We start from the raw sequence: 72,089 nt of genomic DNA on the forward strand, positions 1-72,089 counted from the left end.
TTGGATTCAGGGCAGGGAAAAATGGACACAAGAAGTCTGGCCTTATGGATAACTTAACATGGAAGAGGTCTGACATTGAGATCACAATGCTATCCTTTCATACATGTTACCCAACAGTGATCTGGAACACATTCAATGCAAGTTTGCTCCACCTCCTGTACCTCAGCCAAGATACTTGTGTATCAAAATGTATTTGTAACCAAGTCTACAAAAGGATCTGGAACTGCATTTTTTTTTTTTTTACAAAAATACAAGAGAATCTTCTTTAACAGTGCCTAAATCTTTATTTTTTTTCAATAAGCTACATTTTTATTTTCATATTAGACAGTTTACATCATGACACAAAAAGAAACTTAAATTACCAATAGTTTACATGTAAGCTTGATTCCAGTCTTAATGGAAGACGACAGACAACAAAAACATAAGCCCTCAAAATGAACCCTCCGATAACAACTGTTACTGCTGTTAGCTCTTTCTCTTTAAAGAATCCCCGATTGTCCACTGCTGTTAGTGTAATGTGTCATGATACATAGGAAAACAACACTCCAACCACAGCTAGCTGATAGATAACGGTATGCATCATTAGTCAGCTGCTGCCTTTTTACACGGCATTACAATCACAAGCATGGTCAACGTGTACAACTAACTGCAACCTTCACAATACGTATTACAGTGTATCAGTGGACTACTGATGCCAAGATATTTAAAAAGCAAATGTGGGACTTGATATGAAATTCTAGATTACACAAGCCTAATAGTCCAAACATATAAAGAATTGTAGTGCTGGGGGGAAAAAAACGAAACAAAAAAAAAACCACAAACCACACACACACTGCAGAACATTAGCATAACTTTCTTTCATAAGCACTGCCCCTTAACTTTTTATTTATTTATTTATTTATTTTAAATGGTAACCGATAAAACATTGCCTTTGCAAGGCAAAAAACATTTCTTTCCAATAAAATCTTATGAAGCAGTCTATAGGCAGTCTATAGCCCCACCATATTGTCTAGAGAGCTATATATATATATATATAATATATATATTATATAAATATATATACTTATATATATATATATATATATATATATATATCCATTTTCATTCTGGTATTCTTTGCAGACAGAAAGCAAATAGTAACACACATACCAGGAGCCAAGCTTGATTCAAACTGCATACTCAATGGACTATAACAGCACAAACAACTTATACTTTTTACTCAACTGGCCCAGGCATACAATAGCTTAGTGTAACAATACAGAAATGTTGGCCATGGTATACAAACTAAAATGTGCCAGTTGGCTTTAATAATGATGGACTGCGTGTTGCTGGTGTGGAGACCTTTTTCGTTTTCTTTTTTTTTCTGGTTGCAGCTGTTGATCGCTAACCTTTCCAGCAGCCAAAATACAACTAAAATCACCACAGCTGGCTTAAATCTGTCAAATGAGATGGCACAAACAGCTGGGATATTTTGCCACACTGACTGCAGTCCAGGCATTTATAAATCTAACAATACTAGACAATGTATGGATTTATTGTGGCATATGAGCCCTTTCCCCCCAAAAAAATTATAAATGTACATTTCCTAAATATGTATCCAAAAAACTAAAACAAACAGCATACATCTGAATTCATGTTAAGTACCAGTAAATGCTAAGGACTGCTGTTAAGCATATTTCACTTTTATGAGTGGAAGTAAATTGACAGTGTGTTAATAGACACAAAATAAAAACGCCTTTATATTCACTGTTTTAAGTTGAAAGGTCTTTGCCCTGTAAATTCTGTGTTAAGACTGAAACTGATAATGATTTTGGTTATAATTTGTTAAGTTTTTAAATTTGATGGTATATGTGCTTTTCTGATTTATCAGGCATTGTGCACCACATGCCACTTTGATGTCAGTTGAGCACTGCACATATATAGTCCTAAATATCCAAAATAATTTACACAGTAAAGGGCTTACCTTGCTACTTTGACACTTAGTCAACCATTATCATAAACTAGACTGCTTACTCACAAGGGAAATGGAATGAGACTGTGCATTTAAGTATTACAATCAGCGTTCTTTGTCTCCCCAAGAAGACAGATTCAATCCAGCACACCAGGGGGAAAAAAAACAAAACAAAATAAAAACAAAACAAAAAAAAACACAACATTTAGTTTCATCTACATCCAGCTCAGCAGTAACATTAATATTTCAAGGAGATCAATATTTTTTTGTATTTTTTTTTTTGTATTTTTTTTTTTTTTTTTTTTTTTTTAAAGGTACCTCTTTATATGTTCTGATTATTTACAACTGTACAAATCAAAGCACATACTTCCAAGTGCACAAAATTAATACAGTATCGACTACTTGCATTTACAGGATTTTTTTTAACAAACTGAAAAAAAGATCAAACTCATAAGATCTCTAATATAATATATTACAAAATGTGATCGGATGCTAGTTTGTGATTTTGTGTTTGTTTTACCAAGTAAGATCAGTGACAGTAGATATTACTTGGTAATGTCGTGCCACTCTTGGTAACCCTTTGGGGGTTGAAAAGCAATAAACTCTAAGCTGTCTTATATAAAAGTTAAGGCAAAGTCATTTTCAAGTTTAAATAATATTCAAGTTTTCAAACACTGGATGGAATTTAAAGAAAGAAAATGCTCAGTTGTTTAAATACCTTTGTATGGAATAAACTGCAGTGGTGTGTAAATAAGCATACATGTACTTGTTTACACCGACTAACCAAATGGAAAAAAAAAAAACAACAACATTGTTTTAAGCGTTAAATAAAATTAAAATCTGGATTTAAATCACACACTGGCAAACAGTGCATTCCAGTCTTTCAGAATTCTAAATTACTTTAATTATACTAATATTTTAAACAAAGGAAATCTCATCAAAAGTGTAAAAAAACAAAATAAAAACAAAAAAACCCACAAGTAAAACAGAGCCCTAGTGCCGTCACAGCTCACTAAACTGGGTCCTGTTTTGCAGGGTTTTAAAAGTAATCCTCGTTCACACACACAAGTACTCCAAGATGCTCCTTGTTGCAGGAAGGAAGACATCAACAACAATAACAAGTTGAACCAAGAGGAGCAGAGCTCTGTAGAAAAGAGCACTTGGCACAAGGTCCAGAGAGCAAGGTTTTGTTTTAGTCACACAATTTAGAGCACAGAGGGTAACTGGTTACACTGTTATGACGAGTCAGTAGAAATCTACGGGGGGGGGGGGGGGGGGGGGGGGGGGGGGGGATCCAAGTTATTAAAATACTGTTACCTGGTTAAGAGAAAAGAAAATCCTGTTTTCAAAGCAAACATATAGGTAATATACCCAAATATATATTTCTACACGTTGCAGGGTAAAACTAATATTTAAAAAAACAATGCTTGCAATAAAGCGTTAGGCTCTGAACCAGATAACAGAATTCAACTTGGCTTAAAGAAAAAAAAAAATCCCTCTTTACTGTTTTATAGGACACAGGACAGAACAGTACATGCTAACTTCATACAGTACGTATTGCTGCCTACAGAATCTATGCCTGCCAAAGATGCCAATGTGTTAAGACTATTACAACCAGCAAGCGATGTATACAGGCACAGCAGGCAAATAAAAAAAGTCACATTATTTTTATTATAAATCCACAGGCACATCTGAATCTATTTGATACGTCTTCTCTGTGTGCCGTCTGTGGATTTCTACTGCCAAGTTATAACCTTTCCGTGTGGCAGTACTGCCATTGTGTGCTTTGTATTAGTTATAACTAGTTACCTTGGCACTACACAGACAGGTATTTGCTTGCATTCTTCAGCACAAACTAAACCAAAAAGGAATCTACCAAGTAAAGTGCTCAACAACCATGCACAGAGGCAAAAAGAACCAAAGGGACAGCGTTTATTCCAGCTATAACACCACAATGCTTGTAATTTATTATATATATATATATATATATAAAGCTGGTGTTAAAACAGAAAAACTTATTTGCAACTTTACTTGTGCTGCTCAACAATCTCTAAAATCACTTGGTGAAAAACTCAATCTTTCAGGTTACTCAATACTTCAATCTCATTAGCCAAAATGGCTCTAACATTCCACCTTGCAAATTAGCCATTTAAAAACAGATAACCTGACCAGTATGACAATTCTTTACCCCCTAGTTGCTTACACAAATTACATTAGAAGACTAAATATAGCAATACAAAGAAAACAAAAATCACGCAAGTCGAGCACGCATCAACCAACATTGGATCCAATCTATTTTTAGTTCACTTTCATATGACGACATCCGGATATAATAAAATTATTAAACTGTTTCTAAAAGTCATTATTCCTCCGGCTAAAAACTGTCCTTTTGCCAGCATTCAAGTGCTTCTTTGACGGATTAGTCATTTCCAATGCCATCTACAAAACAAGCTAGATCTGGTTGACACAAAAGAAAACAGGAAAAAATTAAAAAAAGTGCTCCACATTCAAAAACTGCTTTTGTCTGCAAGCCCTGTACCAGCAAATCATCCTCTACGCTGTGACTGGTGACTCTGGGATAAACATCTGAAAAGCCCAGACTAATTTAAGCCTCATAAACCTCAGTGTTTACTGGGGGGATTTGGGGGGCGTGCTGAGATCTTTGTTGGGGTGTTTTCCAGCCCCCTGGATCAGTGGTGGTGGTGGCGATGGCCGACACCCCGACTGTTTCCTTGCCTCTCTTGGTCGACCGGGGACTGCCTTAGCTGGGAGAGTGTCTCTGAGTTTAGACTCCATTTTCTCTCCTGTGGTTTCGGGTGCTTTTTTGTCTTCATTGGCAATAATGGAATTGTTTGGCTTCACTTCTTTAGGAGGCTGTAGTGTTGGAGTGTCTTTCGCTGTCCTCTGGCAAATTTCTGCATAACTAGGCTTTCGAAGCTCCTGTGCAACAGCGATGGGAAAAAAACAAATACACACATCAATTCATACATTCTGGGCACATGACATCATGAACACACTATAGATTACAGGTTTCCATTTCTTCAATGGCTTAGGACTAATGACAACAGTATGTGTCAACTGTGTGATCTATAAAAACAGACATATAAAACTTAAATACAAACTTTGCTGTGCCAATAAAATCTGTCTAACTTAAACTTCTGTTACAGACTAGTATTTTAATTTGTTTGTTTTTTTCTGTTCCACCTTGTAATTAAAGGGGGACTTTCTACAAGCATTGTAACTCAACCCTGCTGACCTGTATGCAGGTCTAGGAAAGAGAGCTCACCTCACAATACACTTTAACCGTATAGACAAGGTAACTCCACTCAAAACAGCAGACTAGTAAACTAAATCGGATATACATAAAAAGCGTCCTGAAACAGTTTTTCACTGGCAGGTTATTCTGCTGAAGTGTGCAATTTCATCATTACTGTTTGTATTTGTTTTCCATTTTTAGATAGAAAGATACACGATTTGAAAATAATGGCACCAGCTTTACACTGACAAGCTGCCACATTAATCCTGTGCAGTCAAGCGAGTCATGAATGTTTCCAAAGTATGGCTGTATTACAGGGTTTTCTGAAATTAAACAGCAACTATGGAGGGAAACAGGGAAGCAGAACTGAGAACAGATATTGCTTTTATTCCAAGAGCAACAGTAGCATATTTAATCTCTTCATGAAATCTTCCAGAAATTATAAAACATAATAAGTGAAATAAAAACATATCTTATTTAGGAAAAAAAAAACAAAAAACAAAAAAAAAAAAACTGTAGACTAATCTTAAAATAAAAAATGCTAACAGTTGCAAGAGGGGTCAGGTCTGTGATTCTTCAGGAGATGTACTTAGATCGTGGATCTGAATGCAAAGCAATCTGAATTGAAATCTGACTTGTGGCAGCTTGAACATTTTTGTCTGCTTTACTAAAACAACACTAAACAATTCAAAAACAGAGTGCCATTTTAGTTTCAGGTAGCTTGATTTCAAGTGTTCTCTCTTTCAACACAGCAGACCAGTTACCTGGTCCATTTACAACACAACACTAACTATTTAAACTAGTTATAATTAGGGCTGCATTGTTTTCAGTGTCTAAAAATAGGTATTTCAAGCTATTTCACAAGTAAACATTTATTAAAAGCAGAGAAAAAGCTTTGTAACATTCAAAATTAATAATTCTCTAGTTATAATACAACAAATGTTCCTACATATTTAAAGGTTAAATTGTAGACTTTTGTTTATGCCCATCTTTTCCATTCAGTGAATTTTCAAAACAAAACAGAAAATAAACTAAAGACTTCTGGACAGATTTTTAGAAGAAATGTTTACAATCTTTGATGCAGCTGGGGTTTTTCTCGTTGAAGACTTTTTAAAAAAATCATGCAGTTCTATGCAGCGTGTTTAATTTACCAGAAGCAAACTATACTAGCCACCAAATAAGCCAAACATTTGCTGTATTTATTTTTAAGCAGGCCAACAAAAAATATGTATATTTACACTATTTTCACAGGAAACTACATAATACATGGCAATGGGTAAATCTGTGAAAGAAATACAGCCTTAGTTATAATAGGATTCTCTTTTTCAAAAGAATCATGCAACACCACAGATACAGGGAATTACAACAGGATGTATTTTTCTGGGGGTGTAATGAGTCAAAAGACAAAATATCTAGTAATTCCCACTGTGTGAGGAATTATTGTGGTTATAGGGTCAGGAAAATATGGAATGCAAATGGAACCTAGTGCACAGGTATATTACTTCCAGCTAATGGTGATGCCAATAGCAACATAAGATGCATTTTTTTTAAATATCAGATTTTCAGCCATTGGCATTGGAAAACAGACACTGATCAACTTCACATACTGCATAAACAAAATTAAAAAAAAAAACAGGGCTTGAACTTCACCTGAAGACATTTTTGTTTAACTTATTCATTACTGAGCTCACTGCACACAAGTGCTCATATAAAATATTGAATCTAGACTATTAACTAGACTTACTGTAGCAGCACCATTCACCTGAACCGATTTACTTGCAGTGCTAAGAGCTGCAGTTAGCCGTTCAAGGGGAGTGTGTGTCTCTCTCGGGTTTGCATCTTGGACCTTCACCTCGCTGTAAAAGCAATGGATGAAAGATGAAGTCAAACACACTATCCTGATGGTAGAAAACAAGTGGAGCATTCCAATTCCCTGCCACGTAGCCCAGAAGAACACTAAAACATGGTCTATCAATTGTCTCAAATCTGCAAGAAGCAGAATGACTTGCTATTTGATATTTAAAAGAATGCTTTTTAGTTTCCAAGTGGGCTGAGAGGGTACTTATCAGGCTTGTTTGATTAGAGCAGGGGTTTTCAAACTGTGTCATAGTGAGTCCTCCTGAACTATGAAAAAAAAATGAATGTGCCTCCCCATAGTTTACTAAAACTATGTAACAAACTGAAAATCCAAAAAAATGAATAAAAAAGTAAAAGGGATTTGATCAATATAGATCAGTATGAGTTTCAGAAGTAGTAATTTTAATTTAAAAAAAACGTACAAAGGGAAGCAGCTCAAATAATTTTGTCCTGTTAACTTCTAGAGGGTTTTAATGTAACTTTAAAATTTCTGCTTTTGTATTAAGTGTATACTGTTTAACTCTTATTTAAATGGTCTAATTGTGGCAGTGTGCAACATACTATACACATGTACTGTGGTTTGTTCTTTTTTTCTGCTATGTGCTGTACAGTGCTTTGCCATCTTTTTATATAAAAAGCGCAATACACAGTGCTTATAGAAGTATTCACGCCCCTTGGACATTTCAGTTTGTTGTGCTACAACCTGAAATCTTGATGCACATAAATGGGATTTTTTTCCTTTGATTTACAGAACCTACATCACTCTGAAAAGGCAAAATAATTTGTATTGTAAAACAGTTAATGAAAAAACAAAAAAACTAAACTGAAATGTCTTGGTTAGATAAGTATTTACCCCCGAGTCAATACTTGGTAGAACCACCTCTGGCAGCAATTACAGCTGTCAGTGTTTTGGGGTAAGTCTGTGTACCAGGTTTGCACATCTGGATCGCGGAATATTCGCCCATTCTTCCTGACAAAATGTTTCAAGCTCTGTCAAGTTGGATTGGGATCGTTGGTGGACAGCAATCCAAGTCTTGCCACAGATTCTCAAATCGGATTCAAGTGCGGGCTTTGACTTGGCCACTCTAGGACATTCACTTTCTTGTTTTTAAGCCACTCCAGTGTGGCTTTGGCTGTGTGCTTGGGGTCATTGTTCTACTGAAAGGTGAATCTCCGTCCCAGTCTTAGCCCTCTATCCTGACAAGTTTCCCAGTCCCTGCCGATGAAAACCATCCCCATAGCATGATGCTGCCACCACCATGCTTCACAGTAGGAATGGTGTTACCTGGGTGATGTGCCGTGTTGGGTTTGTGCCAGACATAACGCTTTGCATTTAGGCAAAATAGTTCCATTTTTGTTTCATTGGACCAGAAGTTTTTGCTACATCTTTTCAGAGTCTCCCACATGCATTTTTGCAAATTCCAAGCAGGATTTTACATGGGCTTTTTTCAGAAATGGCTTCCTTCTTGCCATGCTTCCACACAGGCCAGATTTGTGAAGTACCTCAGCTATTGTTGACACATGGACAGGTTTTTCCCATCTCAGCCATGGAATGTTGTAGGTCTTTCACAGTTGTCACTGGCCTCTTGGTGGCTTCTCTGACCAATGCCCTTATCCGGCTGCTCAGTTTGGGAGGACCGCCTGCTCCAAGCAGATTATGGGTGGTTCCGTATGCCTTCCACTTCTTAATGATCGACTTGACTGTGGTCCAAGGGATATTCAATGCCTTTGAAATCTTTTTATACCCCTCCCCTGATCTGTGCCTTTCCACAACTTTATCCCGGAGTTGTTTTGAAAGCTCCTTGGTAATTATCTTTGCTTTGAATGCACTACCCAACTGTGGGACCTTACAGAGACAGGTGTATTTAATCTGAAATCATGTAAACCACTTACTGCACACAGGTGGACTCCATTTAACTTATTGTGTGAATTCTGAAGGCAACTGGTTGCACCTGAGCTTATTTAGGAGCGTCATAGCAAAGTGGGTGAATACTTATCTAACGAAGACTTTTCAGGTTTTGAGATGCTAGTGTAGCTTGCAGGGCTGCATACTGTGGTTTGCCAGTATTTCGCCAAATAAAGTTTTATTGTTGTATTTTATCTGTATTACTTACTACGGAAATTGTACACATCTTTCCAGTGTTTTTGTTATTATATACAGATCTACCACATGCATTTAATTTAGTCAGATTTGGGCTGTTAACAGATTCTCAACTGAAAGTATAATGTATATACTTTTCCTTGAACCATCAGAAAAATAAGTGAACCTTCCACCTCAAAACTACTCTGAAAGTAGGTCTGAGTGCAGTTAGGATGCAGATTCTCATGTATGCAAATTGGGGGGGGGGGGGGGGGGGAATTAAAATCACTACAACACATCCCCACCATCACTATCAAAAACCAAGGAAACATATTCCATTTCTTCAGTAGACTTCTTAAACAGAGAAACCGCAGACAGAACATGTCTTAAGAGATTTACATTTTCTTTTGAAGAAACGACAGAAAAAACATGGCTTCAGAATCGCACTTTCTGACAACTGAAACCGAGGGATGGGTGTTCAGCTGTGTGCATTTTAGAATAAACATGGTACTTTAAGAGTTAAAGAAGAGGACAACAGCTTACTCTGGAGCTTGGGGTGGTGAAGGAGGGCCTGCAAAGCTCACTGGCAGTGCAGAAATAATAGGCCGTGGCAGATCTTGAGGGATTCCTGAAGGGATAGTGTTGGGACTGGCATCTGCATTTACATTCTGAAATTACATTTAAAAAGATCATTTCACAAGCTTCTCTATTACAGGATTCAAATCAAAACAATAATAAGTCTGACAGTGAAAATCTATTCAGCATTTCAAACTTAACATGTGCTGTACCCCCCCTCCCCCTTTCTTTTATAAGAGTATCTGTGGTATAATGCACCACTATACCTTACAGCTTTCATTGCAGATTATCATCTACGAACATCATTTTGTCAAGTTTGTGCACCAGACCACCAGTAAAACGACATTACAATCATGGGTAACACCATCATTACAAAGCCAAATCCAGTTCACTCCAACATCCCCCACCCCCTCTCCCACCCCAGACAGACCCTAGTTGGCACAGGATTCAGTTCTCCTTGCAAAATGACACCATTAGCCGATGCAAGTATCTGGCACAGGCTTCACCTAGGTCTATCCAAGCAACTGGTGGCATAGTGCAAAACCCATCAATCCATCTCTAACTTGATGTCTTGAGTGTATTTAAGAGTAACAAATCGTAAATAAAGCCACAGCAAGCTACAAACTATTTCAATTTGGCTATGGAGAAATGGCAGCCTACGGTATGTACATTGTGAGGCTAATACAACATTGTCCAATACCTTGTCTTTAGAAGATCCTATTACAATACTGGACAGTCTGCTCTCAAACACCTCCTCAGTCTTCAGATGACCTGCAGCTCCAGGCAAAGGAGGGAAACTGGACAGCCCCAGCTCGAAGCTAGGGGAAGGGGGTTTTGGAGGTGGAGGCGACTGTGTTGGTGCCCTCTACACAAATAAGAAGTGAGAGACACAGTTAGGATAGTATGTGCTGCAAAAGTGTACAGTTATGCAGTCCAAGCCAAACAAAGGGCTTCAGACAAACTGTTTTGAACTGTTCTTCAGATGGTCAGTTTAAGAAATAAACTGGTTTCCCTGCTACAGCTGACCCTGCTTTACTACAAAACCCACACTGGATTTACTGGTTCTTCATTACTGTAACATCTTAAACAGCTGTGCCTGTTTTTTGGTTGAAGAGATACCAGCTCATTATCCAACTAGAGAAGCTGCTGAGCAATGAATTCATTTTCAAACCCCTGATTGTCAACAATAACCAAATTGATTACATCTGGGATAGATGGGGCTGCTAAAGACGACGCAATAGATTAAAAAAATAAATAAAAAAAATAAAATCCCTGTTTGCACTGACTTAAGAATATTTAGACACCCTGCAATTTGACTGGTGAAAGACCACATTGGTTTATTGGAGATCACAAACAAAAAACTCAGTTTGATAAAGTACCCTTTTTACATTCATAAATATCAACACATTTTTTAAAGGGAGGTGCAGCAGTTTTGTGTAACAGGCACCAAGGCCCCCCAAAAAAGAGTTGCATGTGCAACCACTTGATTCAGTCTGTAGCTCTGAAGGGGCCTATGTCTAGCACTGAAAGCAATGGGAACTCCAATAAGGGCATGCAAGCATTTAAGGTTAGGACTAACCTATACAGTGTTGTATCTTTGGGGCTTTTGAAAATGAAGAAAATGAAATGAAGTCTTACCGTAAACTTGTCTTCCCTTTTCTTCCTATATCCATATACATTTTTCCTTAAATGAATTAAACAAAATCGTATACAGTTAGTAACACACATCCCACAGCACTGCTATAGATCTAAAATGAGAGCCTTCAGAAAGTCAGTTTCAGAACTATTGCACTAACCAACTGTGGGACCTCCCAGAGACAGGTGTATTTAACCTGAAATCATGTGAAATATCTTAATTGCACACAGGTGGACTCCATTCAACTAATTAAGTGACTTCTAAAGACAATTGGTTGCACCAGAGCTTATTTAGGTGTGTCACAGCAAATAGGGTGAACACTTATGCAATCAATTATTTTCTGTTTTACATTTGTAATTTAGAACAATTTGTAGATTTGATTTTTCACTTTAACATTATGGACTATGTGTTGATCAGTGGCAAAAACTCCTAATTAAATCTATTTTGATTCCATGTTGTAACACAATAAAACGTGGAAAAGTCCAAGGGGTGTGAATACTTTTGAGAGCCACTGTATATTGTTGCTTAAGTGATTACCACAAATGCTGAGAATGTACAATATTTCCTTAGGTTTATTTACTTCATTTTAAACTACAGACATACTACAAGACATGAGGTGCAAAAACAGAGAATCCAGATAACACAGCTTTGGACAGACCTCAGCCTCAAACAACTTTAGTGAAACGGTTAACTACACTCTTTGAAAGTTCCCATATTCAATAGCTAAACTTAAATTCAAGGAGCAGATTATCATGAAGGCAGTGGTTACCTTCCCCTTCCCATACTAGATGAACAGTCTGCACTGCTTGGCTCCACTCTCCCAGTCCCTATGTCTCTCTTGTAGCCCATGCTGCTCTGTAACCGTGATCTGCTTTGTCCAACTGGCCGCATCGGAGGGCTGCGAACACCATTCAGCAGCCGATCAGTGGGAAAGTGAAATATAGTCGGGCTGTCAAGAAGTCCTGGTCCATGGTCTACATTAGGTAATGTAGGTCGCAAGTGAGGTTTACTGTGATTCCTACAAAACATATGAAGCTTTTAATCCTGCAAAAGTTCACAACAATATTAACACATGAGAAATAATAACTTTTTTTTCGGTTGCTGCTTATTTAGTTAGAACTTAAATGTAAAATGTAAAAGTAATTTGTTCATTTAAAAACAAAACAAAGAGAACCTGGTTCATAGAGGTTATTAAATATATCTTTAATGTGTTAAATATTCAGTTACATGTGGCTACTCAAGACTTTTGTCTAACAAAATAAATATCTGCAAAATGCCACACCTATTTCTGGGGGAGTACGGTCTGACTGTTAGTGGAGATGAAGCAGGTTTAAAGCCGGGAGATGTAGTAAACCCATTTATAAATCCAGTATTGGAAAACGGCGATACCTGTTGAGGAAGAACAATTTCTGCAAGTTAACATAGACCGAGGACATTTATACCTGGTGGTTTGCGTTACTTGAAAGAGTTCACATATGTACTATCTTTCCGGTAGCAAACCAATTAAAGGAAAGGCGAATGCATACTGAACCACAGTGTTCCCTTGTGAACATGCTTATTTTAGTAGAAAAGTAATCCTTTTTTGTGGCAATTACGACATGATTAGGGATGTAACATAAGAACCCAAGAAAGGTTACAAAACGAGGGGAGGCCAGTCAGACCACCCTGCTCGTTTGGTTGTTAGTAGCTTATTGATCTCAGAATCTCATCAAGCAGCTTCTTGAAGGATCCCAGAGTGTCTGCTTCAACAATATTATTGGGGAGGTGGTTCCAGACTCCAACAATTCTGTGTAAAAAAGTGCCTCCTATTATTTTCTGTTCTGAATGCCCCTTTATCCAATCTCCATTTGTGACCCCTGGTCCTTGTTTGTTTCTTCAGGTCGAAAAAGTCCCCTGGATCGACATTGATACCTTTCAGAATTTTGAATGCTTGAAACAGGTCGCCGCGTAGTCTTCTTTGTTCAAGACTGAATTGATTAAATTCTTTTCGCCTGTCTGCATATGACATGCTTTTTAAACTGTCACTCTTCTTTGCACTCTTTCTAGAGCAGCAACATCCTTTTTGTAGGGAGATGACCAGAACTGAACACAGTATTCTAGATGAGGTCTTACTAATGCATTGTAAAGTTTTAAAATTACTTCCCTTGATTTAAATTCAACACTTTTCACTATATATCCAAGCATTTTGTTGGCCTTTTTTATTGCTTCCCCACATTGTCTAGATGAAGACATTTGAGTCAAAGCCTAGATCTTTTTCATAGATTCCTTCTTTAATTTCAGTATCTCCCATACTGTATTTATAATGGATATTTTATTGCCTGCGTGCAGTACCTTACATTTTTCTATATAAATGACATGTGCCATGTGTCTGCCCTGTTCTGAATGCTGTCTAGATTATTTTGAATGACCTTTGCTGCTGCAAAGGTGTTTGCCGCCACTCCTATTTTTATGTCGCCTGCAAATTTAACAAGTTTGTTTACTATACCAGAATCCAAGTCATTAATGTAGATTAGGAAAAGCAGAGGACCCAATACCAATCTATATGGTACTCCACTGGTTACCTCGCTCCATTCTGAGGTTTCTCCTCTAATCAGTACTTTGTTTTCTACATGTTAACCACTCCCTAATTCTTGTGCATGCATTTCCTTGAATCCTTACTGTGTTCAATTTGAGAATCAATATTATGCAGGACTTTGTCAAAAGCTTTCTGGAAATTTTCTGGAAATTTAAATAAACCATGTCAAATGCTTCGCAATTATCCATTGTCGATGTTGCATCCTCAATTAAATTAAATGAACAATTCATTTAAATTGATAGATCTTCTCATAATAGCAGGTATGTATCATTTGTATTATACAATACCAAAAGCACAACATAAATCATCATAGTACACCAAACGGTTCTTGAATAAAGAATGTGTAATTTAGATGGTATACTATAAAGACAGTATGCTCTTCCATCTCATTTATTTTCTGTCTTAACAAAACAGTCCATCCTGAAAGACTGGTTGACCTTATTATACATCATACAAGTAGCCCATCAGGATACAGATGCCTTATTATTATTTAAAATTATACTCCTATCTACTGCAATAACAATAGGAGAAACGCCTAGCCAACGTTGCTCCTATACAACTGTTGATAAATCTTACCAAGGAGGTGCAACATCAATTCAGGTTGGACAGCTCATTAAAAACTTAAGTGTTGTAACTGGCATCACTATATTAGCTACTGTAGTCAGTCTAATGCCAAGAAGGGTAGCTGGAAGGAATCCAGGTATTGACCTCTATTAAATGTGATGTCTTGATGCATTAGGCCATGAATGCAAACTGCAAAATCCTAGAAAAGGGCAACATTAAGTAAAAATAGTCTTTGGTCAGAGACCCCTGCAATGGTATAAATAATTCCTCAGGCTCACTCATGGAGTTTCCATGCAAGTTTTTTTTTTTTTAACGAGACATTTGAGAAAAATGTTGTGTAAAATGCTTTTTTGGGTTTCCAATCGCTCAATTTATTTTACTCGAGCAAACCAGACTTTTCACCAGATCATGCAAATGAATGGGAAAGGTGGGGGTTGATATGTAAATTAGCTATGCGTAAAGTACTCGTACTGTTTTTGAAGATTACTAGTGAACTTTTGTGAAAATGTGGTTTCCATGCGCATAGAACTGGTACACGAGTGTATCTAAGCTGCTGTAATAAAGCAAAAATACCTCGTGCCTGTTTGGTTAATCATGTGTTTTACTGCTCTTGCCCAAATTGTTTTTCAAATGTCATTAGTAGTGAACACTTTTTCAACTAACGTATCTTACGACTCATTCATTAAAAATAAACCCTGATGTATAAAATTAAATTGACCAGCACATACTGCAGATCACCATGGCTGAAAACCGGTGGAGACATTATATATATTTAGATATTATATTAATATAAATTTATATATATATATATATATATATATATATATATATAATTTATATATATATATATATATATATATATATATATATATATACACACACACACACACACACACACACACACACACACCTATCTATATGGACAGTCAGTCATGCTGTCAGAGATTCTCTCCTTTCTTTTAAGCTGTGTTGGATTTACTGTTGTGTCAAATATTAATGATGCAAATATAAAAACAGTCAATATGTTTATTTGCAAGTTTATTTGGTCAGTTATAAGTGGGCATCAACAACTTGTTGGATGTTGTTGTGCTGTTTTGGGCGATCGAGCCGGCTCATGACATCCAGTTCCCTAATCCTCCTTGGTTATTTTTTCCGGCAACAAACCTGATTTACCCAAGCAATTCTCCCAAACGTGCATGCACATCACAATTTCACGTATAAATTGACCTGCATGGAAACCCCATGACTGATTACAGACTGGTCTGGGTAGCCTTCAAATCCCTGAACATCGTTAGTGCTCTTGATTAACCGTTTCAGCACTTCAAGGATATGCCATTACATGTCAGCCAATCCTTTTACAATGTACACTTTTAATCTTACTACAATTCATTACGATTAAATAAAAACAAACAAACAAACAAACAGTGAGTGATTGAGTTCAGTTTTAAGATATGAGTTAATGGTAACAAGTTAGCACAAGAGAGTAATGCTTAAACATGGGACAAATGACAAACAAAATAGACCAGAATAGCAAGCATGTACCCAATATACAGCATCGCTGTGATTAAAGAGAAACAATTAAGGGTAAGAGAAGACCGAGTTACGTCCTGGTGCTGTGAAATGATCAGGCCAAAAGACAAGTCATTTTTATAGCTGTTCTTCGGAGTGTTTTTTTTTTTTTTTTTTTTTTTTTTTTAAATAATTACTGGCATGCACATTTTATTTGTTGTTGAAATAAAACAAATAGTCTCTCATGTATTTATTTTCATTCAGATGTCATGCCACGTTTTGAATTCAAGTGAAGCTTAAAAGGTAAACCCCTGACTAATCCAAACAAGGCAGTGGCTTCAGTCCTACTATTTTATCCTTGCAGTATAGGACACTGTTTTACTATGGGATCCATTTCACAAAGATATAACTTGTATTCAAAGTTTGATTCAAGGAGCAGCCTGTTGAGAACAGTTTCAGGAATATTAAAACTACAGCCCAGTATCCAGATTTCCCATTTCCCACTAACTATATCAGCAGTTTAAGCCAAAACATACAATAAACAACTTTTGCATATGGTTTAAAAAAAGAAAAGAAAAACAGCAACCAAAAAGGAACCCTAAAATTGTTCAACGTTTGCTAAATATTCGCTACATGCAAAAGAAAATGCTTCCTGCTTACCAATGCTGGATCAAGGAAACTGTGTGACGTTGACCAGGTCTGTGGAGTAATTAAGCTATATAGTGGAAATTGTTGCTGTGGGCTGTACACTGGAGGTATGTAAAATGATGTTGTGTAGCGCTGTTGAGCATAGAGGTTCACATCCACTGGTCTGTAGCCATTCTTTGGCAAAAACGTGTTGATGGCTATTGCCTTTGCTTTAATTCTTGCCTGATTGACAAAAAAAAAAAAAAAAAAAAAAAAAAACAATAAACAAACACTTAATTATACATAGTTTTAAAAATAGAAGAAAAAATAAGCATAACACTTTACCTTGATGGGTTTTCCTTGAAAAGTTTTCACCTCTTCTCGAAGGTACCTATAGGCCTATATATTAGAGAAGCATAACTTTAGTGTTTTATTTAAATCAAATAGGATATAAAACACAACTTAAAGGAATAAAAGCAACTAGTTGTGTCAAAGTCCATGCTACTAAACCACACAAGAAAACAAGCTATTCAATAACAGCAAACTGATGCTCAGTGGAACTATTTTGAATTGTTAAAACCATTCATGAAGAATGGTCAGACAGTGCTGGGCTTGCTTTAAGGGGTTTGTTTTTTATTTTTAGAACCAACAAAACAACTTTTCATGCAGCTTATTCTGTCGAGTCATTTTCAAGCAATTTTCTCCATGTAAAGAGATAAAGCAACAGCAAGTTAATCTGATCAACTTGTGAATGTGAAAATGTCAAATACAAAAATTAACCAGTTGCTTCAGCAATTGCAAATTGTTTCATGAGCTTAAGACGTGGTACAAAAATGACCAGGGGGCAGCAAAATACTGGTTGGAGAACTCCTGTAACTTTAGTAACACACATTTCACAACATGGATGAAAATCTAAATAGATTATGTAAAACTGTAAATGTATTCATCTTTAAAAAAAAAATTATTCACATACCTGTTGTGCATCAGCTTCAGATTCAAAGGTGATAAACCAGTTATCATTGTAAGCAAACTCGCAATTGATGAATTTGGGTAGGTTTTCTCCTTTAAATAGAGCTTCCACCTCCTGAAAGAAAACAATACCCGAGTTAAGTGTGTAATTACACAATATCAAATTCAAGATTAGATTTAGTGCACAGACAGAAAACAAAAGCTATGCAAAGGTTGTTACTGTGCAATGACAGATAAGATCACCTTTCATAAAAAAATAAATAACACAGGTCTTGATTTCTACATAAACTGTAAGATGTATGCATGTACAGTATTAAGTCAATTCTAAAAACCAAACAAATCAATTACCACCAAAACTTTCTTCCTAGTGGAAAACATTTGATTTGACAAGCGTCTCTGCAGAGCTCTAAGGCTTTGTATGAAGTCAAAATGGGGTGTCATTAGATTTTTCCAGTCAGTTTCCACAAAACTGAAAACAAAAAGTTGTCAGTTTAACTTCTTGCACTGGCATAAAATTCCCTTATGATGAGATTTTTTTAAATTTATTTCCATAAAATGAATGTCCATATATTTTTTTATTTAAAGTATATTAACCAGCCCATGCTGCAGTGTGCTTTGTTTGATGGCTTGTGACCATCCATCTTCCTCTTGATCATATTCCAGAGGTTTTCAATGGGGTTCAGATTTGGAGATTGGGCTGGCCATGACAGGGTCTTGATCTGGTGGTCCTCCATCCACACCTCAATTGACCTGGCTGTGTGGCATGGAGCATTGTCCTGTTGAAAAAACCAATCCTCAGAGTTGGGGAACATTGTCAGAGCAGAAGGAAGCAAGTTTTCTTCCAGGACAACCTTGTACTTGGCTTGATTCATGCGTCCTTCACAAAGACAAATCTGCCCGATTCCAGCCTTGCTGAAGCACCCCCAGATCATCACCGATCCTCCACCACATTTCAGTGGGTGCGAGACACTGTGGCTTGTAGGCCTTTCAAGGTCTCCGTCTAACCATCAGACGACCAGGTGTTGGGCAAAGCTGAAAATTGGACGAGAAGATGACCTTACTCCAGTCCTCTACAGTCCAATCCTTATGGTCTTTTGCAAACCTCAGCCTGGCTCTTCTTTGCTTCTCATTGATGAAGGGCTTCTTTCTAGCTTTGCACGACTTCAGCCCTGCCCCTAGGAGCCTGTTTCGAACCGTCCTCGCCGTGCACTTCACCCCGGCTGCCGTTTGCCATTCATTTTGTAGGTCACTTGATGTCATCCTACGGTTGCTGATTGACATTCGAATGAGTTGGCGGTCATCCCGGTCAGTGGAGAGTCGTTTTTGCCCTCTGCCGGTCTGTAGCTTTGTTGTCCCCAATGTGTGCTGCTTGACCTTGTTCTTATGAACCGCCGTCTTTGAAATTTTAAGGATGGAAGCAACCCGACGCTCACTGTATCCCTCTGCCAGTAAAGCCAGAATTGAACCCTTCTTTTCCTCACTCAAAACTTTCCTTTTCAACTCTTTGGGCATGGTCAATAGTTATTTTTTGATTCCAATTACTTTTGAGGTACTACTGGTACTGTTTTGCCATCCAGCTGGTCCTACTGCAAGAGGATAGTGATGACCACAGGAGTGGTTTTTATACTTTTGCTCGTTAAATAAGATTTGGTTCAGATGATCCCCTAATCAGTACCTCATTCAGTAGAATGAGGTGTGCCTGTGTTGGAATTCAACAGACACTAGAATGGAATGGCTGCCATACATGTAGAGATGCCGATTTAAGAATTTTCAGTGGTCTCAATTTTTTTCCAGAGCTCTGTGCGTGTGTGTGTGTGTGTTTATGTATGTATGTATGTATACACACACAATTAGTTTTATACTTATTTTTGAGAAATACATATCCTTGTGTACTAAAATGATAAATGCAATAGGTCAAGACAGACAATGGCTTGTATTGTAAAGGAGACAATACAACTTACTTCAATTGGGGTTGACTCTGGAACTTCTCGCAAAATGACAATGCAGCGATTCTGGTTTGGTCTGACTTTCTCCCCCTTTTCATCCACTTGAACTAAAGGCAAAGCTAAAATAGAGAGATACAAAAATGGTCAGATTTAGACATCACATCTTGCATAGTTTAGTGCTTACCACTTGTGGAAGTTTTTTGCTCCAAATGCAGTCTTAACAGAAAAAAAATCCCAATAGGTGAAAACACACACCTATCATAACCTACTTGATAAACTGAATGGATAAAATATTCTAAAATGGTCAAACCACACACTTTCAATGCTATAAGCAGCAAGTAATAAAACAAACCCCAAACCAGCCACGGAAACCTGCTCCAGTTTGTTTCACTGAGGAAAAAATAAATACAAACTGAACACAAGGCATCATTTAGATTGACTCCAGAACTGTCATACTTACTCCTTAAGATGTCGACAATCAAATCCATATCAGTGCTCAGTTTCTTTATATGATCGAGGTTCGCTACTGTCATTATTGGCACATATTGGTCACTGTCCATCTGAGATATTAGGTACATGTCGCTGGCAAGGTTTTCACTGAATAAGAAAGCAGCAAATGCAAACATGTCACTCTTAGTTGGCCTTGACTTAACCATACACAGACCAAATTCGTTGTTGTTAAGAGAAAGCTTGCATTTAGAGAACACCTCCCACAAAACCAGAGAAAGGACTAATAAGAATTAGAATGTAAAACTGCACTTCTTAGGAACCAATCCCCCAAGGATACTAGGAAACAAATTATTATGGCCACATGTAAATCAAATCAAGTCAAATTTTATCCTACTGAAGTATTATTTTTACCCTTTCCATATCACAGAAAAAGGATATTCTTATAACTTTGGAAAACCTTATGACTCAGAGGACTAAGAATCAATATTAGGTTGACTGTTGCCATGTAATTTTACCTGTATGTTCCCTCCCTTACCTTATACACTGCTGCATAAATACACCACACTATTTCAACTAAGTAACAGTTTCAAAACTAAATATAGACAGAAGACAGAAAAGCTGGGAGAAAAAACAAGTTTAAAATCTCTGGGAAATCAAGACAAGCCCATTTTCTATCTTAAGTGAAGTTCTACAAACACTGATAAGGGGCAAAGTGAAATTGGTACTTTGGATGCTTTATTATTATTACTTTAACAGCAGCCGCTGTCAGTTTATGGCTGCTGAAGTGAACTCTGTACATGCCAGCATACTGTCAAATACAACTGAATAAAAGCAATACACCATAATGTTGCATCACAGTGTCTATAAACATTTATGTAATTCCTTTGCACTGCAGTGTGAACTACAAAATTTCAAGATATTTATTTTTTTTCTCTCAAGGAGGTCAGCTACAGGACTCAAGCTTTCACATGGAAACATTATTTTACCCATAAAAATAACGTGCGTTTTAACAAACCTTTTGGCTATAATGCATTCTACAACCGCCCTAAATTCAAGACGGGGCTAACACTAAAGTGTTCCAATAGTGTGCCAACCTTGCAAATCGAGCTGCAGAAACATGTTATTTTTTTAAATGTGTTTTTAAAGAATACACTTGCCGAGATAAGCAGAACTCAAGAGTCTTTTTGAGATGTTCCCGAAGGTCCTCCTGACTCGGAGACCGAGGTGGATCATTTCCTCCTAAAAGACACAAAATGAAAAGATGTTAAAGTGCAGGAATGCAATTTACATAAATCACTCAGGTTTTTAAAGATTGCCGTTTATTGTAACCAACAAACCTTTGTCGAGTTACAACTAGGTATAGTATTTTCTATTAATTTGTATTTCTCTGCAGCATAGTGTTTGTGTAGCAGCTCAATTACTTGTCCATTAAAAACAAACATGAGTGGTACTGTAATTTAAGCAACTGTATGTACAAAGTATATTTTATTTATTCAATTTATTTATTATAGCTACACCAGGCTGGTGTCTGAAATAGTGGTCTCCCAAATACCACATGAAACGTTGCCTTACATTTTTATTCCAAAAAGAATACACATATAAATGAATAGATATAGACAGCAAACCAATTCATGTGTTCATTTGTAACTAGGAACACTTCAGTCAGCCTGCTGTTACTGTAAGCAGCTATGAACTTGAACTAATTTCCATAATTCCAAATAGTTTGAACAGTGACGACTGCATACTACTATGGGGGATGGGGTATTATACTGGTTATACAGAAGGTATGGCAGAATGGTAGGGCCATAGGGAGACTTCACTCCTTTACCAAAAAGTTGGTACATGACTAATAAAAAAATAATTTGAAAACCCATTGAAGAGGAGCAACCTGCTAGAACGCAAATACTGAAATATAAAAAAATCTTGCGTCAATGTGTTTAGTTATAAGGATCAAATGTTAAGACACAGGCATAAAAATAATTATGCAGGTAATTAAAAGAAACGAATTTCAGTCCAACCTATATTAAAAATACCACATGTACGGAGATAGGCTTATAGGGACTAACGAATCCTCATTTGTAATCATGTCAGTTAGACAACTGTTAAGAGCAGGTTTGACTGCAGCTCTTCTGTTAGTGCAACAGATCAGAAATAATCTTTAAATGCATCAATTCATTCAGATACAGTAGCTCTGCAGTTGTGATTTTCTGAGTCCAATAAGGCAGAAAAAGCAACCGGAGAAACTAAAGATGGGAGTTTATGAGCAAAACAAAAGCATCCCCAGTAGCACAATCCAAGGGGCAAGTCAAGTCAAATTGAATGGTTTGTAAACAAAACATTTTATGCAAATGTTAGAGATCTACATCAATCATATGTTCAGAGGTTAAAAACAATGAGTTTTGTTTTTTAAATAAATGGACACTGTCTGTAATGGAACTTTATTGAAATAATCCTATAATGCAGCTTGTAAAAGGCTCTGTATGAAAGTGGTATGTATTAATAATATGGTCCAAAAAATGTGCCACTGACATATACCAGTAGAATATACCAACTATAAAAGATACTATGTCAAAACTGCAGCAGTGAAAATGTTCATGTTTAAGGGGACAACACTAATAATCAAAACACAGTTGTGTACCAAACATTAAGAGTGTATCTCCAAGTGTACTGTGTCTGTGTAACTAAAGCCCTGTTCACACTTGTATCGGTATGATACCAGTACAGTTTGTTTTGGTACAGAACATACCGGTACAAAACCACTTCCTGTCCTAACTCGCTTTTCAATACCGGTACAGTACCGATACAGTTGCGATATATCTGTCCACATTCATGTATGTTTAAATTGACAGTGTTTGGGTTCTGAACTCGTTTCCATGACGACCACCATTACATCCATTAGAAATGGATCCATTATTATGTAATACGGTTTTGTCGTCCTGTCCATGTACACTATTTTGTTTTGGTGTTCAACTATTATTAAGAGATGAGCAGAACGCGAAAACAATTGGCTGTCTTTAAAAGCATGAGGTTGCGAAGACAACAGGCTTGCATCATGGCTTTGGGAATGCATGTTTTTTTTTTTTTTTTTTTGCTTTTTGATATTCCCTCAAGGGATTTTATGTTAGAGCGACACTGCTCTGCAGTACGCTTTATCTCATAGTCATCATCACCAATTGTGGAGATTAATTTGTCACTTATTTTGGCATTTTTTAGTGCAGCTATTATAAACCTGCTCACCATGAAATGTAAAGCGGTTTAAAGTATTTAAACTGTGAAGCAAGACGGGCGCATGCTTCAGAATATTGACTTCACTGTATAAACAACATGGCGGTTTACCCGTCCACACTTAAGCTGTTACATATCATGAGGATGGACGTTGAGGAAGTAACAGAGGGTAATGGAATTTGAGGTGGAAGGTAACAGGGGAAGAGATGGATAGATTGTGTGAGAAAAGAAATGGAGGTATGTAAAGTGAGTGAGGAAGATGTGCGACAGAGACAAGTGGAGAAGAGCAACCAAAGCAGCTGACCCCAGGACAGTCTGGGACTAAGGCTGTGAAAAAGAAGACGAAGAAGACTTAAGCTGTTGCGTGTATTGAAACAGTACCGGTGGCACAGTTAATAAGTTAGCGTTTGCCTTTTTGTGCCTTTTTACACATGTGCGAATCATAGACCTTAGGGCAAGTTTCTCTGTGAAGATTCACCCAAAGTGACAGGATGCCATTTGTATTTTTTTGAGAAACTAAAACAGGTATTGCATTGCAGACTGCCAATTTTGTTTAAATATGTTGTCATCTTGTTTGTCAAAATGTACGGCAGGCAGCATTTTTTGTTTAAAAAGGTGACATCGTAATTTATGTTTCCGTTTAATTTGTTATCTTCAGGAAATTGCTCACTGTATTTTAGTTTAGTTTTTTTAAAGCGATTATTTTGTAGGTATAAATTTATGTCTATGTAGTTAAAATCACTACTTGCTAAATGTGTATTTCCTTTAAAAAAATGTTGTTTGTGGACGTGTCATATACTGTCCAGCAAATTAGGATTTATGTAGGCTCGCTTTGCCAAAGCTATATATTTATTTCCATGGTAAATTGCTCGGTGACTTTGAATCTTTTCAATAAATTGAGTGGGAAAGTGGGTACAAACACTTTTCTTCATGTACAGAATAATGTTTGACGTTGTAATCAAGTCTACGTGGGGTACTGTATATAGACACACACTGATACATACGTGTTTTTGGTCATATACATTTTAAAAGTAAGCAGCAAAAATGTCGGTTCTCAATAATTTAAAACATGGAATCATCCTTTGACTGTGTTACAATAAGCTATTAGAGAGATTTCTTTCATATTTATTACATTTTTCATTCTTTGTGAAAATGCATTTCACCGCTCGTTTTATTCCAGTGCAGTTCTAAATCTCGGAGTGCAGAATTTCACCGATTGAAACAGGGAAACTATCTATACAACTACACATCCAAATACATAATGGTTTCTGTCACATACATACTCACTATTATTTATATGAAGAAAACCTAACAAATATCTGCAGAGATTAAAAATGTAAAAATGACAACTGGTGAGAGTTTGCTCCATCTTTGTAAACTGGGAATTAAACTTAACACCTATTATTAAATAGGTAATATGTAGTATTAGAAATTTATTACATTTTAAACAAACAGTTGCACACAAAAATAAATCGCATGACAAAAATTATTTCTGCTTATGTCATAATCCATATACAAACTAATGCATGTACTGTATTTCTCTTTTACTAATACTTGCAAGTACATGTATGAACAAAACCTATAAAGTAGCCAGCGATTAAATGTAATCTTCGCAAACTATGTAGCTTAGAGTTAACCTATTATTAAAATATGAACAACATGTTATTACAACGTTTTCGATTTTTACCACATATAATGTAGCTTTTAATAAAGATCCTGACAACATTTCTAACAGTAAAACAGTTAACTAGACACATTGGAAAGATCGCAATAAGTCTTCTTAAAGTTCAGACAGAAAAACTCGATGGCTTACCCTTGCCTTTTTAAAAGGCTCTAAAAGGCAAACTAACTTATTTCCTGTGACAATACGAAACCTGCTCTTTTTTGAGTTTCGTATCAATACAGTTATATCGGTACGACACCGATAAGAACTCCAGTCAGGCTGTTTCGGTACGGTTCTGCAAAAATGTTAGTATGAACAGGGCAGTGGACTGTCTGTGTAACTCGGTGGACTCTCTCCATGCAGCTGTAGCTTCAAACGTCACATGACAGATATGACAGGTCAATGTAATGGTTGCAACACATGAAGCATGCAGTGTTTATATAACCCTGATAATAAGAAGTCTCTAAACTCAAATGGTTTCCAAGACATGAGGCATTGAAACTGGCAGGGGCAGCTTTGCAAAAACAGAGAGTCACATAAGGGTTACTTTTTCTTATATAACATCCACGGGCCAAGGGGCAATATGCATGTGCACAGAGTATGAAGACAATAACTTGCACTGTTAGGTCTTTCATTCAGAAACAGTCACACGACCCCAAAACAGCAGCCAGCAACACAAGTCATAGGTGAGTAAGAGCACCGATTTTGCCAGATAAGTTTTCTTAACACTAAAAAATTTGAAGTTGACAGATTACGGTTTATGAGAGACTAGCAACAGTAGGGGTGATGATGGCAGCGAGTTTGCAAATGCACATAAGCTCTTACGGGGATGCTTAGATTAATGGTGTAGTTCTGACATGTATTCTAAAGACAGTAAAAGGCAGCAACACAAGCTCCACTGTGTATCATAGTTGGACAAAAATGAAAATAAATTTTGCTGGTTTCTAAGCTACATTCATCCCAGTTATTCCCAATTGTTTACCTGTTTGACTGGATTCCTGAACAGAATCAAACTCAGTGTAAACAGAGTCTGGGCACTCCAGAGTGACAGCAGCGTTCATGTCTGCTTGCTCTGTTAATGCTGTTGGAGGCTCCTGGGGTTCAGACAACAAAGCCTCCCGACACAGCTCATCTTTATCACTGTGGGCATCATAACCTAGTTTTAAAAAAAATAAAAATAATGAATGTATTTAAAAAATACTGGAAAATAGAAGAAACAAAAAATGTAAAAAGTACCTATATAACCTTTCACAAGAGGACTTTCATACAATTATGCACAGTAGGTTAATATAAAAATGGCTGCACCTCATACTACAAGAAACCTGATCCATCTTACAGAAGTGTATGTGGAATATTAACTTTAGTAATGAACTCTTTCAATTATTCAAAAACATTTTTACAAAATATGAGCTTACCTTCTGTACAAGTTTCAGCTGATTTATCTGAAGTCTGTTTCCAGGTTTTGTGAACTCTGCTATCGGTGGCCCCAGTGGATTCCAAGTTTAGCATGGGATTTGCCCATACTTTTGCATTTGGGTTAAGGTCAGAAACCTTGGCAGATTCCTGCAAAATAACAAAAAAATTGTTTACCAATTGTATTACACATGAAGTCATAATTTCCACAAAGCAGAATAAAAATGATAATTCACATGCTCAAGGCTATCTGTACTCTGCAAAAGGTAAACATTTTATTAGAGTATTAATTAATTATATTACTGTTAACCTAAAGCAAGATGCGATTTATTAAAATGTCAATCCACAGCATTCGGCACTACACTCTTTCAGAACCCCTTTACAATTTAAAATCTCTATGTTGCCTTAAGCTATAAAATAAATTATACTTTATTAATTAGTTTAATACATTTAAATATTCAACAATCAAGTGAAAACAATTTGCAATCTAAGCTCAGAAGCTACAATAAAAGATTATCATCATGTGGGGCAAGTCCATTATGGAACAGTCCAAACTAAAGCAGCTGTTTGGTGGGATAAATATTAATTCTGTTTTACAAAGTAGTATCTGCAAATATCAGTATACATTTTTAATAGGCAATACTGTTAATATATATATTGTTGCATACAGGGGTGTGAAATTCATACCGCCCGATGCCTAGGACAACATTTGTGCGAGAGACAACCAGTTTTACCATTATACTGAGCCCATCAGACAAGTAGTTTTTTTTTTGGGGAGGGTTGTCACAACGTTCTGTTTCTAGGGAGTCGCACAAAGTCCACATACAAATGAAAATAAAAAGTAATAAATAAATATTTTATATATATGCGCTGTCCTCCGAAACGTATGCCGTTAACCGTCCGCTTTTTAGACACTGCAGACTCACCATGCAGCCACCCAGAGCTACAGCGTCGGAGGAAAACGCAGCCCTGGGCAGCTTACAGGCAAGCCTGCAGGCACCCGACAAGACCACAGGGGTCGCTGGTGCGTGGCTAGATGAGGACACCCTGGACGACCTAACCCTCCCTCCCCCCGGGTGGCGCTCGGCCAATTGTGCGCTGCCCCCTGGGAGCTCCCGTACTCAGTCGGCAAAGGAATAGCCGGGACTTGAACCACCAATGTCCAGACTATAGGGCGCATCCTGCACTCTACACAAGTGCTTTTACTGGATGCACCACTCAGGAGACATATTTTAATTTACAAACCCTCACAGTCACACACAGTAACAGAAGTATTGAAAATTAATGCAACAATACTATTACATTGCCTTTTCTGCAGTAGGAGCCCAGTAAAGTTTGACCGCCAGCTCTAGGAAGAATATTTAACAAAATTACAAAAACTTTTAAAACTATTTTACACGTAATGGTTTAGCCATTTATTTTTTAAAAGCCACTTAATCTTGGCTGGTTGGCAGTAGGTTTGTAAAGCTATAGATTGACTTGATTATTTTTTAAAACAACTGCGCTGTGAGACCAACAGCCCAACGCCCAATGAAATACCCAAAAAACAAAATGATTTCTGTTTATCCAATAGCCATATAGGAAATCAACACCTATTAAACAAGCACCATCGCCATTCTTCTGGGTAATGTAGTTTAGAAACCAATCCTTTAACCTTCTGCTCCAGTGAACACATCCTACCTGTCTGAGCTCTACCTGAGATAACAGGGCTTTTGGCTTTTGTTTCAGGACAATTATCCACCAAAAGTGTATTGTATTATACCTTTCTAAATAGCTGAGAATTTGAAGAGTATTAAGAGAGTAATGTTTTCACTTTATGAAAAAATATATCCTACGATTACCTAGTTTGAATGTAAAAAAATAAGTTTTAAAATGTACTCAAATTAATTTCTTTAGAAATGTCTCCGTAAGTATAATTTAGTGTTCACTGTTTAATAAAAGCAAAAATCATAAGTTATATTCTATTTGTGTGTTTACTTTGTGGGACAATGAGGGGGCAAGTAGATTTTTAGCATTTTATCCCTTGGACAAGAAGTTTATTTAAAAAAATTGCTCAACAGTACAATAGTCGACCACACTGAGCTGTAACATTATATACAGTTTCATCATTGAGAATTGTGCACAGGACGGCAATGTTCCCACCCAGTTCAGTAGTGCACTTCATCCATCCAGCAACACTAGACGCCAGATTATTTTAGTCATTAAATGGTTTAAAAGGAGGTTCCAATGTAAGTGGACATCTGAGCGTTTATTGCTCAGCGGTACACAACCTTGAGATTGTTTGACTCAAACACTGTGACACACCAACTTATCAATGCTTACAATGAGCCATGGTACACGTTAACAGTGCCCCACTTTGACGAGCAGAAGGCTTACTGACACAGACAATATACTGGCAGACATTTATTGGTAAAGATCGGCAGCTGGTACGTTCAATTCAAAAACTTAAAGGAATTACAGAGGTGTTAAAGAAAAAAATATATAAAAAACAGTAAAACAAAAGAAAGCTTATATATGATACTTACAGTTTCATTATTTTTGTTCTGCCAACCCCATAATCCAGATTTGTCTGAAACCATAAGATTGTAAGGACAAGCCGACATAAAAGCCACAGCTACCTGCAAGTCTTGCGGTGCAACAAACGGTTTAGTCATCTGTTGCATGTTGTCTTGTGTCGGTATTTCAGAGTAACTAGAATCCCATATGCAGTCCAACGGACATTCTGGGGACTGTTTTCCACAAAACTGCCTAAGCAGCTCTTCACAGTGCAGTTGGTCCTGGGCCCATAGTGACAGGCAAAATTCCTTTGAAAAACCCTGACTATCATTTTGTAAGGGGTTCTCCAAAATGTCTGCCACGAAATCTACTATGCTATCATTTTTATGAAGACCTTCATCATTTAAATTAGTACTCTCACAATGTTCCGTTTCCTTGTGTTCAGCCTTTAGTGTGATCAGATGCATTTCGTAAGAAGGCATAGAAGCATACATGTCAAGCTGATCAGGATCCACCATTGAGGTATTTGGGATATCAACTCCACTGCACACATCTTCCTCAGAATTACAGCCTCCATCGCCATTAGCAGTGCCCTTTGAATTATCTGCGTTTTCAGACCTCATAGGTACTGTCTCTGTGACACCATGCGCTCCACCTTGTGTTAGTCCCAGTGGCATTTTATTAACCATGTCCGTTTCCGTCCAACTATTACTGACTGCACTGACGTGGCAAATTCCAGTTGGTTCTCTGACATCAAAGCAAGCTGTCCCCTCCCCTGAAAAGTGTTGCAATTCTAACTTTGCTAAAGCCTCTGTAGCTCCACTGTCTGCTTGCTGATCACCCATAATATTAGCTGCATCACAGACTCCCAATCTGGATTCAGCAGAGGAGAGTTGTATGGCGTTGCAAGGCAGTTGCTGTTCAGCAGTTACAGCATGCAATCCATGGTCTGACCAGTTTTTCTGAGGAGAGACACTCTTGCAGTTTTCCAGCACTGCAGGCATGTTTGGCACACAAAAGAGTGCAATGGTTTTGGTATTTAAGTCCCTGTTGTCATTTAACACCTTGCTTCTATTTTCAGCTATAAAAGGCAGCTTCTGACTCCTGCTGGAAGATTCCCATGTCATATTTCATCAAGTCATTCTGCTGTGTTACAAAAATCAGAAGAATCTTTTGAATCCTGTTCTCTGTCAAATGCTGTGTCTAAATGATCTCCACTTAAATGAAGCAAACATGTAGGCCTATCCCATAATCCAGTCGCGCTATAATGCAATACCCTCCTGCTTACATCTGACCTTGCTGCCATAGAAACTGAGCTGACATCAGTGCCTGTGTCAAATGCTTCAGCCCGTTTCAGGCAGATGTTACCTTTATCATCTAAATGCTCCTGTGTTGCCAAGGGGTAGAACTGTGTTATTGTTTCCAAGACATTTTCACAGTTTTCATCAGGGGCTAGCAGTTCAGTATCGATTTGATAAATACATTCGTTACTGCAGCTGGTTATGGAAGTCTTGTTTTCATTTACACTCTCACAGTTGTGACAGAGATGCTTTTGCTTATTAGAGTTTAGGTGCTGACTGACGTTATCAGCAAGATCCTCTGAATTATCAAACAGATCAGATTTTAAACAGATTGTCTCTTGTGCTTTATTTAACAACTCACTTTCTACTGTGTCACCAGACTTGCCAAAACTTTGTGTTGTTTCCTCATTACTAAAAGATGCTCTCATTCTGTCTTTTCTTATTGAAGTCACCACTGATCCTTGTACGAATGATTCCAATAAGTCAGGGGCAGAGTCATGAAGGTGCTCTGCTGTGCACGGACTGCTACAAACTTCTAGTTCTTGCTCCATTTCTCCATCTGTATTGAAGCATTTTGGTGCATCACTGCACCCAAAACTAATTTCAGACGAACCACCGGTCATACCACAGGCTTCATCATCATCACCGTAAACCTTTTCACACAGAGGACTGCACAGACTCTCAGTTGGGATATTTACATTTAAGCTATGGCCAACTGAAGAATGAGTGTTCAAAAACGTTTCTACTAAATCAGGAACAAAGGATTTCTGTGGACCTTCTGCATTTTGTGACGTTGTGGTTCGAACTGAAAGCACCGACTGCTGCGGCTCACAGGCAGCTGCTGTTTTTACAGACTGCAATATTGAAAACCCCCTCTTGGTGCCTGGAGACCATGCCACATTGCAGATTCCTTTTTCTGCATCAGCTGAATGATTAAAATCCATTGCAATGTCTTCTTGGACGGCAGCAGGTTCCCCCCAATCACTTTCTAAATCTTCAGGGTCTATTGAACAAATGTTATAAAAACTTTGTGTCTTCAGCTTACTTTGTTCCAAGCAAACAGCAATAGAACACATTTTCTTCTCCAAATGTGTCTAGTTTCTCTTTATTGATCAATTCATTTGTTTCCATATTAGAAGAGAGCATGTCCACTACCACGTCAAGTTTATGTTGCAATATACAGGAATTTCCAAGATGTATATGGCTGTTTTCCAAGCATTTCACTTGTAGCAAACCAGTTTCTCCAAGTTCCTGATTTAAAGTCAGCTTGTGTTTAAGGGGAGTATGATTTGTGGTTGTTATATGTGACTTTCCTGAGCTTACTGCTGAAATAGCATGGCAGCTATCGTCCTCTGGCACCTCATTAAAAAGACTCCAGAATTTCGCTGCCAAATCTTTCTGTTGTCATATCTTCTCTGATCAATTTCTCATCCTCTGCATCACCGTTCTCAGACCTTGTAAACATTATTCCAACAAAACTTCTCAAATTTTGAACACTGGAAGAGCTGTTTTTTCCCCCCCCCATTTCCCTCAGTTTGCGAGTGGTTTATTAATAGACAAACTCTGGGTCTCTTGATTTGTAGTGGGGCGAGTCCAAAATAAATACCCATCCTGCTCGTGCTCTCTGCGGTTCCTGTCAGTATATGATGGGTCACTAGCGAGAGTGGCCCCTACCCATTACTGTGCTTCACAAACTCACACCACTCCTCACGGTCAGGATCTGCAATTGGGGAGACGTGGTCACTTATTCCTTCTTTAACTGTTTCTTCTCCTGGAGTGGTCTGTAAAAGCCTTGTTCTTTCATTGGGCTTGCTTGGATCCATTTCTTTACTAAAACAGCAACCCATGCAGACTATAGCAGTCGCAAAGCATCAGTCCTTCCTACAACTCCAAGGTATGGAAAGTAAATGAAATGGCACTTTTCACAAGGGCCGCAGACAGCACTCGGAGACCGAAAATAGCTTATTTAAATCAGCATGAAGGACTCGCATGCTCCTGTCACTCCAAATTCAAATGCCAAACCTGATGCTGTGTGTAAAGAATATCCTTACTAAAATGTTTTTTTTTAGTCCTTTTGTGCTCAAATTCTAAGTATACCAGGGTTCTCCCCAGGAATTCCATACAACCGGGCAGCAGAACATTATAGCCTTACCTTACACATATAATATGACAAACAATTTGAATAATGTGTTGTCTTTCATTGACTATATCTGGTTGCACTTTATGTTCTACATTTTCTTTTTCATTACTGTTTTTTATTATGGTAAATTATTGTGCTTATTTAGGTACTCCGTTTTGACTGGGGAAAGATAACTTAGGGTTATTGGAGTTATCACAAAAACAAAAAAACAAAACAAAAAAAAATACAGTAACCTTTTCACTTCCATTTTAGTGTAATTATTGAGCTTATTGTTTCATTAAAAATTGTTTTCTTTAAGTTAAGTTTTCAGGGCATTTTGTTAATGCACGTCTTTCCATTTTCGCTATTTTACGTTTTTTGGATTGCAACTGCTCATTTAACCAACACAACAGTACTTGCACACGTTTGGGCACCATCATAACTGTTGCATGAAACCGCAGTGTAATAATCCAGCACCTCTGCACTTAAGCATGTATGTCTGCTGACAACAGCTGATATCCCATCACGCCTTTCTTCTTGAAACACATACAGCCCCTATAAATGAACTCCCAATATCTCACAAGCACCTGAGTACATATTACGATATCATAACAAAAGGAATGCGTCTTTTTTGGGTTTTTTTGGTGCATACATATGATATATAGTACATAATAGCCATCTTGCGGTACAATAATACTACAAAAAATGGACTGAATGACAATGCCTGAAAATAATCATAATATTTTTTTAATAAAGCAGCCGGTGCAAATATAGTATTAGGCTGTGGATTGCGGCAATCGTCGGCTTATTTTGACCCCCTGCATTCAGTCACTATTTTTGTTTTGAAAACAATTGGTTATTTATTTATTTTTTTAGCAGAAAACCAACCCCTTCAACTCTCCAATTGGTTAAATCTTGTGTCAAGACGTGACACAGCAATCATGTGGTTCCAAAATTTCTCTTTTCACCCAGCAACACACAACTTATCTAGTCTGCTAGAAGTGCAATCAAGCATTGTTAAAGGCACAGTAGCATCTGCAAGATGGGCGGATCAGGTTTTTTCACCCAGGTGACAACAGCCGCTTTGCTGAAAAGGCCCGAGGAGAATCCTGTACAGCCAAATACTGTATCTCCATAAAGTTTCACTTTCTTCTGCTTTTTTCTTCCCACGTAGAGAGAATGTTTAGAGCGTCTCCTACGCAAAGAATGTTTAGCAATAGAAATGCAAGAAGACATTGTTGAGCACTAAAATCACAGCGAAACCAGCGGCTACAAAACAATTAGAAAGTAAATGCTCTCTCGCAGGGCACTGCTTGGTGCTGATAGGTTAAAACAATAAAACACCTGCCCTTGCATGGCAAGGCTTACCGTTAATTGTTTGAAATACTTAACGTCCCCATCACTTAAACTTTAAAAAACTTAAAAAAAAAAAAAAAAAAAAAAAAAATCAGAAAAATAGGGAGCTTTGGAGTAATTGTTATGCGGCAGTTCTCTAGTCACTCCAATAGCACTGTGCTATGCACAAGGCTAAAAATATGTGAAGTTCGACACTTCTTTACTTAGTCAATGACAAACTCTATACAAAACTCTATCCTCTAGTTTTATGTTTTGTTAACAGTAGTGATTTAAAATGTATTTACATCAGTTTAACAAGATTAATCATTTAGCACTGCTAAACTTTCCGAATACAAGCTCTGTTTGTAGTTGGTTTTTTGTTTGTTTTTGTTTTTTGCACCAGATGGCACACAAAAACAAACTTCAACATACCCGAGGGCCACATCACCGCATAAGGCCAGGGGCAAGATTCAAATGCGTTTTGAGGCCAGGGTGTGGACTGTATCATTGCTTTAGCCTCTGGCTATAGCAATGTGGCACTGAAAGGGTTCATTTTCACTAGAACAAAACCGGTTATGGAACTTGAGAAAGAAAACCAAAGAAAACAGGTCAGTGGATAAATGGTAATTGTATGATTATGGACACATTCAGGGTACTGGCACTCCTCCAAGTTCCAGGACACTCACACGACTCCTTCTACATACTCTTTGTTTATACGTGCAAATGCTGATTTACACTATTCCATTGACTTCAATTACACTAAATACACTTCTGAAGGCTTATAAGCAAGAAGTTTTCAATCCAGGTCCTTATTATTTATTTTATTTTTATTAGTACATGGTACATGACTGACAGACCTCCTGATCGAGTGGTGCTTTTTGAAATGACCACACACATATAGGAAGATTTACAGATCAGATAATACAATGCAGTCCTCTCAAGTTAAAGACCTGTATATAATTGTACTGTATTATCCAACTTTCTATAGGTGTTCTGTGTTGATTGAATAGCACCATAAAACAGAGAAAGCAAGCAGACTGCAACAGTGCAGCATTTTGTGATTTCATCTACCCCTATGCAGGAGTAGGACTTCAGTACTCCGTTCTTTGTTTAAATATATAGAAGACACAGACTCACCAGATGAGAACTGTCTTTTGCTTCTTGTACTTGCTGCACCTGCGGTTCAGCTACAACTTTTGTATCCTGGTCAGAAGTCATGAGCCGTCTACTTTCTGGCTCCTCAGGAGGAAGTCTGTTGGTCACCAAGTAAGCTGTAAATAAAAAAAAATTAAAATGTTTTAGGCGACTTAATTTTGTTACACCATGTACAATACAGTAATTTCTACAGTAAATACAGCACCAGTGTTGTTCAAACTATAAACTTGTAAATCTAACTTCTGTTTCTGTCTCTCGCTTTGCTGACACTTTATAACAGATATCTTATTCAGCATTTGTTTTATAACTAAATAAATATTAGGCCTATTACATGGTTATATATCCTAATGTATTTACTTTTTTGCTGCAAGAGGAGCTGAAGCTTTCTCCGGGAGATAAGACGCTTCAGCTTTGCTTCAACCCCGCTCCGGCAGTCGAACCTGGGATAAGCCCATTCCCTCTTCCCCTCTCCCGACTTGCTCTCCTTCTCATACTTGGTTTCTTGTCTGTCACTTCGAACTGAACTCCCGATCGCCGTTTAGCCAGGCTATTTATAGTTTAAAAACCGCCGATTAAAATGATCCAGGAATGGGAATGTTACCTTTTTTTTTTTTGTAAAAAATATAGCATTGATTATATAGTGCTTTATGCATGGTTAACTCTGGGAAAGTTACATTTTGCTTCACTAAGTTAAAACATCCAGTTGCGGATATCAAACAGGACGCTCTGATGTTCAGTTGGATTGTCAGCATACATATGAAAACCAACACCCCGATTCTGCATCAATTCCCCCAGTGGTATCGTATAGATCAGAAAAAGAATAGGGCACCCAGACAGATGCTTGGGGTACTCCAGAGGTCAACTTAGCAATACGGTATGAACAACCCCCCCCCCCCCCCCCCCCAACAGAAACATAACGGCCACAGCCTGTCAGACAGGACCGGAACCAGTTTAAAACAATACCAGTAACAAATACATTTGATTCCACGCCATCTAATAGAATCTGATGGTCCACTGTATCAAAAGTTGCAGACAAATGCAACAAAATCCATAAGAAACAGGAACCTGCGTCACAGTTCAACATCACAGACATGAACAAGAGCTGTCTCAGTGCTCAGAAACCTGACAAACTTCTCATAAATAGTATTTGCAGCTAGATGTGCCTGCAGCTGGGAGGCAACCACCCGCTCCAGACCTTTGACAAAAAAGGCTAATTTGATATAGGGCAGTAATTAGAGAGAACATTGTTATCAAGATTAGGTTTTTTCAAGAGAGGAGTAATAATAGCCATTCCAAAAAAAAAATAAAAAAAAAAAAAAAAAATCAGGAACATTTCCAGATATAAGGGATAGGTTTATAATGTGCAGTAAAACAGGAGCAACAACACTCGATTGAGTATTCAAAAGAACAGAGGGGAAATGATCAAGAGAACAGAGACAAGCATATCAACAAACAGTAGATGAGATAGGTGCAACGTCATAGAAACTGGAAAGTGATTTTCACTTCAGGGCTTGGAACACTCGTAGAGGCAGATACTGCAGCATCACGTAAAACAGATATCTTAACAAATAAATCCATAAGCTCCTGACAAAAAGCAACACAGGAAACCAGCAATGTAAAATTTGCAGCAAGAAACAGTTTTTGTATTGCAGAATATAGGACTCTGGAATGTCCCTAATTATCCTCAGTAATTTTAGAAAAACACTAGGAGTGCCTGGAAGTACAACACAAAAAAGTTGAACTGTACATGTTAACATTGATTAGGATTCACAAAAATAAATACTTTGCAAACTACGCATGTCAAGATGGCACTTGTGCCATGCATTAAGGAGAGCCTAGGTTCTTTTTCCACTGCAGAGTCAGGTTTGCCAAAAGATGCGCAAACAAATTCTGTTAAATTAATAGACCAACAGTACAGCTGTATCTGGTATTTTGGAAATATATTTAGGCATTTCTTTATAATCCACAAATTTTACTTATTTCAATTATTTCTGCTGAAGGGGAAAAAAGGTTTTAAAAATATGATTTGCCAAAGATATCACGTATTAGGATAGTTGTTCTTCTAGAGTGGCTTTTTTGTGGGTGATTAAAAAAAACTGCGAGCGCCATAGTTGTATGCTGTGCTGCATTTTGTTAGACTACTTTTGTAAATTCGTTTAGAATTGTTTTATTAACCACATTTTTTCTCCTTTATATTAATATAATAAGATCAATCCAGACCTTCGTGAACACTTCTATCTGCCCACAGAAATTAGAGCCGGCGCTTCCTCAGTGTCCAAAAGCTGACCTTGAACGGCAGCCCATGCAGCTATGCCAGCCTCAATGAGTTACGGATGATGGACTTTTGCTGGAAACAGGTTCAGGACTTGGAGACGTGCTTCCACTGGGTTCCCGTTCCAGGCAGTCTGCAGCTTCTCTTAGCAGTAGTAGAATTGGTTTAGCCATTGGAGAATATTATTACTATTATTATTATTATTATTATAATATCGATTCTACACTAAATCCAACCTGGCAGACCAGCTAGAAGATAATCGAACGCACCAACAATATTGTCCGGCCTTCCAGTGTGATTGACGCAAATGAGAAATACTAGAGCGAAAAGAAAGAGAAAATGAAAAACTAAATAAATGTTTCTGGGTAATGTATTTAGATTTATTTAGTTTACTTATTTTAGTTTTTTATTTCAATTTTTAATTATTTTGTTTTTTATGTATTCATTTATTTGATATTTATTATTTTAGTTTATGTACTTATTTATTTTATAATTTTGGCACAAATGATCCTCCCTCATGCTTTAAACATGAAATTGCAAACGGCACAAGAAAAAGAAGCCTGTGTCATGATGAACTATAAAATGTCCAACATGTGCAGGTCTCACAAGCCATGTATGTTTAATATTAAAAACTATTATTTCCATTTCTTTCTGAACAAAACAAGGTATACAAGTGAACAAACATTGTAAAGGTTTGGAATATAAATAAATAAATCTGGCATAATACAGCACACACAGTATAAACCCATTGTGAAGGCTGAGTAAGAACATAAGATGCATTACATACATTTCCAAAATAAAACTTTTCCAGCCTAATAATAATTATTATTTTAATTATTATTATCATCATCCTGAAAGGAAATCATAGCAATTGTATTTTATTTCTGGTGTGTTGTTCCTAACTGGCAGATACCTTTGTGTTGCTGACAGCCCTCAGTCCAACCTCCCCTGCAGGTCATTTCTGCCAGTCCAGGTCAATCATTAACGCACAATTGATTTTTAGATTATATAAAAAGCACCAATAAAATGTAGGCTAAGTAAACAAAAACCGCTCAACAATAATAATAAAAAAAAAAAAAAACACTATCTTTTTTGGCCCCAAATTTTACGCAGGACATTTTTCCTTTGTCACTCCGCGCCATTTACTTATGAAAGAGCTTGGTTTCCATGAATAGAAAAGTCAGTCAGTACTTATACAAACAATTGTAATGAACAATCCATCCCACAAGTGCAGTGGTATAGTACCCCAAACTATCCATGTATTAACAAGTGGGACTCGTTTCATACATCATCCATGTAGTAGCAAGCTTGTTTCCGTTCATTTCACACCACTGCTAAGGATCATCCCACATTGAAATGTGTTTCAGGATTTGGCAGTCATCATTGCAAAAATATGTTTCAGGGCTAAATAAAGAACACTTGTCATTCTGTACTGGTAGTAGATAATATTTGAGGTATCACAGCTTTTTTATGGATATTTTGCATATACTTGGAGGATGCATTTATCTATTCAGGGATACCAAGTTATGTAATGAGCAAGGAGTCAGAGTGAGAAACACTGGGTAATAAAAGCCCCACACTTAGGTCATTCAACATTCCTAAAAAAGGACAAATTAACATCTTTCTCTAGCAACATACACATGCATAAAAACTAGGGCTGTCCCGATTAATTTTTGATTAGTTAATTTAAGGGCATTAACTAATCCGTCCACATTTATAATACAGGCAACAATCTTATCGCGGCTGTCCTGCATAGTAATACTTCCGAATCAATATAATCAAACAATAAATAAGTCCAATGAGAATTGTGTCTTTTTAAAAGCAATTTCATTATTTAAATTTGTTGGTAAATGCAACAAATTCACAGAACAACCATTTATTCGGGCCACTATCAGTGAAAACACGAGACAGCGGGGCTGTGTTTCCCATTCCATCTACGCAATTTGCTTCCTGTACTTCTATTTATTGCATCTAGCAAAACCTGGAGACACGAAGCGATGAAGTTGTTCTGAATCTTGTTAGCGTTACCTGAGAATACTGTGGCTACTGACAAGTGATTGCTTAACATCAGGGTTCTCCCCAGGCCTTTCCAGCCAGACGGGCCGCCCAGCAAAGTGGCTGTCGCTGCCCTGCTGAAAAAACCTGATCAGCCCATCTTGCAGATGCTACTGTGCCTTTAACAATAAGGATTAATTGCGCTTCTAGCAGACTAGATGAGGTGCACGTTGCTGGGTGAAAAAAAAAAAAAATCTTTGAACCAAACGACAGGTGTGTTAGTCTTGACACAACATTTAACCAATCAGAGAGTTGAAGGGGCGGGTTTTCTGTGTTAAGCATTTCGAGGCAAAAACATTAAAAAGGCTAAAGGTTAAATTATCGCTAAAAAAAAAAAACCAAAGCAAAAACAGTGACAATGATTGCAGGGGGTCAAAATAAGCTGGCGATCGGCACATCCACCACCTAATACTATATTTGCGCCGGCTACTTTATTAAAAACAATATTAAGATTATTGTTAGGTATTATCAATGTCCATTTTTTGTCATATTATTGTACTGTAAGGTAATATATAGTACATAATAGCTGTACACATGCACCCAAAAGGTATGCTGTATGCATTAAGAAGAAGGGCGTGATGGGATATCAGCTGATGTCAACTGACATAAAAATGCTTAAGTGCAGCAGTGCGGGATTATTATTGCTATTGATTATTATTACTGCAGTTTCATGCAACAGTTATGATGGTGACCAAACGTGTGCGATTACCGTTGTGTTTAAAAAAAAAAAAAAAAAAAAGTGTTTAAAATGAACAGTTGCACTCAAAAAATGTACAAAAGCGAAAAACAAAAAGACGTGCATTAACAAAATACCCTGGAAAATTAACTTAAAACAATTTAAATGAAGCAATGAGCTCAATAATTATGCTAAAATGGAAGTGAAAATGTTACCGTTTTTTGCGTGAACTCCAATAACCCTACGTTCTTTCCCCAGTCAAATCATAGTGTGCCTAAATAACAACACTCATGAAAAAGAAAATGTAGAATATAAAGTGCAACCAGATAGTCAATGAAAGACAACATATTATGCATATGCTTTGTTGTATTATAGATTTAAGGCAAGGCAAGTTTATTTTTCCGTTTAAAGTGCTCCCGGCTATAATGATGTTCTGCCGCTCGGCCATACAGAATTCCTTTGGAGAACCCTCTACATGCTGTTGTAGAAAGTATCAGAGAAAGTAATTCCACATAATTACCTCTATCTGAGGAATTGGTGCCTTTATTGTGCCTCCGAAAGCCAGCTCTTGCTGCTCATTGTGATTGTATTCCTATGCTTCTGCTTATCCAGTTGCACATTAATCCGGGTTTGTCCAAAAGTTTTCAGCGTTACTGGCTTGCAAGTGACTCTGGGAATGTTTTTGTACTGACTTAGATAAATATCCTAGATTGCTGTAGCCAGTGCTGTTCCTTTTCTGTACTGAACAAAAGACAGTTCCAGCAGGATCCTTTAACTACAGTTATCGGCAAGCCACGGATACCTTTAATAATTTATATTTTGGAAGTGGAGAGTGTTTTTTGCCTATAACAAAAACATTTCTCTCAATTTTTACAAAAATGTATATATTTTTGCATGTTGTATCATTTTTGTTCAGTTTATGCCTTCTTTAGCCATTTAAAGTTACTACTGAAAAATAAACAAGCAATATTTTAAGTCTGACTAAAATACATTTTTAGGTTTCAATTGTTGGATAAATGTTTTATTTATAAATATCCCCATGTTTAAACTCAATGGATATGTAATGCCAAGTTAATAATATTACATTTTCTTGAAAAAAGGACAATATTTTACATCAATTCAAAATAATGGTGTTTATAAAAAAAAAAATGTCACGTCCATGAAATTTTCTTGGTAAAGTTGTTATAAAAGTTGTATACCACGTTATTTTTTTTTCCAAAGTTTCTCTGCAAAGCTAATTTTTTAAAACTTGTTATGGGATAAAAACTTTGACACCATTCTTAACAGTTGTCCAAACTTGTGTTAGAGGTGACAATAATGTCTGAAGTAATACTAAGCTTGATGGGATTGCAAATAAAAGACATCTTACCCTGCAGAAACAAAACACGAATTACATCACATAGCACATTGTCATGACATTATATTAACACAAGACGTCATTTTAATGGGTTTTAAAATGTTTTTTCATCTGGAGAACTAAAATTGTGTCAAAACTCGTGCAATAGCTCTTCAAAATGAAAGCTTTGTAGCAACGCGTTTAAAAAAAAAAAAAAAAAAAAAAAAAAAAAAAAAAAAGGGTACACAGGCAGGGTACATTTATTTTAAGATTGCCCAAATACATACTTTTAAACTGAATGAACACACCATCTTAAACATCGTTAAATTAAAAGCATCCAATTTCACTATTAAGTTTACACCGCATCTAACAATTTTTGTTTTTAGTAAACAATAATAAAAAATCTGTAGGCTATAACTTCAAGTTTTTATTTTTTGGCTACGTTTTCAACTTACAGCTTGTGTTCTTTGTTTTGGTCTCAACCTACTTCCTCGATGAGGGGAGTAAGTAAGCGTGTTTGTAATCTGATTGGTCGCCAATAATAAAGAAGTTCCCACTGTAGTTTTTATGTCTCTCACTGACAGCGCTGACAGGTTCTGCTTGCAAGGAGCGTATATCAGGCTTATGTCTTTGTATGTATTTACGCCCTCCGTGCACGTTACAATATATTGTAATTCTATTCCTAATTTTTTTTATATATTATATATCACACACATATATACATGTACATAGTATTCAGACCCCTTTCAGTTATTTTCAGATATTTCAGTTTTTTATTTCTTAAAAATATTTCCCAGCATAAAACGAATATCACCTTACAATAATTGATTTTGAGTTTCAGCGTTTTAAAATAAAATATCGAACAGAACGATATTTCAAATGTACCATTCGTAATTCAGTAATATGAGAGAATTGGTCAGGGGTCTGAATACTTTTGCAAGGCACTATGTGTATGTATGTATATACAGCTCTGGAAAAAATTGAGACCACCGCAAAATTATCAGTTTCTCTGGTTTTACTATTTATAGGTATGTGTATGTTTGGGTAAAATGAACATTTGTTTTATTCTATAAACTACTGACAACATTTCTCCCAAATTCCAAATAAAAATATTGTCATTTAGAGCATTTATTTGCAGAAAATGACAACTGGTCAAAATAACAGAAAAGATGCAGTGTTCTCAGACCTTGAATAATGCAAAGAAAATAAGTTCATATTCATTTTTAAACAACACAATACTAATGTTTTAACTTAGGAAGAGTTCAGAAATCAATATTTGGTGGAATAACCCTGATTTTCAATCACAGCTTTCATGCGTCTTGGCATGCTCTCCACCAGTCTTTCACATTGACGTTGGGTGACTTTATGCCACTCCTGGCGCAAAAATTTAAGCAGCTCGGCTTTGTTTGATGGCTTGTTGGGGAACATTGTCAGAGCAGAAGGAAGCAAGTTTTCTTCCAGGACAACCTTGTACTTGGCTTGATTCATGCCAAAGCTGCCCGACTCCAGCCTTGCTGAAGCACCCCCAGATCATCACTGATCCTCCACCACATTTCACAGTGGGTGCGAGACACTGTGGCTCGTAGGCCTCTCCATGTCTCTGTCTAACCATTAGACGACCAGGTGTTGGGCAAAGCTGAAAATTGGACTCATCTGGGGTTGCTTCAGCAAGGCTGGAATCGGGCAGATTTGTCTTTGTGAAGGACTCATGAATCAAGTCAAGTACGTGGTTGTTCTGGAAGAAAACTTGCTTCCTTCTGCTCTGACAATGTTTCGACAAACTCTGAGGATTGGTTTTTCCAGCTGGACAATGCTCCATGCCACATAGCCAGGTCAATCAAGGTGTGGATGGAGGACCACCAGATCAAGACCCTGTCATGGCCAGCCCAATCTCCAGACCTGAACCCCATTGAAAACCTCTGGAATGTGATCAAGAGGAAGATGGATGGTCACAAGCCATCAAATAAAGCCAAGCTGCTTGAATTTTTGCACCAGGAGTGGCATAAAGTCACCCAACATCAATGTGAAAGACTGGTGGACAGCATGCCAAGACGCATGAAAGCTGTGATTGAAAATCAGGGTTATTCCACCAAATATTGTTTTCTGAACTCTTCCTAAGTTAAAACATTAGTATTGTGTTGTTTAAAAATGAATATGAACTTATTTTCTTTGCATTAGTCGAGGTCTGAGAACACTGCATCTTTTTTGTTATTTTGACCAGTTGTCATTTTCTGCAAATAAATGCTCTAAATGACAATATTTTTATTTGGAATTTGGGAGAAATGTTGTCAGTAGTTTATAGAATAAAACAAATGTTCATTTTACCCAAACATACACATACCTATAAATAGTAAATCCAGAGAAACTGATCATTTTGCAGTGGTCTCAATTTTTTCCAGAGCTGTCTGTCTGATTATATATAACTTAATTTCCAATGTAATAGTCTACAGACCTGGAACAATCAATTTACAAATATGCAGCTATAGCAAAGTAATTAGAAGGTTAAGCACTGTTCTTGTTGCCCTTTCATCAAAAACCAATTCCTGCTGCCATTAACAGAGCAGTTCTCAAAAGAGAATTAAATGAATGCCTCACAATCTTCTCTCTTCAACTGATTAAAGGCCTGTTTTGAAATTATTGAAATTAACTTGTTTATTTATTTACCCATAACGCAAACGTCATGGCAGATTTAATTAGTTACAAATTTGAAAATATACTGAGCAACAAAACAAACTTTATTACAACGCATTTATTTAAATGTTTTGGAAGCTATAAACAGAGAAATAGCAGCATTAGTTCAAATGTATCTGCTTTAAAAGTTGATATTTGTTTCCAACGATACGCCTTGTCAATTTTTGAAACCTTAATTGTTATTTAAATGGAATGTTACTGTTAATCCTGTAATTGTTATTTGTTGAGGATACAGTAACTGTTGTCAAGTGGGTTGTGTTTCCAGTTAAATTTCCCTCATTGTACATATCTTTTGGTTATTATATATCTTCTGGTGAAATAGTTCATTCTGATTAGTGGCACATCTCATTTGAAATATTTTAAAAGATTAATAGAACTGTAATATGCACTTTAATCAGAATTGATATCTTGATAGCAGTTTGTCTGGGCTTCCAATGACGAATGGCAATTGAATGTTTTTTTTTTGTTTTTTTTTTAAAGATTTAAAAACATTTCTTGAATAAAATTCAGACAGCGTCACATCCATAACGCTGCACTTCAAGCTATGCTATGAAAATATTAAAAACCTGATGTACTACTTAATATGATTTTTGGCCATTTTTTCTGCCAAGTTGTTCTTTCAAAATGACATTTAATATCTGATTGTAAGTTCCACAAATCACAGACTTTTTAGAACATGTGAAGTGACCCAGCAATTCTGTTCCATTTCTGTCACATCCATAACACAAGATCTTTGGATGATAAAAAACGAATGGTGAAACTTTGAACCTTGAAATTTTAACAAGACACAGTTCAAAAAGCACTAAATACTGAATCTAAATACTGTATCATATTTAGTTCATTATTTAAATGAGGCCTTGTATTTGGTACATGTCACATCCATAACACTAGAATTCCCCATATACCTCCCTTTTCTAACACTCTGATTTTTTTCTGAAAGTTCTTGAATGTATTCGTAACCAGACTACGATGCCTCCATTGTCTGATGACTTTTTATTTGTAAAAAGTAATTTGAAATTACTGCAATTCTCAATAATGCTATATAATAAGCAATATTGCACGAAATTCAGCCATCCATCGCTTACACTAGCATATTTATGTCCCGCCTCTGCTCACTAATGATTAGACAGCTGCAAAATCAGGGCAGATCTTCGACATTCCCATTGGTTAAACTTACTCAAGACCGTCAGCAGAGGCAGAGAATACCTTCAGCTGTATGTCGCGCCTCTGCTCATTTATGATTGGACTGCCAGAGAAAATGCAGTTCTATTAGTTGATTTTATATTAAAAAAATAAAAATCTGCACTATTAAATTGTAAAAATAATTAATCTGCGATCAAGTCTTTAGTTGATTAATTGGTTGGATTAATTAGTTAAATCGGAGCAGCTCGAGCAAAAACCCACATTTGTCCTGTATTTGCGAATTTACGGATTTGACGAAAATCAGGAAATTGAGGATCCACCACAAAATTCACCTCCTAGAAGCCAATGCATACCAGACTAGTACAGAGAAAGAAAAAAAAAAGAAACCTATTGATTTAAATGAACTACTGAACACTGCAGGCAATGTAATCTACGTATCTTAATTATGTAGCTAAGCTTTTTATTTTGAATCCTTTCGCCACCTTGTGTGCACTGCACTTAGACAAATAAAATAAAAATACTCCAAAGCGGTTAACTTTCTTGATTACAAGTCAATGCTTAAAATCAGCCTATTTAGGCCAGGTGCCCTTGAGGGTTATGGGACTGTTTCTAATCAATTTCCACATCTGTATATGCTCTACTCTAGGTTTATTCAATGTTTAAACTGGTCCACGAAATGTCAATCTTAATTTTATTCCATAACCTACCCGGAAAAAATATAAGGGAATGCTGCCTACTACCAGTACTGGTTTGGTTGTCTTCCTCAGTCTTGGTCTCTACCTAAACCTCAAGGAGGAACTCAGTCAAACTGCTGACAAGATTCAAATTTACCTTTCAACTTGCTTTCCCCACAGTGTCCATTGATTTTAAATTTATACTACACAAACAAATATGCATCAGAAAACCTTTTTGACTAGCACGCGTTTTCATTTGGTTGTATGTGCCATGCAGCTTTTCATGCTTGTGACTGACAGAATGATTCTTGTTGATAAATCTCCCTCCCAACCTGTGAGTGCCCTGAACTGGATGGCCTGACAATTCATTCCCAGGGTTAGGTGGAAGTTGGCCATCCAGAAAGGGGGCGGAGCCAAGGTACACTAAATCACCGACCCGGAAGGGAAACTATGTGGCAGCCACAGATTGGAGGAGCGGTTGCAATCGTTAACCAAGAGGCCATGACTGATGATACATAAGGGGACGTATCGAGGTGATCTGTTCCTTTGTTATGGTTAACACTGAACCGGAAGGAGAACTATTGTCTATTGAGAGTGTTTTGTTTTTGTCATGCAATTGTACTTGTTTGTTAGATGGCCAACACGATCTGAAGATGTCAGTACAGGCCAGCACAAAACCTGGACAGCACTGAACTTGTTTCACAATAAATTGTATTTGCACCACGAGCACTACAGCACTCACTTTGGACTGGTGACTGTGTATATTGTGGGTGTATAAAATACAGTGTTTGCATTCCTCAGAATAGGACAGCAAACCAATACACACCTGTTTCTTTATTACATTTACTGAGGTATGCATTACTTTTCCACTTGCAGGGCTTGAAATGACTGGCTGTCATGCTGCAATTGCCGTGGGTGCCCTTATCAATTGCTGCAATGCAAATCAAAATGTTTATCTATTCATGGCAATTATGGCCACAGCGCCCTTTCTGCTTCAGCAACTAGAGATGCCTGTATTAGGAAGTGTTTCAGTCCAAACAATAACAGGATTTATGTGATTTGTGTGGTTAAGTAGCACCACTTCCATAGACAACACCTGTGTCAATATTTATGATTGTGCTATGACGTCGATCTGTAAAGGAAAAAAAAGCTGGGATATCACGTTTGAACTGAAGTGTGAGAGGGACGATAACAATCTCATAGAACAACAAATAGCTGGAAGTCCAGAGGTGCTATATTATTTCTGCAGGTCCTGCAGCAGCTATAATGATCACCAAATGTGTGCGAGTTCTGTTTTCTAAAAATGTTGCTTAAAATGAAATGCTTCAAGAAATATTTAGAATAAAAAACAAATAAAAATACACAAGGTCTGTGTCTTGCACTTTTGCCATAAAACAAAAACTTAAAGAAAATACAAATGCAGCAAAAGGTCAATGATCATGTTTTTAAAAACAGTGAAAAGGTTACTGTATAAAGATAAAAAAAATTTTCTTTGTAAACTCCAATAAAATAGTCTTTTGCCAATCAAATCGTAGTGTGTCTAAAAATTGAGTTAAACAGATTTGAACCGTTTGTTGCATCTTCTTTAACAGCCGCATCTACTGTATCCCACATGTATTCCAGTGCGAGGATGATTTAATTGCACAGCAACTTGCTTAGTTACACGACGAGTTGATAACGTCTCTCTATTATAAGCAGGCACAGCAATTTAAGGCATTACCATAATGGGGCTTGTACTAAAGCAGGGTCCACTGCTGCAGGGAAAAGTGACTATTTCTCACTGACCATTTTAAGAACGATGACAGCAGAATGCATATAAATACTTGGGACTAATTAGAAAAATTAATTTAAATGTACTGCAGCTTACCTTGACTGCAGTAGAAAAACTACCATTCACTAAACTTCGCTTTCAGATTGTGACAATTAGAACTATCTCAAATGCAGGACACTGTGTTACTGTGGTGTATTTAATATTGTAAAGAACAGTTGAGGATACTGTGTTACTGTGGTATTTGATATTGTAAAGAACAGAACTCACTGAAACAAACCTGTTTTTACTGAAACAATAAATGGCTACATGTCAGTAAAAAAACATAAGAGCTGGCTGTGTTACAAGCTCTCTGATCAGAACTCTACTAACTAAACACTAAGCATGCAAGCTGCATTCCCCATAATACAACTGGACACAAATAGAGGTGCGGTCACCAATTCCATACACAACATCTAGGATATAAAATGCTAACTTTGCTGAGGTCACCAGCAGCATAGTTCACATACTCAACAGAATGAGACAACAAACAAGTGACTAAAGCATCAAGTTACTGTTTTAGTATCACTTTAGTGTCTTAACAAGTTGTATTTTAAGGAGTTGAATGAGCAATTTGCAAATAACTGTCAGTTGCTGTCCTGGCTTCATATTATATGGTACAAGTGAAGGATATTTACAAGTTATACATGTTTAAGTAAATATTTGTTTTTACTCTATTCTGCACAATAAAAACTGTGTTATGTATTTATTTAGATTTTATTTTATTCTTTTTTTAAGTTTTGTAGTACAGGTCTCATAATCAACCCCTGTCCCCGAACGACAATTTTGATTTTCAAAGCTATATTTCAGATACTTAAAACATCAAAAATGCTGGATTTTACTTTTAATTCTAGAAAATACTTCTAAACACTATGAATCTGCAGCTTTTAAAGATTAAAAAAAATCTATATTTATTTATAAAACACTATGCGTGTCCCTATGTTTTCCACATAAAATCTCATAACTGACATCCAAGGGCATTTGTCAGAAATCATATCCTATCAATAAAGTTTTTTAAATGAGGTGAAAGGTCAAGGCTTCATGTCAGTGAACACCACAGACACAGGTAAAGACTGCTTCAACTTTTCTGAAAAATATTCATATTAAACTTCGAAATGCCACTTAGCACACTGTTGTATTGCATAACCAACACCTATGGAAAAAACTGAAACCAAAATATGGACATGTTTAAAAAAATAAATACTTTGTTCTCAATGCTAATTTAGTTTGCACAACAAAAATGGCTGCCTTGTTTGTTAAAATGGACAAGTGGAATTTCTCATAACCGACACCTTGACATTTCTCCTAGCCAACACTTCTCTTCAAACAAAAAATATGTTGGTTATGAGAAGTTGGTGTCGGTTATGATTTTATTGTTTCAATCATTTTATTTGTTTCAATCCTTAGATCAATTACCTGTTGTTCAATGTTTGTATGTTATTCAGTCTGTGCACATGTATTTATTTATGTTGGATAATTAGCCTTGAATATAAGGGCTACAATCGCATTGGACAGCTTATTTCTCTGCAGAAACCCAACGAGGGGTATCCCCTCTGCAAGCTCCAGTTGTATTTTACACAGACATCAAGCACTCAAGAACACTTCTTAATGTCCATAACACATAAAACAGGTTATTAAATCTAAATATTGTAGTCTACTATTACAATAAAGGTGTGTACTTACTCTCCCGTCATTCTCTTATAATCTTCATGCAGTTGTATTTTCTTTTCGTGCAATGCAGCAGCCTACTATCTAAATGTGCTTGCACTCATGTCATCAGAATAGAGCCCTATGTCTATGTATGTAAATGGATTACGTACAAGTCTTTTGTTTCTCTATATTATATGAAAGACTAATTTACTATAATCTGGTAAAATAAGCTTTATTTAGATTGACTTTGTTATTTTTTTTTGCAAGGCATATCGCCATTTTTAATTTTTTTTATCACAACCAACACCAAGATGTCATAACCGACATTTATACGAAAAAGACAATTTATGCTAAATATAGCAGGAAATTTTAAAAAATAATGCTATAGTTATGTTCTACACTCACAGTGCTTAATATTTATTTAAGTATTGTTTATAATACATAATTGGTGGTTTCTTAAAAAAACAATTATCTAGTAAAATTCATAAGGGGTGTTGGTTATGATATAAAGCCTGAAAAAATAAAAAATTAAGTTTGTATTTAAAATTTATTTTGTACATTAGAGACTAAAGAAAAGCATTTTATAAAAATACCAGTTTTATAATACTTTTTTGCAGCATGATCAGATTTAATAGGTTTTTATATTAAGTGTCGGTTACGAGATTCTAGAGTTTATTTGTAAAAATTAAGAAAAAAAACATATATAAAATGAACAAAATATGATGTGCCAATACTTGGATGCAAAACTTCAAAGTCTACTAAACAGGGAAATGTTTCTAAAAATAAAAAATAAACTTTAGATTTGGTTTTTTAGCCCGATTGACATAGTTATTTGCAAATTTCCCGAATATGTCAGCAACCAACTTGCTCCTAAAGTGGCACCCAACAACTGGATCTGGCAACCAATGTTTTGGCCTAAGCCACTGGCTCCTAAGTCAAACAAAAGTTATTCTGGAGCCCTGTCTAGGCTGCTGGTTGACAAAAATAAATAAATAAAAATAAAACTGTGGTCAATGATTAGCTTTATTTATGAATCTTATGCAAACCTGCACCACATCTGAGACTTTGACTTAAGTTTAGTGGCCTTGGTGCCCTCTACAAATGCATTATACTTGCCTTTTTGTTGCCAATTTAGAGTCCTGCCCTGTAAAACAGATATATTTTAAATGGCAGTAAAGAATGTATGCATTACACAAAAACAGAGTTTAATTGCTATTGTAGATATATCAGAAATCAACCGTCACAATGAAGTAGTATTTGCCATAATAAAAGTTATTTACAAAAATGAATATTCTTTGTTTTAAAGCTATTCTTGGAGTACAATCTTCACTTCTGTAATTTATAATAAGTTAACATTTTACATAGGGTGCCTCTTATTGCATAAGAGATGTCATTGCCCATAGTGGAGCAGCCAGGAGCACTCAGCTTCATGATGACATCTCTAATACTGTACAATAAGAGACATCCTTCACACAATGTGTCAACTTCTAACACAAAACTACTGGTATAAATAAATAAATAAATAAATAAATAAATAAATAAAAACAAACCACTTCCAGAAGCTGAGGAAAATAATGAACAGTACAAACTTTCACATTTAATTAGTCAATACAGCAGTGTTTCTTTCCTGTTTGAGACACTGGCTCAAGCTCTGATCCTGCTCCAGAGCTCAGGATCGGTGCAGATTCTTTTAGTACAAAGTAACTGAACCAGGATCGGATGATGGGAGTCCCTATAGGTAGAATCCCATGCCTCCTTGTCCAAGACTTCATGCCAACATCCATCCAACAGATTGCAATTTGTCATTTTTCTATTACTTTAACTAGCAACTGGTGGTGCCATTTTGGTTGACCAAATAAATATTTGGTGTCTATGGACCACAGGGCCACCCTTAACTTTGCACCCTGCAGTAACTGAATTTGGTATAAGGTAACATCAATTACAATGGCCATATCATACACAACCTATGCAAATTACAGTGAAAATATATGTTTTATAGACAAGAGCATTGTGGTTTGAGAGAGAGAGAGAGAGATGTATTATTTTCTAAAAATCAGTTTTGGTTTCAGTAAGACTGGGTCTTAAGACTTCAAGACTGGGTTATATAAAATACATATTTAAGAACAAGATATACTGCAAGAGAAAACGGCACACTTAGGAAATTAATACTGAAATGTGTCCGAAGGTTCGCTTGATAGCCAATAATTGTATTTATGTCACTCAAATATCACTAAAATGTCACTCACATGCAAAATTCAATCTTTTGATTTGTAGAATGCATACTACATAAACAAAAGTTGTTGTATTAAAATCCACTACCAAATCATTAGGTAGCAACTCTGTATGGCACTGCTGCCATGTATGGAGTACAGCATAGTACGCCAAACCACAGCTGGGGGTGGTGTTCCTATAGGGGTTGTAGTACTTCAATAAAATAGGTACTTAATACTTGGTGTACAAGATAGTGTAAGAGAAGTGCTATGGTAGAATGTTTGAAACATGCAAAAAATATATACGCCAACACTAATTTTAATTTACAAAATGTATTTTGAGCACCGTCCAACTCTCCAGCTTTTTAATAAAACCAATAAAATCTGACCCAAAAGTTTGCTCAAACTGTAGTCATTGCCTGAGCTCACAGTATTGTGCTTTGCAAGTAAAATAAATAAAACATAACTGATTTAAAAACACACCACACACAATACTAGCAGTAGATACTGTAACATGTTTAAACAAATTGCTACTTAAACAACAATGATCCGTTTAATGTACTTTGTTTACATCTAATAAACAAACTGCAATATAGAACATGATCTGTTTAAAATTACTTTTAAGGGTTTTCTGTAGTAGACAGGAGTCCAACTTGTATAATTATACATTTCGGGAAAGAATACAAAATGTGAAACGCACATTATTAATGCTCTGAATACTGCAAACAGAAACGATCAAGTTTCATTCATAACACGTTTTCATAAGAACTTAGCACAACAGATTTATTAAACAGATCTGAATGATGCCAATGATGGTAAAATGATATGCCTCTGGAGTTTTCTGTCTATTATGAACCACGCACATTCTGTCCTAGTTCTTCTAATCGAACAGCACAGAACTACAGGTAAAGATATTAGCATAACTCTTCCAGTGTGGCCCAAGTTGAGAAAGTTCGCAGCTGTATTAAATGACCAGCGGTCGACGCAGTGCGGGTCTGGAGAGTAGCTGACACAGCTCGGATTCCTGCTGACACATAGGACCAGAGAAACGATACAAAGTAGGCATTAAACACTGAGCACACTAACCCTCAACTAGTATGAACAACCTTGCAAGGTTAAATGTAGCCTGTACAGACGCAACATATTTAACAGCCTTGTGTAAAAGGCAAATTTAAACACGCGTGTTTTACTTTCTTTACCGCTAATAGCTTTGATCGCAGAAATAAGTCTTCAAAAGCTGGGCGAGGCTTTGATAACTAGTACAACAAACATGACAAATGATTCACTAAAGCACTGGGCTGTGCTAACTGGCTTCTAGTGGGAGGGCGGACCTAGACGTCAGTGGCAGAATAAACAAACATTAAGCCAGGAACAAGGCAGCGACAATCACCAGCTATCAAATATGCACATAGCGTGGCCTCTTCGCGTTCTAAAAATAATATTTCGTTACCTTGTGATCACCTCCACAAATACGCATTTCCAAGCACTAAAATGTAATAACCCGCACTCATCACTTAATAGCTGTCATCAAATCTTTGTGAAATGACGACTTAATCATAAACTTTATCCAGCCTTTATATTATGTAATTTAAAAGTTAACAGCAATAATGATATCGTATCACTGCGCTCCAGTCACACATCTAATGGCATTCTACCAAAAACATTAATAAGCAGAATAAACCGTTAGTATTACAAATAACTGCTCGGGGTCTTTTTACACCAGCATCAAACTTGTTCTAAACACCCGGTATAAACGCGATTTAACACAGACTCCATCATCAACAATTACCCATTTACAGCTACAACAACACATTGATTCAGCAGCAGCATCCTGAAAGATGGCGACCTTCGTGTATGGGATTCAACCCCCCTTCCTTTTCAAATCCAAACTGTCCTCAAACCAGGCCCTCTATCCCACTTAGCAAGGTGGTAAGCAGACAGCAATCCAGAACTGATTTTATGCTAGTTAGTTATTAATTTCTCTCTATACACCATCATGGCCTTCTGACTACTCTGCTCAAAACGCCATGGAAAACCCGAGACAGGAGGCATCTGTCGGTGTTATTTTTCAAATTCACATTCCCAAATACTTTATTTTTAACCGATCATTCAACGTATACATGTAGCTCAGTCAGATTTTTATATAAAATACATAAAACGCGTACTGTGTTGCAAAATAAATAAAGACAAATATGTAAAAGAATCTCCTCTGCTGGGAGAGGGAGAAAGGCGCTTACTCACCTGTCCACTGCACACAGGCACAGCGCTACTGACTGTGGGCCGCCTCGCTTCGGATTCCTGTCCCTCAATGATGGCAGGAATTCAACCGGTAGCTTTTCAAAAACAAAAAAAAAGGGGGAAATAACTGAAGGAGTAGGATGGGTGAGGGGTCCAAATATGTTCTAAATAAGTCTTAAATTAAAAATGTCGGACTAGACGTAAATTTGAAGTTCTGGCTGCTGTTTTTCTTCTTGGTGATACAACAAAAAAACCCGCTGGTTGCTGTTTTTTCAATTTCTCTTGTGGGCGGCTCAAACGTGCTGCTGGTTGAGGAGGAGAATGACAAGGAAATGCCGTTTAATTGTCACTCTCTTCGCTGCAGTTTACAACTCTTCTATCTCAATATCAGCGGAGAGGGGAAAAAACACAATTCTTGTCTCCCACTCGGAGAGCAGTAACCACTACACACACAGCGACCGCAACCGGAGCTCCCGCCTCCCTGGCTTCTAGGTTGGCTGCTGCCGAGGCCCATAAGACCCACTCGTGACCGAAGACGTGGGTGAGGATTGGTTGTGACCTATAGAATACCGCGTACACACAGTGACGGCGTGTCTAGTTTTTTTTTTGGTTTATTTCATTTAATTTAATACGAAGGGTTTAATTGTACACGCCAATCGAAGATGTATCCCCTTTATTTAAAAAAATAAAAAAGCAGAGAAACATAAAAAGCAGATTTAAAAATCATAATGGAAGTCGACTCTCCAGTTGCACCTGTTGTGACAAGCATCAATCTAACACGTTTAGGCAAACGAATGTACTGTGCAGGCTAAGTTAATCAAAGTAGGCGACAATTTATAGGAGTTTAGAGCAACAAGAAGAGCGATACCTACTGCCGCTATGCTGCAATGCTCAACACCCACGTTAGACGAAATCAGAAGCAGCCACAACACTGAGCATTTACCCTGCGACCTTTCCTTACCAGAGCTGGTCAATACAACTTCAAAGCGGTACTGCGTGGCAAGATTGGACAGTCCTGGTTTTCAATTAAAAAAAAACTAAAACAGGCGACTGTATCGGTATCCCTTTAGCATGTGGCTTTTCACAGCACATACTGTTAGACTGTGCTCTCAAAACGTCTCGGTTACTTGCAAAATGAAGTACCGGTAATCAACATTGTTTTCTATTTTAAAGTAAGGTTTGGGAGACAAAGATATGGTGTGCTGCTAACTCAGTGTATAGGCCGATTCCTAAGCGTTAGATTGTATTAGAGGAGTTCTAATCAAGGTTATACAAAATCCATGTTATTTGCTCTTATGAATTTGTAAATATTTCAAAAACAGTCCTTTGCAAATTGCTGCCCCTGGTAGCTTGTCTATAGGGCGCATGGTCTGATTGCAGTTGAGTCCACAGCGTTGCAGACAGTTTAAACTACAACACGTGACAGGCAGCAACTTCATCTATATTGTGTTTGAAATGCATGCATACTCCAAATTGAAGTATATACAACAGAAGCAAAGAAACAAACATACAAAAGCTACATAAAATAACATTGGTAATACTGTCAGTTCTAATAAGAGGGAACAGCATATTTTTAAATGCATTAGTAAAAACTAATAATGATCTTTTCACTATTCAAGTTTGCTATAATTAGAATTGCAAACTGTATTTAATTCATAATTTCTAAAAGCTCAAACCTTGGTTCAGGTGCATTTCAGAGATACCATACAGTTCAGGAAAAAAATATAATACAAATCTGTGATATGTATTACACACTTTTGTTTAAATGAACTGCGTATGTAATCTGTTGCATATGAAAGCTACCAAACAGACCAGACCCAAGGCCCTAGCCAGCTGGTACTGCCCTATGAATGGAGTGTCCATGAATGAAACCTCTATTAAGAGGATGCCATGTGTGGTACAATACAATACAAGCAAGTACAATACTGAAGAGAAATTCAATAAATCAATGTACTACCTCCAGATGACATCACAGTTGGTGGAATGTATGAAAGTCATGCAGCTGGGAAGTAACATGACTGCAAAAGAGGAACACTAAATTTCAAGTCAAAACATTCTAGGATTAGAAAACAAACAGCAGTATTGTTTATGGAAATACCTTCTAAATATGTATTTGATTATTCTGTTGTATATATTAAATATAACATATTGTCCACCTTATAAAACACTTTATAAAACAATATGCCACAAAACCACTGTAAAACATTTATAACTTGAGGAATAGGTTTTACTTGAACATTAGGCCCTAAAAAGAGTTGAGCAGGAACATCCCATGCAGGTTAAACCAGTATAGACAAGTCTTGGAAGAGTTGCATCTGGAACTAACCGTCCTCCAATTATCCAGCTGGTAATTCCGTGTGTCCCTGATTCTTCAGTAATGCTCAGTACATCCGGTAAATTGCTGTAAAATAAACAGCAATGTGTCTGCTCTGGTAATAGTGCAGATAAAACTACAGCAAAAAATGCATAGCAAGAATAGTTTACGAATGCTGGATTGTTCAAAACAAAGCTTGAGGGAACATGTGGGAATACAAGGAAGTACATGCATGTGGATACATAACTGGAGAGAGTCCTTGCAAGAGGAGAAACCTTTTGCTGGGATCATGTACTCAGCGGGGTGCCGCAGGGATCCTTGCTTGGGCCCGTGCTGTTTCTACATCAATGACTTGGATCGAAGGCGACACAAAGCGTGGGGGCCTGGCCTACATGCTTCCAGCCATCCAGGAAATCCAAATGGATTTAGTGTGCATACAGAAGTGGGCAGAAAAATGAAGGATCCAAATACTAGAATGGGCCCACCAGAGAAAAGCCTGGGTGATGTAATAGAGTCACTGCTGTCAGCAAGGACTATGCAGGGAAGCAAGTGTAGCGATCATGGTTCCCACAGGCAGGTGCATCACACAGGGTGAGGCAATCCACACAGAGGCAGAGGGTGGGCGCAAACCCAGTACCTCTCGTACTAAAGGAGACATAGCGCCAATACCGCTGTACAAAGGAGCCAGTTCCTTTGCAAGGAGCATATATCGGGCTTATATCTCTTTATGTATTTATGTCGCCTACCAGCCCTGCTGCTGCTTTCCCCCATGCAAGCTGCACAAGCAAAAAGGGAAACTACATGATTATATAGCCACAAGTGTTGAGAGCAAACCGAACGCCGTTGAGATGAGGTGGTACAACACACGCGAGAGACTGCAGTTCTGCTCACCACAACACCAAAAAGGACATTATGACCCTGGGGAGAGTCCAGCAAAGAGCAAGCAGGCCAATCCCAGGGATTATAGGAGTGAGATATGGAAAGAGCCTAAAGGAATTGCATTTGTTTAGCCTAGAGGATAGAAGAAAGAGATGGACTTTTAAAATCTTAACAGGATATGGCAAAACTAACTCTAACCGATCTTTTAGGCACATCAGTGAAACCAGGAGCAGAGGACACAGTTGAAGTGAAGTGGATATAGACTTAGCACAGAGGGTAGGGGGGCAATTTGAAGATAGGTGACTGCTTTACTGACATTTGAGAGCACTGTACAGGACAAGGAACACTGAGCAATATATCATACCTGCAAGCAGGAGAATAGAATAGTCTTCTATAGGGTATAGCTTTGGAGATGTACTGAATGCAGCACAATGCAAAATAAAATACCAAACTCCTACAAAAGTCTGCCAGTGAAATAATAGTTCAGTTATTCAATTGCTGGTGAAGAGATTCAGCATTTTCAAAGATATTAAATAAGATTAAAGGTTAATGTGAAATGATAACTTTTTCTATTTGGGGGTGAAAAGACTTTTAAAAGAATGATTGGCACATCCAGTAAAGGCACTCTGCGTGGAGTACAGGATGCACTCTATAGCCTGGAGGTCACAGGTTCAAATCTAGGCTATTCCACTGCTGACCATGGACGGGAGTTTACATGGGGTGGCATACAATTGTCTGAGCACTGCACGGGAAGGAGGGCTTAGGTCGGCCAGGGTGTCCTCAGCTCACCGTGTACCAGCGATCCCTGTAGACTGGCCAGGTGCACTGGAACTAGTTGTGCTGAGAGTGCGGTAGCGCCCCCTGGCTTTGCATGGCTTCCATCATGTACATGGGTTACAGTTTTGTTCAATGGCTTTCAGCACTTCCACTTTAAAAATTGTTCCAGTGCCACTATCTGTATACATCTTGAAAATAGATTTGAAAGGTTTGCGAATACAGCCCTGTGTATGATATTGTATTTATTATAATTAACACAGTACAAAGCAAATGCATTGAAGCATACTGTACCTTCCATTCGATTACAGCATAATGACAATACTTAAACAGCTGGTTTATAAAATACATGTGTGCAGCTTCAAAGGCGAAATAGGCAGAAGCAACCAGGTGTGCTACCATCCTATAAAATGTTACAGCCCAAGTGTAAAAAATCCTTAAAGGTAGAACAGATTTTTTTCCTACCTGTCATTAAACTTTTGAAAGATAATTGGAACCACTTGCACCATATTGTTTGATGAATGAGAACTGGAAAAAGAAGCAATGAAGTAAGCCATGGTCTACTACAGCTGTATAGCGGTAGAGTTTAGGGCCGCTGTGCAATCAGCTGTAGGATAAGTTCTATTTATAACACATTGCAGACCTTGGAATAAGTAAGCCCTGCTGTCAGTGTAGGATTTGACTCGCATCTTTGTGCTGTTTGTTTATTCTCATTAGGCTCTGAAGCAGTAGAGGAGTTATGTAGGAATGTGCTTGAAGACTAATGTTGGTGCTGTAGAAAGCACCCCAGCAGTCTGCCCAGACAGTGTGAGCTGCCTGCAGAAAAACAGAGGGCTCCTGCTCTCAAGAATGAAAGCGCTCCCAAATATTTGAGAAGCATCTTGTTTTTGATTTAGCTGGGAAGGACTGATGCTGTGATGCATGATGATATATGTTGTACTTACAGCAAGTGGTTATACAGCTAACAAAATAACTGCCTAAGCTGAACTGCTCACGCACATCCTTTCACAATTCAGGCAACAGTTACAAAGCCCCTGTGCTCAATACAGGGCTCCAGCTGTGCAGATATGCTCTGGGATAGCATCTTAGTGGGTAGAATCCCGCCTCCCACACCTTGACCAGGTGTTCTCAGAAATGAATCACTTATTTCATTGTGTGAACCCTAGTAAGGACATTCTTGAGCACCATTTGTACAAGCGTTGACGAGCTAGCATCGAATAACTCATTCATATTTGGTGGGCCTGATTCATTTTGGAATGTGTCTCGCGTTTATTCAATACATTATAGTTGTTATATTGCAGAAAACACCAAGAACGTTCACAGTGCTGTGGTAACTTCACTCATGCTGATAGCCGTAAACACACCCTCAGGGCTTGTGGGTTTTCGGCTATCCTGATTCGTGCAATAACTGCAGCACTATAAACTTGCACGGTCTATCCTCTATTGAGTATCAGCATCTGATGATATATATATATATATATATATATATATATATATATATATATATATATATATATATATATATAGGATATCCTCGCGCCTATCCTTGTCTCTACTTCATTCACAAGTGCAGGCGTTTATTTTTTCTCAGTGCCAACTCCCATATTTAAGAGTTCAATATTCTTTTTCAATTAGAACTTCAGAAGTGTTGTAATGCCATACCAGTGCATACCAGCTCAACAAAAGCTTTTGTGTCTGCTGCATTACCCCAGGGCATCACAGTTCACAATTCACTACATGTCTTGCGTTTAATGCGTGTATGTTTGTCATAGTGAAGTATCTGTTTCCAGATTGTATTTCTTATTGCAGTGGCTCAGCAGAGAGATGTTCCTTGTATTCCAGGGTAGGCTGATTTTTGGGGGGATGCTGTTTGGCAGAAGGAATTGTCGGGGATGCCTGCAGCAGGTCAGACAGGCATGGAGGCTGCTTATCTCTTGTGGCCAGCTATGCGTAAGAATAATAGCTAATGCTAATAAAAATGATGGAAAGTGTTGATGACCATTCCAAGTAGGTATCGTTTTCTAATATAACAACGGGCAGTTACAATGATACCAGCTAAAAAAAAAAAAAACGTAAGAAAATGTATTTGTAATCTACAGTTTATATAGCACTGCAACAATACTGTTCTATTATCTGTGCCTTTTTCAGATACTCTAAATGCAGTATATGTTCATATGACTAGATAATAATAATACTAATAATAATAATAATAATTATTATTATTATTATTATTATTATTATTATTATTATTATTATTATTATTATTATTATTAACAGTACTCCAGCTGGCTTTTCTACAGTCTATTTATCAGCCACTCACAATGCATTATAGTATGGACATGCTCACACTCACTTTGTCTCTAAAAGGAAATGCATAGTGGGCCGCTGTGACCAAGTGTTCATGTTACATTAATTTCACTATCAACATCGGAGGTTACTGATTTATGGGAACTTCTTGAAAACACATTGTTTCTGCAACTTCATATTTGCTGAAGGCTTGTGAAAGTTTCAAATGCTGTTGTATTCAGAAGCCAAACTTGTTAAACATGAAAATAAAGACTGCTGCATAAATGAGATGAAAGAAGCTGATGGAGTGCAGTGTTTTACCCAGAAGACACCTCAGCAGATAACAGTTGTTGCATTACCTCCTTCAGCTATATATAAGTTGTTCTGAAGCTTTCATAGAATCAAACAAATTTCAATCCATAGTACAAACTCTGTATCCTGATGTTTTTATTGGGTTGATTGTACACTGTACTTGTTTTTTTATACATCACAATTGTCTTTTTATTGTTTTTCCAGGACCCAATTGTAAAGAAGGCCTTGGTATCAATGGGTAATTCTCCTGGTTGAATAAATAAATAAAGACATAAATAATACTCATACACAATACACATACAGTTCAGTTAAGTAGACAGGTGGATGCCTTAATCAGTATAACTACATGCTGGTCTACTTGTCTTATCGTTTTTGCCACAATAGTTTACAGATGAATTCTGGGTACAGTGGAATCGCTGCATAGAACAAATATCCCTTCACATAAAATCCATGCAAGAGGGCAGAAATAAGCATTCAATTTATTCCACCAGCATCCTTTACCCAGTGGACAGGCACCCACACACCAGATATAAATACATGACATAAAAGCAGGAGCTAAAAGGCTGAGGATTTGAGAGTTGTTTTTCAGTTAATATGTGATTCTGTGCTAAAAACAAGCACTGTGTCTGACTGGGGTGGGAAGGGCCAAATCAACAGCCTTGCAAATCAGTTTTAATAGGCTTGATAAACATACACTGTCAAGAAATGCCAATGAAAGTGACAGTCCCTCTTTCTCTGATTCCTCCCACAGCCCTACTGCAATAAACAGTGTGACTGGCCAGCCCACACAACAGGGAGCACCAATCCCTACAGGACACAGCCAGCCCATACCCGACAGTATGGCTCATCAACAGGATTTATGCTAGTGCTTAAACAGCCTCCTCTCTGCTACTATTAGTTCAGTGTGACCGGCAGAGTCTGCAGTGATCTGACCACTGCATGGTCATGTAGGTGCACACAGCTTTCTTTGTGATTTAGAAATTACACTTGATGTCGTCCCCAATGCATGATTTATCTCACCTAGCTTGCATAGGAGTGTGAATTATCATTAGCGATTCCTCTTCTTTATTCAGACATTGAAAGCTGCGGATAGATTAACGTGGACATGGCAGCTAGGGGCACCATTCAGCACCAGGTCAGGAAATAAACTCGCGTTCGTAATAAATTACAGAACATTAGCACAATTAATAAACACCGAGCCAGACTTTGCAGCCTCCCGGCAACAGCAGAGACCATTTATAATGTAAGAATAGTATCTGGCTCATAAAGGCGTTGGGCGCGAGGAATCATTGAGTCAGGCAAAATACTTTGTCGACAACATTTATTTATTTGTGTTTGTTTTACATTTATTTATACACGACCTCAGACTGAGACCTAGGAGTCCCGTGAGGTTCGAAACGTGATTTTCGACGGCACATGTTAACAGACAGCACTAAGAACAGCACTAAAAAGGTTTAAATTATCTTTCAGACCTGCTAGAAACACTTCCAACACTTCACCCAACCAATGCATGATTCAATCAACATGCAACAATCTGCCTGCAGCCTGGACACAGTATATAACAGAATACCAGTAGTACTGAGACACTGATACAGCGTGAGTCCTGTGGCTGTCACAGAAACTGCAAAAGGGCTAACTGCAAATGATCAGTAGTACTTCTGGACAGGTGTGTGCCCCCTGCCTGTGGCTGCAATACAAAACAATGCTGTGTAGACAGCAGATGGTCATGTTAATTACACTAATTAAGGCAAATGCACCTGCTTAGAAAACCAATCAGAACATAAGATGTGGTTGTGTAATTTGATACATTACATTTAGACTTCATTTTTGCAGTTAAAAAAAACTGTGAGTAAACAATATAATTAAAGAGAAAGTTAGAATAACAGGTAGATGCCAGTTAAGAATACTCCAATTCTTCTTTTAAAAGGTAATGGTACTTCATGGTTACTCCTTGCACGACCACAAAAGCCATCTGTAATACAAATTCCATCATATTTAAACTGCTAATTGTCCTAGACCCCGGGGTGTTGTAGATACCACTTAGAGCAAACAACAAGTCTAATGCAGTCTAAAACAACAAATTCAAAAGCGTCATTCAGTCCTGTATTGAGAAGCGCCTACTGTAGTACAGCGAGCACTGGGGATTGCGTGCAACAAAAAGTGACAGGAACAAGCATAGCCATAGTGACGCAGTTCCAATGTGCGCAGCAGAGGGCAGTAGCGAGTAACCGTGCTATTCATTCTCTTTTCCGCATGCGCTCCTGCGCAGTCACATTTCTGGGTGATCAGAGTTGAGAGTTGTTCCGTACACGCTCTCGCGATATTGTAGGCTGGCGAGCGCTGCATAGGGTGGCAAGATGGCTCTCTACAACTTTAAGAAGATTATGGTGGTCCCCACCGCAAAGGTATTTTATTTATGCGTTAAAAGTAATTTCAGGCTGCGTGTTGTTTTGTATGTGAATGTTGAACTCTGCCGGCTAGTTGGCAGTCTCGTATGAACGCAAGAGCTGTGTAACCTGATCGAGTGCTCTGCGTCTGCGCTGCCATTGCATTGCAGGAGACACGTGTTTGTACCAGTGTGCTACAGTAAATTTCACAACTAACACGATTACAAGAGTCGTTAGATTTTAGTTTTGCCTGTTACCACTGTGAAATGCTATTAGTCAAAAGAAAAAAAATATATATATATATATATATATATATATATATATATATATATATATATATATATTGGTGGTGAAGGAAGACAAGTAGAAAAGCTTTATTTTGTATTCAAAGTACAACACAGGTTTGAATGACACATCATCACGATTGACTGGTGGAATACTCATTGTGTATTGTAACCAAACTGGACTGTCAACAAGGTCTGCTTACTAATGAACTAGACTGGACAGAAGACTAAAGAAAGACCATTATCTAAAATTACATTGCAGTATAAAACTCAACATCATTTTGGGTCACTCACTGCAGATGAATCTATCTGAATGCTAGTACTGTACAAAACCATTCTGAACCTTACACTTGTGGAGATAAAGAGATATTCTGTAGTGCTGGGATGAACATGCTGTTTTCATGTTTGGATCGTCATTCAAAATTCAAGCAAGTTTTTCTGTATTTCCCTGTGGTTTCAAATCAGATTCCATGATGGTAAAGAATATAAGGGAAACATAAATCAGCTGTGTAAATCAAAGAAATGGTCTGTCTACTCCATATAGTTCTTGTCCAGCACAAAAAGTGTGAATCGCAGTTCCAGTTAATACCTGAAGGTGTGTTGTTTTTCATGTGGTTTTAAGATGCATCTTTCTGTTGTTTAGGACTTCATAGACATCACATTATCGAAGACCCAAAGGAAGACCCCCACGGTTGTTCATAAGCATTACCAGATCCACCGAATCAGGCATTTTTATATGAGGAAGGTGAAATTCACGCAGCAGAACTACCATGACAGACTCACCCAGATCCTAACTGATTTTCCAAAACTGGATGTAAGTATTTGTTCATTTTGAGTGTCTTGGGGGAACGGACATCATAGTAATATAGCCTGAAGAACGTGTGTATTTTCATTTCAGGACATTCATCCTTTCTACGCAGATCTTATGAATGTTCTGTATGACAAAGATCATTACAAGCTGGCTTTGGGACAGATCAACATCGCGAAGAACCTCATTAACAAGTAAGGGATTCTCGGTGCTCTTCCAAGTTGTTCAAGAACGTGGCGACATGCCTCCTTCTCTCCTTGCTTCTGATTTACACACGATTATTTCAGCAGCACGTAACTTCAGAGAAAGACAACTCCAGGAAAACTCATTCAAGTCACCAGTGTCCAGTGCTACAGTATATCTACATATATTCCAGTATATCTACATATTCATGTGTCAGATTAGTTTACAGCTGCCTTGAGTGGAGTGTCTTTCCTTTATTACCAGAGTGATCTGCAGGTTTACATTGTCTTTCCTACATGTGTTACAGGTCTGCAGTGTTGAAAGATGGAACATGTACAGCTTGCTGAAGTTACCCTGATCTCATTTTTTTTTTTAATTGCTCTTTTTATTTTAGTGTTGCCAAGGACTATGTTCGGCTGATGAAGTACGGAGATTCTCTTTATCGCTGCAAGCAGCTGAAGCGTGCAGCTTTGGGGCGTATGTGCACCATCGTCAAGCGACAGAAGCAGAGCTTGGAATACTTGGAGCAAGGTAAGCCGTGCTCGGGAGGGGACATGACACTTGTGTTTGACAGCTCACGTTGTGTTCAAAATAAACAGAACACATACAGTAGTGTGCAAATTTAACACCTCAAGATTTGTAATTGATATCATTTTATATACCTACCTGCATGAAAACCTCAGGGTGTGAGAATTTCAGTTTGGGTCAGTAATCGGTGATGTAGAAACTGTAGGCACTTGTGAAAATGTTAGACCACTTTGTGCTTTTACTAGGCATCTTAAACATCTTCTAAAAAGTCTCCTGCTTTTTACCATTGGTGGTTATGTGGGTTCTTTTTCTCTTACTATTTTAAATTACGTGTGTGGCCTATTAAAGTCATCAATCAGTTCTGTTAAATTTGCCCACTGCTGTATATTGACAGGAATGTGATTCCCTGTTGTGTTTTTCTGCAGTACGTCAGCATCTTTCCCGTTTGCCAACCATTGATCCCAACACCAGAACCCTTCTGCTCTGTGGGTACCCCAATGTGGGAAAGTCTAGCTTCATAAACAAGGTATGTGGCTGAACATCCGTGTAGAATATAAAGTGGTGCTGTTCTGTTTGCTGTTCAATGTTCTATCTACTAAAATCTTTTGCTTTGTGTAAACTAGCCTTGTTGGGCCATATTTTCAAAGTGTTTACTCTAGTCTTTAATTAGCTCCTATTTTTTGAAAGGAGAAAAAAATCATGTTAAAGTGATTAATGAATGAAAAACAACCCCCCTGAGTGCTTAAGAGAACTTGAAATATATTACTTAGTTGTGTGGTTCTAGTTCTAAATAAACCAGTCAGTCTGTGACCTTATAAGTCTTCCTGCTATTTTTGAATTTGCAACCCCAGAGATTGTGCTAAGAGCGTGCAGTATAAAATAAATACATGTGTATATATATATATGTATACAATTTCTTTTATAAAGTTAACCTTACCCAAACGTCAAAATTCAAATTGTGTGCGTGTTTTTTTCTTTCATTTTTTTTTTCTCTGATGATGAACACAATTGTAGCAGATTCATCAGTGCTAGGACATTGGTATTTTCATGTTTGGAAATGTGTTCAGAATTCAGACAAGCATTTGAATATTTGTTCATGTGTAAATCATATTAAAAACCCATTATATTTAACACTCTGTTAAAGTGAAAGACTGTCGCAAGAGTACGAATAGCTTCTGAAGGCCTTGCTTTACCCCACTGAATTCACTCCAAAGCAAAGGATTCCATCTAGTTTAAGTTAAACATTTTTGCAGACCAGAACAGTATATCAAGTAGTCATCTGTTTGGCAGCTAGGGCTGCGTGTGCATCCTGATCGGGGCTTTTTATTTCTTGCCGCTAAATAATCCCACATATCAGACAGAGCTCTGTTTCCACTTTAGAAACTGTAGCGCTGGCAAGTTCTGGCAAGGTAGTAAGCAAGTGCAAAGCAGAACCTGCTGTGATACGTGTTGCTAAGTTTTATTAGTGGTATAATTTCTGGAGGACACAGACATTCATTTTTTCCCCATTTGAATACATGTTGAACAGTGTTCAATCAGGTATTGGGCTATTTGTCCTAGCACTAATTTATAGTGATGTAGTTGGAACACATGCTTTTAAATACAGTGTTGTTGATTCTTTAATTCTCTCCACAGGTAACCAGAGCTGATGTTGAAGTGCAGCCCTATGCCTTCACCACAAAGTCTCTTTTTGTGGGACACATGGATTACAAGTATCTGCGCTGGCAGGTAAGTGTGGTGCTGTAGTTTCTGAAATTGTGGTCCTGTTCCAATAGACAGTTCTGATACCTCTTCTCTGTTTGGATGTACAGTGTGTACCGGTGGATTTGTTTTTCTCAAATATAAACTTTTAAAGTATTTTAGAAATAAACAGAATGTAACACTGCCGTTATATTCTAATACACCTTTATGCTACCAATGTAGGGAAAACTGCCTTTGCATGGAGGAGGCAGTACCTGTTTAGTGAGGCTGCTGTTACTTTTACAAACTAAATGAAGTTGAGTCGTTCTGATTACATGGATTCATATTGTAAAGGTTAAAATGAAACTGGATGAAATGAAACAGCTTTGCATCAGGCTTGGGGTAAATTCCTGTGTTTCAATTCCAGTTATTTTTTTTGAATTAATCAAAATTGCCATTAGCAGTATTCTGTTAAAATGAGCATCTCACAGTGGCAGCAAATTACTTAAATTGAAGTCCTTGTTTATCAATTAAATTGGATTCAAATTAAAACAGTTGGAACAATTGCAACGATTATTGACCCCGACCCTGCTATGTGTTACCTTGACAATGAGGCATGTGCACTATACCTTGTTGCCCTGTAGGTAGTGGATATTCCTGGCATTCTGCTGTGTGTTATCTTGACAGAGGCGTGTGCACTATTCCTTTTTGCCCTGTATGTAGTGGATGCTCCTGGCATTCTGCTGTGTGTTATCTTGACGATGAAATGTGTGCACTATTCCTTGTTGTGCTGTAGGTAGTGGATGCTCCTGGTATTTTGCTGTGTGTTACCTTGACAATGAGGCATGTGTGCATTATTCCTGGCCCTGTAGGTAGTGGATACTCCTGGTATTCTGGACCACCCTCTGGAAGAGAGGAACACCATTGAGATGCAGGCTATCACGGCGCTGGCCCACCTGCGCTCTGCCATCCTGTATGTGATGGATGTGTCCGAGCAGTGCGGGCACGCTCTGGAGCAGCAGCTGGAGCTCTTCCACAGCATCAGACCCTTGTTTGCTAATAAGGTGAGTGTCTTTTGGAAAGTTACAGGTCTCTGAGCTGTGGTACTGAACTATCTAAGCAATGTTAACATACTGAAGTGCATAGGGACCGGGACACTGATCAGGAATGTCTTTGTATTGAGAGTGTGGTTTGTCAGGTTGTGCCCCGGTGACGAGTGGTGTGCCCAGGACAGCCCTCTCTCTGGAACTTACATTATCTGGAATACTGCAGTACTCCTATAAAGTCATGATGTAATACTGTAGTACTGATGTAACGTCATGATGTAATACTGTAGTACTGATGTAACGTCATGATGTAATACTGTAGTACTGATGTAACGTCATTACAGACTACTCTGCTCAATCTCTGCTTTTTTCTGTGATAAATCTGTATTTAAATGTCATTAGTTAAGTCAAGTTACATAATTTATGCTCTTCTGAGAAATGCACACCATGGACAAAATATTCTGGAAAAGCCTAGGGAGTGTCTGTCCATTCTGTCTGGATTGTGATGGTAAAAGGCAACACGTTTGGTAAAAACTTTATTCAACATTTTATTCATTTTTTTCTAATGTTTTTCATTACAGCCATTGATTGTTGTGGCTAATAAATGTGATGTGAAGAAGATCGGCGAACTCTCTGAGGAAGACCAGGTCAGTGTCTTTCACTTCCTCCTTTTAACCAAGCTGTCGGATAGCTTTTAACCCTTTACTGTCCAGGGTATGTTCCCACAACTATTTTGTGCCTATTTTCTCAATGTCAAATATACTGGACAGCAAAGGGTCAGTGCTACACACTGTTTTGATTTCTGGGATTGTTTTACTGAACCTTGTAGGAGCTTGCAAACCCAGCAGCACTTACTGCTGCTAATATCTCAGACTGTTAAGGCAAACGCTAATGACACTTCACTTTGTCCTCTGTAACCTAATCTGGCTGCCACATTGGGGTCATGTGATTTTCTTTCCGGATGCAGTTTCATTACAGGTGGTGTCGAGTGAATATTAACTGTTTCAGTGCCACATTCTTGACCAGTAGAAATGAACCTTTTCACTGTCACGTTGTTGTTTGTGAATTCAACATTTACATATTATAGTGTTTATTGAACCTGGTATGCCGTACCCTTTTTACTACTGGGGGTGCTTTGTTTTTGTGAACAAAAATTCACATTTTTCGTTTGCATTGTAGATACCATAACATAATGTGTACATCAAATAATTGATAACATTTATAAATAAACAAAACTTAAGACTTTTTTTTATTGTTGCAGAAAATCTTTGCCGATTTTGAGGAGGAGGGAATTCCAGTCATAGAAACTAGCACCCTGACAGAGGAGGGGGTCATTCAAGTGAAAACGCAGGTCAGCTGTTAACACATGCATTGTGCTCTTCATTTTGTTCAAGTTAAAGTTTAGGTTCTGATTCTCTCTCGCTTTGTTTTTCAGGCTTGTGATAAGTTGCTGGCTCACCGGGTTGACAGTAAGATGAGAGGAAAGAAGGTGCATGATGTACTGAACAGATTACATTTAGCTGTTCCTTCTAAAAGAGATGAGAAGGTAAGAGTCGGGAATCCCCAGGAATATCTAACCCTTCCACTTCACCCACACACACACACTCACAGCGTCATCCTGTTAACACACACACACACACACTTGCAGCGTCATCCTGTTAACACACACACACACACACACACTCTCACACTGTCATCCTGTTAACACACACACACTCACAGATTGTTTTGCTTTTGTGTTATATAATTGTAGAATAACTATAGGCTGTTTTATTTTTTTTTGATAGACTGCATTTTGGAGGATAATATTCTTTTTATAGTGCTGGGAAAAGTGTTTTTTGTATTGGATGCATATATCTAAAATCCCTAGTAATTATTATCTGAGAACTATTATTATATTTCAATTGCATTGCAGGTGCGACCTCCTTTCATTCCAGAGGGGGCTTTGGCGCGCAGGAAAGCAATGGAAATTGATGCACCTAAACGCAAGTTGGTAGGTAGTAATGGGGGAATGCAGAATGGTTTTGGTTACAGTGGTCATTTAAATCATTCCAGTGTCGGTATTGCCACTAGTTTTAAGAGCAAGTTTAATGTTCAGAACAAGAAGTTAGAATAATTAAAAGCATAGAGGAGAGGTGAAATTAAGCCTGATCAATAGATAAACTGTACAGTCAATTCTGACCTCCCCACTCCCATATTTAACACAGTGTAATACTGCCATCTCAAACATTACCTGAATACTCCGCATCACAGGTACACTTCTGGTACAGGTATAGAAAATAAACTGAGTGAAATGAACAGGCTCTCGGATCACAAAAATAAGAAAACCACCCAGTGGAACGCTTCTAAATGAACAGAGTTTGGTTGCTTATGAACAGAGTTTGGTTGCTTTCAAACAAACCCAGTTCCACTTGAACTGAACTCCAGAAGTTCAATAGACTGCAAACCAGATCTGAGTGAGGAGAAAACTGACCAGTGCATGGGCGTGCCTGCTTCACTGAATTCATTTGCTTTCTTTATCAGGAGAGAGATCTGGAGGTGGAGCTTGGTGATGATTACACCCTGGACCTACAGAGTAAGTACTGTCTTCATTGATAAGCTGTCCAACCCAGTGAACAGCTCCACAGCATGGGGATCCATTCAGAGCCCTCCTCCCTTGTGTGTCATATTAGCATTCCATATGCACATGCACTGGGTGCCATAGTGCCCTACTGTTGCCTCATACTGATAGATCGAAGCTTGTATTCATAGAACACAATAATTGGGTGCGCCATGCTGGTAAAACTAATATCTCTAAAGTATAAATTGTCACCACTAGGCAGTGATGCTACTGTTACATTTTCAAAGTTGATATTGTGTAGTACTATATGTACATATTTATAATGCATGCTGTTTCATGGTAATTAACTTTAGAGTTCCCCATGTATCCACTTCTTTATTTTCTAGAATACTGGGACTTGTTGAATGAGAATGAGAAGCATGATAAGATCCCAGAGATATGGGAGGGTCACAATATAGCTGATTATATTGATCCTGAAATCATGAAGGTAAGTGTCCGCTGCTTGTACTGCGTTTACTCCTTTTAACTGCTCCGTTTGTAATGTGGTGGCCTGCTGAGTAAAGTGGAGTAGATGCTCTGAGTTATTAGAGAGTTATTAGAGAGTTATCAGAGTTAGGGAGTATCACGTTCTGGGGATGTAGCGGGTGTCTGTCAATTCATCCACCCGTCTGTGTGTCCCTCTTAAAGTTTTGCAGAATTGCTAATCAGATTCTGATTAAACATTTTATTGCTAACGCTATACTATTGTGTAATACTATTAATATGTCATGGTAATCAACTGCATCATGGCTTATCACATTGTCATGAAACGTGGTCATATATATTCTACACTATTCTGCACATACTGTTGATGTCATGGTAATCAACTTTGTCATCATACTGATGGCTGTAATTTAAGTTGGCATGTGTGCTTACGCGAGGACACATGCTATGTTTATGTTGTGTTTATTTGCTTCTTGTACCTCACCTGCTCTAACAGAAACTTGAAGATCTGGAGCAGGAAGAGGAGTTGAAGGAGAAAGCCGGAGAGTATGACTCGGATGATGAAAGTGAAGACGAGGAGATGCAGGAGATCCGGCAGCTGGCCAGCCAGATCAGAGAGAAAAAGAAACTGAAAATTATTGCATCCAAGGAGAAGGATGTGCATGGACCAAGAATGCCCAGGACCGTAAAGAAGGTAAGTGGGTTTGGAGGGTCCTTTTGTAGCGACTGTCCTCAAACAAATATTCTAAATGCTGGACCTTTTCAATTGGTATGACACAAGGAATCACACAAGAGCTTTTCCTTCTAACTGTGAATGATTACTGAATTCCTGTAAAATTAAGTAGGAGCTGTGTGTGTGATGTTGTAGTGGAGTTTTGTAGAGCTGCGTGTGTGTGTGTGTGTGTGGGTGGTGTTGTAGTGGGGTTTTGTAAGAGCTGCGTGTGTGGGTGGGGATGCTGTAGTGGGGTTTTGTAAGAGCTGCGTGTGTGTGGGGGGGATGCTGTAGTGGGGTTTTGTAAGAGCTGCGTGTGTGTGTGGGGGGGATGCTGTAGTGGGGTTTTGTAAGAGCTGCGTGTGTGTGTGTGTGGGGGATGCTGTAGTGGGGTTTTGTAAGAGCTGCGTGTGTGTGGGTGTGGGGGATGCTGTAGTGGGGTTTTGTAAGAGCTGCGTGTGTGTGGGGGGGATGCTGTAGTGGGGTTTTGTACCACGTAGCAGTGAATGTCAATGTAGTCATCTCCTCTGTTATCAGTCATCTGTTTTACACAGACAAGGTTACCAGAGATAAGAAACCAGAGGTCTGGAACCCCTTTGAAAATGTTTTACCACAGTCTAGATTTCCACAAGACAATGTGACCTTCATACAGTCAGGTAGATCCAAGCATCAGAACCTGAAAAGAACTTTCGTCACACGTTTGTGGGTCAAATTTAACAAAAAAAGTGACCCAGTGTTAGTGCCATCTACCCGCTTGTCTGCTTTTTTTTTCTTCTAATGCTTCTGTATTTTCTCAGGTTGAAAGAAAGACTCTTGAAAGAGAGATGAGTAGCCTTGGTATTGACATGAGTGGTAAAGATGACGTAAGTGTGTTTTTGCAGACATGATCCATCTGTCTATTTTACTTTTATTTTTTATACATTTAAAATACCTGATTTCTAGCTTTTCCCTTGAGTGCATTTTCTTTGTAAATCTGGTTCAGGCTCACTATGCTGTCCAGGCTGGCAGATCCAGAAGTCTCATCAGGAAGCGCAAACGTGAAGCCTCTGAGCCTCCCACGTCCAGAACTCGCAGCCAGAGCGCCTCCCGCCCCCCACGGGACGTGTCCGGGATTCGGGATGATAAGGTAGGTTGAGAGGGCTCTTTGAGAGGTTTCCCACTCGACAAAGTTTTGATAGTATTGAAGTTAAATAGAAGAGTCCTAAAAAAACAATTTCAGGCAGATCTAAAATCGCTTGGATATTTTTAAACAGGACGTTTTGAAGATTTAGGAGGTGTTAAGCATGAAGACTGGATATCTGCTAAGTTTATTATATTTCAGTTACCTGAACAGTAAACATAACCTACTAGAAAAGCCTGGTAGTTGAGTTAAGTGGAATGCCAGAGCTTTCATTCTTA

The 72,089-nt window shown here is 37.7% G+C and overlaps 2 protein-coding genes across 2 annotated transcripts in view; one reads left to right on the forward strand and one right to left on the reverse strand.

Moving 5' to 3' along the window:
* Nucleotides 1-1,072: 1,072 nt before the first annotated feature.
* LOC121314078 (la-related protein 4B-like) lies at nucleotides 1,073-53,916 on the reverse strand. The gene is made up of 17 exons (XM_041246911.1): nucleotides 53,459-53,916; nucleotides 34,686-34,819; nucleotides 26,300-26,447; nucleotides 25,867-26,040; nucleotides 21,154-21,235; nucleotides 20,007-20,143; nucleotides 19,562-19,665; nucleotides 17,605-17,715; nucleotides 16,977-17,030; nucleotides 16,665-16,874; nucleotides 12,639-12,745; nucleotides 12,126-12,374; nucleotides 11,359-11,404; nucleotides 10,421-10,585; nucleotides 9,688-9,812; nucleotides 6,952-7,063; nucleotides 1,073-4,891 (listed from the first exon to the last, which is right to left on the reverse strand). The coding sequence occupies exons 2-17, from the start codon at nucleotides 34,764-34,766 to the stop codon at nucleotides 4,580-4,582; spliced, it is 2,217 nt and encodes a 738-aa protein (XP_041102845.1). The 5' UTR covers nucleotides 34,767-34,819; nucleotides 53,459-53,916; the 3' UTR covers nucleotides 1,073-4,579.
* Nucleotides 53,917-62,318: 8,402 nt separating this feature from the next.
* LOC121314080 (nucleolar GTP-binding protein 1-like) overlaps nucleotides 62,319-72,089 on the forward strand; it is a 10,750-nt gene continuing 979 nt past the window's right edge. The window contains exons 1-16 of the mRNA XM_041246912.1: nucleotides 62,319-62,425; nucleotides 63,335-63,505; nucleotides 63,590-63,693; nucleotides 64,077-64,213; nucleotides 64,636-64,736; nucleotides 65,846-65,938; nucleotides 66,763-66,954; nucleotides 67,518-67,583; nucleotides 68,198-68,287; nucleotides 68,372-68,482; nucleotides 68,852-68,929; nucleotides 69,460-69,511; nucleotides 69,883-69,983; nucleotides 70,476-70,673; nucleotides 71,489-71,554; nucleotides 71,674-71,817. Coding sequence (XP_041102846.1) covers nucleotides 62,378-62,425; nucleotides 63,335-63,505; nucleotides 63,590-63,693; nucleotides 64,077-64,213; nucleotides 64,636-64,736; nucleotides 65,846-65,938; nucleotides 66,763-66,954; nucleotides 67,518-67,583; nucleotides 68,198-68,287; nucleotides 68,372-68,482; nucleotides 68,852-68,929; nucleotides 69,460-69,511; nucleotides 69,883-69,983; nucleotides 70,476-70,673; nucleotides 71,489-71,554; nucleotides 71,674-71,817 — 1,752 coding nt within the window. The 5' untranslated portion in view covers nucleotides 62,319-62,377. The remainder of the gene's footprint in view (nucleotides 62,426-63,334; nucleotides 63,506-63,589; nucleotides 63,694-64,076; nucleotides 64,214-64,635; nucleotides 64,737-65,845; nucleotides 65,939-66,762; nucleotides 66,955-67,517; nucleotides 67,584-68,197; nucleotides 68,288-68,371; nucleotides 68,483-68,851; nucleotides 68,930-69,459; nucleotides 69,512-69,882; nucleotides 69,984-70,475; nucleotides 70,674-71,488; nucleotides 71,555-71,673; nucleotides 71,818-72,089) is intronic.

Source organism: Polyodon spathula, chromosome 4, assembly GCF_017654505.1.
Source record: "Polyodon spathula isolate WHYD16114869_AA chromosome 4, ASM1765450v1, whole genome shotgun sequence".
In the NCBI taxonomy this organism is placed as follows: Eukaryota; Metazoa; Chordata; class Actinopteri; order Acipenseriformes; family Polyodontidae; genus Polyodon; species Polyodon spathula.

Bases quoted from the DNA above. Each gene is read 5' to 3' on its own strand.
- LOC121314078 (XM_041246911.1), bottom strand. From the start codon at position 34,766: ATGACTTCTGACCAGGATACAAAAGTTGTAGCTGAACCGCAGGTGCAG. The intron at 11,405-12,125 runs GTAACCACTGCC...AATTCATTTAAG, and splicing joins TCTAGTATGGGAAGGGGAAG to GAAAAATGTATATGGATATA. The intron at 7,064-9,687 runs GTAAGCTGTTGT...TTGCTTTTACAG, and splicing joins TCACCACCCCAAGCTCCAGA to CGAGGTGAAGGTCCAAGATG.